At 49.6% G+C, this 60,948-nt stretch overlaps 3 protein-coding genes across 5 annotated transcripts; 1 reads left to right on the top strand and 2 right to left on the bottom strand.

The window, feature by feature from the left end:
* Positions 1-17,595: 17,595 nt before the first annotated feature.
* CIMIP4 (ciliary microtubule inner protein 4) lies at positions 17,596-30,432 on the bottom strand (the record flags this gene model as incomplete). Its single annotated transcript, XM_079714899.1, is given in 5 exon segments — positions 17,596-17,687; positions 17,883-17,993; positions 27,799-27,943; positions 29,805-30,351; positions 30,353-30,432. Coding segments are annotated over 5 exon segments (975 nt in total).
* Positions 30,433-43,442: 13,010 nt separating this feature from the next.
* On the bottom strand, positions 43,443-50,351 carry TST (thiosulfate sulfurtransferase). The gene is made up of 2 exons (XM_079714126.1): positions 49,742-50,351; positions 43,443-43,912 (listed from the first exon to the last, which is right to left on the bottom strand). The coding sequence occupies exons 1-2, from the start codon at positions 50,334-50,336 to the stop codon at positions 43,614-43,616; spliced, it is 894 nt and encodes a 297-aa protein (XP_079570252.1). The 5' UTR covers positions 50,337-50,351; the 3' UTR covers positions 43,443-43,613.
* Positions 50,352-50,681: 330 nt separating this feature from the next.
* MPST (mercaptopyruvate sulfurtransferase) lies at positions 50,682-58,676 on the top strand. Of its 3 annotated transcripts, none has more exons than XM_079714127.1 (3): positions 50,682-50,718; positions 55,206-55,827; positions 58,089-58,676. In XM_079714127.1, exons 2-3 carry the CDS (start codon positions 55,233-55,235, stop codon positions 58,385-58,387), a joined length of 894 nt encoding a protein of 297 aa, XP_079570253.1. In that variant the 5' UTR covers positions 50,682-50,718; positions 55,206-55,232; the 3' UTR covers positions 58,388-58,676. The 3 variants fall into 3 exon arrangements, with proteins under 3 accessions (XP_079570253.1, XP_079570255.1, XP_079570254.1); XM_079714129.1 differs by lacking the exon at positions 50,682-50,718 and adding an exon at positions 51,291-51,384; XM_079714128.1 differs by lacking the exon at positions 50,682-50,718 and adding an exon at positions 51,381-51,480.
* The last annotated feature ends 2,272 nt before the right edge of the window (positions 58,677-60,948 follow it).

Genomic DNA, 60,948 nt, shown 5'->3' on the forward strand with positions numbered 1-60,948 from the left:
CAGGCTCCCTGACTTCAGACTCTACTACAAAGCTACAGTAATCAAGACAGTATGGTACTGGCACAAAAACAGAAAGATAGATCAATGGAACAGGATAGAAAGCCCAGAGATAAACCCACGGACATATGGTCATCTTATCTTTGATAAAGGAGGCAGGAATGTACAGTGGAGAAAGGACAGTCTCTTCAATAAGTGGTGCTGGGAAAACTGGACAGGGACATGTAAAAGTATGAGATTAGATCACTCCCTAACACCATACACAAAAATAAGCTCAAAATGGATTAAAGACCTAAATGTAAGGCGAGACACTATCAAACTCTTAGAGGAAAACATAGGTAGAACACTCTATGACATAAATCACAGCAAGATCCTTTTTGACCCACCTCCTAGAGAAATGGAAATAAAGACAAAAATAAACACATGGGACCTAATGAAACTTAAAAGCTTTTGCACAGCAAAGGAAACCATAAACAAGACCAAAAGACAACCCTCAGAATGGGAGAAAATATTTGCAAATGAAGCAACTGACAAAGGATTAATCTCCAAAGTTTATAAGCAGCTCAGGCAGCTCAATAACAAAAAAACAAACAACCCAATCCAAAAATGGGCAGAAGACCTAAATAGACATTTCTCCACAGAAGATATACAGACTGCCAACAAACACATGAAAGGATGCTCAACATCTTTACTCATTAGAGAAATGCATATCAAAACTACAATGAGATATCATCTCACACCAGTCAGAATGGCCATCATCAAAAAATCTAGAAACAATAAATGCTAGAGAGGGTGTGGAAAAAAGGGAACACTCTTGCACTGCTGGTGGGAATGTGAATTGGTACAGCCACTATGGAGAACGGTATGGAGGTTCCTTAAAAAACTACAAATAGAACTACCATATGACCCAGCAATCCCACTACTGGGCATATACCCTGAGAAAACCATAATTCAAAAAGACATGTACCAAAATGTTTATAGCAGCCCTATTTACAATAGCCCGGAGATGGAAACAACCTAAGTGTCCATCATCGGATGAATGGGTAAAGAAGATGTGGCACATATATACAATGGAATATTACTCAGCCATAAAAATAAATGAAATTGAGCTATTTGTAATGAGGTTGATGGACCTAGAGTCTGTCATACAGAGTGAAGTAAGTCAGAAAGAGAAAGACAAATACTGTATGCTGACACATATATATGGAATTTAAGGGAAAAAAATGTCATGAAGAACATAGGGGTAAGACAGGAATAAAGACACAGACCTACTAGAGAATGGACTTGAGGATATGGGGAGGGGGAAGGGTAAGCTGTGACAAAGTGAAAGAGCGGCATGGACATATATACACTACCAAACGTAAGGTAGATAGCTAGTGGGAAGCAGCCGCATAGCACAGGGAGATCAGCTCGGTGCTCTGTGACCGCTCTGTGGGATAGGGAGGGTGGGAGGGAGATGCAAAAGGGAGGGGATATGGGAACATATGTATATGTATAACTGATTAAATTTGTTATAAGGCAAAAAAAAAGTGTAATTAAAAAAAAGATTAAAAAAAAAGAAATGAAGGATCATCTGGCTTTTGCAGGAGGAAATGCTCCCAGATTTTTTTGGAAGGGGGAGGGGAAGAGAGGCAGGATCTCAGAAGGGAGAAGAATGCAGCCTCCAGAGTCAGACCTGGGCTTGAACCCCTGATCTCCTTCTTTCCATTGTGTAACTGGGGCCTCCCTTTACAGACATAGAAACTGGGCATTAGCAAAGCCATTCACTGGGAAATCCGGAGATTTCAAACTGGGTCTACCTGGCACACCTGCTGCCCTTAACCAGGGGCTGTGTCCCTCACAGTTAAAAGGTCAGAGCAAGGAACACTCTGCAATACTGAAGTGCTAGGCAATATGTACATGCACAACTGAATCACTTTGCTGCACACCTAAAACGAACACAACATTGTAAACCAACTCTACTCCAATGAAATTAAAATATTTTTTTAAAAGTGCTCGGCAAGTACAAGAGATTGCTTTTCTTTGGGGTCATCAAAGTACAGCAGGGACAAAAATTATTATTATTATTACTATTTAATTTTTAATTAATTAATTTAATAATTTATTATTATTAGAAGAAGAAGAAAAAAAGAAGATCCTATTTAGCTACATTGTTATTTTTTATCCCTGTTTTGCTTCAAAGGCCTCAAGAAGAAGGAACTCCTTCCTCCTACCCCTCACTCCTTCCCACACTGGCCCTGGCCCCTCCGTTCCCCATCTCCATCCTACGAAAATCCATGACATCTTGACTTAGGGCATGCTCTAGAAGGCCAAGCACTATGGTGCCCCATCCCTAAGTTGTCTGGTCTCCTCCACCAGGAAGCCTTCTCTGGTTATCAGATTGTAAGCCCAGTGGGGGCAGGGATACTGCCTGAGCACTTCAATGCTCTCCTGGCCTATGTAGGTGCTCAGTGAAGGAGCAAATTAATGAATGAATCCCTTCTACTCCCTCTGATTTGCACTTCCATCTTCTTTTTATGGTCTGCTCACTCCAACCTCCCACCTTAAACCTCACCTCCATGGTACACTTACACTCACCTCTCCTGGCTTCCTCACTTATCTGACCTGTGATGCTCTCTCCCCAGTATTGTCTGGAGCAAGGATTGTTAAATTTTGGCCCGAGGGACAAATCTGGCCCACGGCTTGTTGGAAGCTGAAAATGGATTTTTACATTTTTTTTTTTAAGTTTTTTTTTTTTTTTAAATCGGCCCAGTTCTAGGAACTGGACGAGGGGGTAAAGCTCCCTAGTGTGGTGATTCAAATCACATCTCTGTCCATTAAGAGTGTTTTCACTTGTACAGATTAAAACTTCCATAGGCTGCCCCACTACATCAGTCCTAAGTACCCCGTGACCAATTAACTTCTGCTAAAGCCCTCTCAGGTCATACTATCCTTTGACTCTTTCAGCTTTGCTTCCCATGATGCCAAGCACACCCACCTTTCAAATGCCTCCTCTTAGGCTCCACTACACCTGGATCCTATCAAGCCCCACTGAATTCAGGGAATCCATTGCAAAGATGGCATCTCCCACCATTGTCCCTGGTCTGCAAAGAAAAACCACTGCAGAGCCTTTTAAGAAGGCTTGTGTTCCTCTCGCCACTGAAACAGGGATTATCACACTCCCAAAGGTCTCTAGGAACATGTGGTTTGTTTGATAGAAAGTGAAGCAAAGAGACTAAAGAGAAGAAGGTGTTATGGTGATGCTAACAGTCCCTCAGTCAAGCATCTGGTTTCTCCTATCCTCCAACAGTAAATTACACCTTCCCTTAGTGTCGCTACAGAGGTGGCAGGGAGTGGGGAGATCACACCTGAAAGATCCAGCTAGTTTGATCAGTTGCCAAGTGCTTGCACATCACGAATTATGTCCTGCTATGAACTTGTCCTAACAACGAAGCATTCTGAGCAGACGCTCTACATGCTCATTGGATATTTTTGTCTCGTGCAGCTGAACATCTGCACTGCGGTGCAGCTCTGTGTCCCCGGATGACTGATGTGAATGAGGCTTCCCCATCCTCAATAGGCTTTGCCACATCTTACCACCCCAAAGTATTTTTCCCCAGCTTTATTGAAGTATGATTGACAAATAAACATTGTACATATTTAGGTGGTACAGTGTGCTTTTCTCATACAACATGATGATTTAATATACATATACATTGTGAAATGATCACCACAGTCAAGTGAATTAATCCATCCATCAGCTCACATGGTAACCATTTTCTGAGATCTACTCTCTTAGCAAGTTTCAAGCATACAATAAAGTATTAGTCACTACAGTCACCATGCTGTACATTACACCTCAGAACCTATTCATCTTAAAACTGAAAATTTGTACCCTTTGACCAGCCTCTCCCCGTTTCCCCCACCCCCAGTTCCTGGCAACCACTACTCTACTCTTCATTTCTATGAGTCCTACTTTTTAGGTCCCACATATAAGTGAGATCATACATTATTTGTCTTTCTGTGTCTGGTTTATTTCACTTAGCATAACATCCTCCAGATTCATCCATGTTGCCACAAATAGCAGGATTTCTTTCTTTTTATAGCTGAATAATATTTCACTATGTATATATACTACATTTTCTTTATCCATTAATCCACTGATGGATGCTTGGGTTGTTTCCATATCTTTGCTATTGTGAATAATGCTACAATGAACGTGGAAGGGCAATTATCTCTTCAAAATACTGATTTCGTTTCCTTTGGATATATACCCAGAAGTGGGCTTGCTAGATCATATGGTACCTCTACTTTTTTTTTTTTTTTTTTTTTTTTGCGGTACGTGGGCCTCTCACTGTTGTGGCCTCTCCCGTTGCGGAACACAGGCTCCGGACGTGCAGGCTCAGCAGCCATGGCTCACGGGCCCAGCCGCTCCACGGCATGTGGGATCTTCCCGGACCAGGGCACGAGCCCGTGTCCCCTGCATCGGCAGGCAGACTCTCAACCACTGCGCCACCAGGGAAGCCTGGTACCTCTACTTTTAATATGAGGAACCTCCATACTATTTTCCACAGTGGCTGCAGCAATTTACACCCTCACCAACAGTGCACAAGGGGTTCCTTTAGCCCATACCCTCATTAACCCTTGTTAGCTCTTGTCCTTTTGAGAAAAGTTATCCTGACAGGTGTGAAGTAATATCTCACTGTGGTTTTGATTTGCATTTCTCTGATGATTAGTGATGTTGAGCACTTGTTAGCCATTTGTATATCTTCTTTGGAAAAATGTCTGTTCAGTTCCTTTGTCCACTTTTTAATCAGGCTATTTGTTTTTTTGCTGTTGAGTTGTAAGATTTCCTTATATATTTCAGATACTAACCCCTCATCAGATATATGGTTTGCAAATATTTTCTCCGATTTGTAGGTGGCCTTTTCACACCTAACTTATGCAAAAACCAGACTTAGGAATATTAGATTCTGAATGTTTAAAAGCTGAGGCAGATCTATCTGTACATGATGACTTGAAAACAGGACGAAGTCATATTAAGTGAAAAAGTAAGTTGGAGAATATGTGTAGAATATGAGTGTATTTGGGGTGTGTGTGGAATAAAACACTTGTATGTGTGTTTACATGTATACAGAAGAAATTGTGTTTAAGTAGAGAAAAATGTCTGGCAGAGTATGTCATTGGGGGAGGGGAGATACTGTCACTTTCTTTTACAGACTTAAAAAAAAATGCCAAGGACTTCCCTGGCGGTCCAGTGTTTAAGACTCCGTGCTTCCATTGCAGGGGGCACAGGTTCCATCCCTGGTCGGGGAAGTAAGATCTCGCATGCCTCGCAGCGCAGCCAAAAAAAAAAAAAAGTATCAAGTTATGGATGCTTTTTACTTTCTTTTGCGTGTGATTTTCTATAATAAAATGTGTTGAATTTGTAATCAGAAAATTTTAAGAAACAAAAAAGAAAAATATTAAAGGTGAATGGGAGGGCTTCCCTGGTGGTGCAGTGGTTAAGAATCTGTCTGCCAATGCATGAGACACGGGTTCGAGCCCTGGTCCAGGAAGATCCCACATGCCGCGGAGCAACTAAGCCCGTGCACCACAACTACTGAAGCCCACGCGCCTAGAGCTCATGTTCCGCACCAAGAGAAGCCACTGCAATGAAAAGCCCGCGCACCCAATGAAGAGTAGCCCCCGCTCGAGGCAACTAAAGAAAGCCCGTGTGCAGCAACGAAGACCCAACGTAACCTAAATAAATTAATTAATTAAAAAATATATCTTTATTTTAAAAAAAAGTAAACAGGAAAAAATGAATTGGATGAAAATATAGGCACAGAAGAATGGAATGGATAAACCCTTGGAAGATCTGTTGCTTTGGGAAATCTCCAAACTTTCTGGAATAGGGTAGATGCCTGGTGGCTCTCAGGTCACCCACGTCCTCCTCCTGCCCCGCCCTTCTTCCTTCCCGGCCTGAGCTGAGGCTTGGCTCGGCTTAGTGCTGCCACCTGGAGGTCAGCGTCAGACATAACTTCAACCGCTATCTGTAGGGGCAGCCCCTCCAGCGGGCAGTTTACAGTTTTCATTCTAAGTCCTTAGGTTTCAGAGCTGAAGATGGAGTTTTGTGGGAACTTCCAGTGTGAAGAGAAGACGGGAGGAAAGAGCAAAGCAGAATGAGATAGAGAACACCTGTGTGTGTGCATGTGTTCAAACATTATTAAGCATTTCAAAAGCACGACAGGAGATCATTAAACCGAGTGTGGGGTCCCTGTGAGCGTGATGCCCTGTGCGACTGCATGAAGCCACCCCTGCTTGCACACTTGAGTCTGGATGTGTGTTTGCGATGCTTTTCTATGCCTCGCATATGTGTATGTGTGTACAAATACGTGTATTTGTGTGTAAGCATCATGGCCATGTTCAGCCATCTGTGAATACACATTTGCTCCGGTGAGTGTGTATGTCCATGACGGTGTATTTGTGTGTGTTTGTGTGTGAGGGAGAGCAGGTTTCTGTATTCCAGGACACGAGAGCCTCAGGTCTCTGGCTCGGGCTGCTGGGGAAAGGTAAATGGGTTAGTTGGCTTCCTGGGTACCACACACAACAGGGGCAGCCGGGCTGCCGCTCAAAACTGCAGAACTCTTAGCGCATAAAGACAGACCTACTAGAGAATGGACTTGAGGACATGGGGAGGGGGAAGGGTAAGGTGGGACAAACTGAGAGAGTGGCATGGACATATATACACTACCAAACGTAAAATAGATAGCTAATGGGAAGCAGCCGCATAGCACAGGGAGATCAGCTTGGTGCTTTGTGACCACCTAGAGGGGTGGGATAGGGAGGGTGGGAGGGAGGGAGACGCAAGAGGGAAGAGATATGGGAATATATGTATATGTGTAACTGACTCACTTTGTTATAAAGCAGAAACTAACACACCATTGTAAAGCAATTATACTCCAATAAAGATGTAAAAAAAAAAAAAGACTCATGCAAACACCTGCACTAAGAGAGCTGACCAAACTCTACCATGGCTTCTGGCACAGTAAGGCTGTGCCCCTAGGATGACCCCAGGCCTCCCATTGAAAGGCCTGCCTGAGAAAGTTCCCGCTGCCCAGAGAATGTACTGTCCTTTGCAGCCAACACCCAACCGTAGGTCCCTGTCCTCTGTTTCTTAGTGAGGTTGCCGGAAAGCTCACCATGACAAATCCCTCCTCTGTCCCTTTGAGATGTCTCTTTCTCCTACAACCCAGGAGCATCTTCCTCAAGGACCGGAATGAAAACCATCAGCTCGGTGCTTTGTGACCGCCTGGAGGGGTGGGATGGGGAGGGTGGGAGGGAGGGAGATGCATGAGGGAAGGGATGTGGGAACAGATGTATATGTATGACTGATTCACTTTGTTATAAAGCAGAAACTAATAAAAAAAAAAAACAAAAAAAAACCCATCCCTTTGAAAAGCAATCACCAGGGAGGCCAGTCCTGTCTCCCAGTATCTGTGGGAGGACAGAATCTCAGCCTGTACGACTGTCCACCTCCAGACACCCCCGTCTCATCGCATTTACCTGACCCAAACCTTTGCAACTTTTCACTTGAGTTCCATTTTCCCCCTCCACACCCCTTCATTCTTCCTTAAAACGCCCAGTTCCCTCTGCAGAAATCAGAAGGGACTCAGCTCTTTCCCTACTGTCAGTAGTCACTGCGTAAAATCTGTTCTCACCCCTTTAACTAATGTCAGGCTCTGTTTATCTTTGACACCCCCCTCCCCTGCAACAGCTGTCCTAGGAGGTTTGTTCTCTGACTTTTCTGTTACAGATGAGGACCCCGGGGCTCAGAGCAGCCTTAAGTAACCTGCCCAGGGGCTCACACCTGTGTGGCGGCTGAGCTGGGCATCCCGAGGAAGAATCCTGAGACCCAAGTCCCAGCTCTGCCCGCCAACATGAGCTGAGTTAGCAAAGGTAAGGAAGGTCACTGAGAGGTCATCGCTTCACTTGATTTTGTGTGCATCAGTATCCCCATCTGTTAATTAAGAGGGTCCAAGTGTTACCTAAAGTCCCTCCAGCCTTTGCCCTCATGCTCCTTTTTAGGGATGGAGCACATGGTCTGATGACCTCAGGCCACAGTCCAAGATGCCCTGCCTGCCTGGTAGCCTGTATACATAACCCAGGTTAATTTTCTTTGTGGATGTCATCTGGCTCTCATTCAGATCAAATACTTTATAGCTCTCCTCCTCCTTCACCCAGCTTTAAAAGATCACTGGCATTACATTATCAGGAAGAATTTAAGGACTAGCAGCAAACACAGACATCTCTGTGTGAACTTCCTCCTCTGGACTCTGATACAAACATTCTAGAAGCCTCACTCCTGTCCTCACTAATTCCTGAGAAAACCACCGTTTACATTTCCTCAGAGCAATGTAACCTGTGGTTAAGGGTGAGGACTTCAGAGTTGGACCCTTGGAATTCAAATCCCAGCTCCATCACTTACCAGCTGTGTGACCTTGGACAAGTCACTGGACCTCTCTGGGCCTCCATTTCCAGATCTGTAAAATGGGGACAATAAGGAACCTACTTGGTAGGGGTGTTGTGACCGACTTGATGCACGTAAAGCTCTCAGTGCTATTTTCTAAATGGGGTCTACCTGGGTTTCTAGTCCCTTAAGTTTGAGGACATACAGTCTCTCCACAGTGACTCACCTTTTCTGTGGTAGACTTTTCCAAGGAGGTTGAGGAGTGGGGTGTTACCCTGGGCAAAGGGGTAAAAAGACAGAACTGAAAGGAAAGCAAAAACCTAGGGAATATCTCTTAGGGGTCATGGGTTTAGATCTGTGAATGAAAAATGTTGCCTGCCATATCAGTAAACAAAGGGTGTTGCAGCCATCAAGCCACTACAGCTCCTCCACCCATGATGAGCCCTGAGGGGACTGAGGATGGGAAAGAACAGGATACTGACCCTAGATATCAGAGGTGCAGATCAAAGGAATGATTTCAGTGAGCCCAGACTCTTGCATCTTCTCATACATAGAAAAGTGTTAAATTCCTTAACTTGAGATGTCTGGTTTTCTTTCATTAATGCTAATCTTTCGATGTTCCGACTACCTGGTCTTTGTTGCAAAAACCTCTATGTATTCTGGCTCCTCTTTTACCTCCGGGGAGAAGCTCCTCAGAGCGATCTGAGACTCTGTCCCCCCCGGGCTTGAAGTCCTCAGAAAGTCTACCAAATAAAACACAACTCTCAACTTCTAGGTTGTGCTTTTTTTTTTCCCAGTCAACAGGTCAATGGAAGGAAGAACCTTCTAATCACAGGGCTTGAGGGCTTAGAGACAGCTAAGGGGAAGGGCTGTGGAGACCAGTTGGGGAACAAATAAGCAGCTGTGGAAGTCTTCACTTCTGACCTCCAAAAGATCTCACAGATTTCCTTCCCTCAGATCTGGAATGATCTACCCCACCGAGTCTCTACCAGGACCCTGGCCGGCTCCGTCAATATTCACCCTAAGTCTCCTGGGGCTGGGGCAAGGCTTCATGGCTCTTAATGCTCACCCTGGAGGCCTTGGGCTGTAGCCCTAGCACCCTGCTGCACCATCTCCTGACCCTCTCACTCTGTTCTGTGTTGGTCTCAGCCAATCAGTAACCAGTGCTGTGGTTGGACCCACCATTGTGGTTCTTATTATGTGATTCTTATTATGATTGTAAAATGCCCCTCAGCAATAACCATCAGGGGATGTTGAAGAAATAAAGATTTACTACTTACAAGACCAGAAAATTACACAGTACACTGGGGCCATACAGTGAAGTCCTGGGGAGGAAGAGAGAGAGAAAACAGGAGGGCCTGGGGTCCTGTTTTTATTGGGGTCGAAAGTGGGGGCCTAAGGTTCGAGGACTCACTCTTTATTGGTGAATTTAAAATGTAAGAGGGGAAATTTTTTTTTAATTTTTTGGCCACGCGGCATGTGGGATCTTAGTTCCCTGACCAGGGATCGAACCCATGCCCCCTGCATTAGATGTGCGGAGACTCAGGCTTCCCTGGTGGCACAGTGGTTGAGAGTGCACCTGCCGATGCAGGGGACACGGGTTCGTGCCCCGGTCCAGCAAGATCCCACATGCCGCGGAGTGGCTGGGCTCGTGAGCCATGGCCGCTGATCCTGCGTGTCCAGAGCCTGTGCTCCGTGATGAGAGAGGCCACAACAGTGAGAGGCCCGTGTACCGCAAAAAAAAAAAAAAAGAAGAAGAAGTGCAGAGACCCAACCACTGTATTGCCAGGGAAGTCCCCAAGAGGGGAAATTTAAAGCATGGGAACAAGTGACCCAAATGGTCAGTGATTGAAATCAATCAAGATCTCTAAAACCAGGAGCCTCAGTGAGGGAGGTGACCTAGCTCTTTATTTAGTTGCATGGCTGGCAATGTGTTTATTTGTTATCATCTTTGAAGCTGATGCCTCTTCAATCAAAGCTTAAATCAAGCCCTTGCATTACAAAGAATAAAAAACAACCTTCAGGGCTTACCCTCTACACTCCCTAGCATTCCACTCACCTACGCTCTCGTTATTATCACCCCCACCCTGGGAGCCCTCTGAGAACAAGGACTACTCATCCTGGTCTCCACCCATGGTGACAAACACCAGCACATACTAGGTGCTCAGTAAATACAAGCCCACTGGAGAGATTAGAAATAGGAGAGACACAGGCCTGCCTCCTGGGAGAGACACAGGCCTGCCTCCTGGCCACTGCCTGGATCACGTCACCCTCTAGCTTGTAAACCAGGGAAGCCAGAGGTACAGGACTGGGAGCAGGAGGCTGGGCTAGCCTTCACTCAGCCTGATTCACATGGGGCCACCATCCAACTCACCACCTTTCCTGAGGACAGGCTCACACGCCTTCTCTTACTACTTACCTGCTCCCTAGGTGGAATGTCTGCAGGCTTGGTCAGAGGGAGGGGGCCAGGCCCTTAGGCTTTGATAATGAGCATCTTGGTTGACACATCAGTCCATCCACCACCCCCCAAAAAACAAGGCTTCCCTCCCCCAGATGATTCCCCAGGTTTCTGAATGTGCAATTTTAACAAAATCATTTTTATTGTCACAGCTCTTGGTGGCTTGTTTTGTCTGTACCAGCATAGTGGGGGACAGTGAATACTAGGCAATAATTTGGGGTGACACAATGAATCTTAGTATATTCCAGGTCCTAAGAAGTCTTGTACCAAAGAAAACTGTTCAGTGTTATTTAAATCACCATCTTCCATTTGAAAATGGAACAATTTTTTACATCATACCCATTAACATGTCCCAGTGTTTCTTGAAACATAGTTGGGAAACCTAGGCCTGAAAGAAAAGAATAAGCACTTATTACATGCCTGGAAGAGGGCTACACACTGTGCCTTGTCCTGGATGTGCATTTTCTCAGGCAAACCTGAGACTGATATTATTACCCCTGCTGAAAATGAGAATGAGGCTCTGACAAGCGAGTTGGTCTTCTCAGGGACTCGAGTCCAGGTAGAGAGTAACTTAGGGCTGCAGAGTCTCTAGTTGCCTCTTGGAGTTCCTCTGGACTTGCTGCAGCTCCTGCTAGCTCCCATTTACCACAGAGACCATGATTCCTGGAGGGAGAAGGGGGAAAGTCTCTGCCAGCCACACTGGACCATCACTGACAGATTGGATTTGCAAAGTTGACCACGTGGACTGTTCACTTCCAAATTAAACATAAATTCACTCAATTGGGCTTTAGTTTCCCCATCTGTAAAATGGAGATATGAGTGGGGAGCAGGAAAGGCATGGTTAGAAAGATGTAACTAAATGGTCTCTGGGTCCCCTCCTTAGCATGTACGTCCTGGATCTCTAAGGCCTAACTACTTTGCCTGCAATTTAGAGACACTGCCACCAGGGGGCAAGCTGGACCAGGATAACTGCCAGGTAAAGCAGGTCACCTGAGAACAATAGAATTTGCTTTCTTTTCTTATTTTATTTTATTTTTTTTGGCTGCATTGGGTCTTTGTTGAGCACAGACTTTTCTCTAGTTGTGGTGAGCGGGGGCTGCTCTTTGTTGTGGTGCATGGGCTTCTCATTATGGTGGCTTGTTGTGGAGCACAGGCTCTAGGCACGCAGGCTTAAGTAGTTGCAGTGTGTAGGCCCTGGAGCATGAGGGCTGCGGTAATTGCGCTGTGTGGGCTCAATAGTTGCAGCACACAGGACCTAGAGCATGTGAGCTTCAGTAGTTGCAGTATGTGAGCTCAATAGTTGCGGCGCACAGGCTCTAAGGCATGCAGGCTTCAGTAGTTGTGGTGCGTGGGCTCAGTAGTTGTGGCTCATGGGCTCTAGAGCGCAGGATCAGTAGTTGTGGTGCACAGATTTTGTTGCTCCACAGCATGTGGGATCTTCCCAGACCAGGGCTTGAACCCGTGTCCCCTGCATTGGCAGGCAAATTCTTAACCACTGTACCACCAGGGAAGTTTCAGATCCGTCTTCACATTTTCTATGATATCCAAGTACCACCTGAGGGAGGAACCTATAAAAGCAACTTCCGGGACTTCCTTAGTGGTGCCATGATTAAGAATCTGCCTGCCAATGCAGGCGGACACAGGTTTGAGCCCTGGTCCGGGAAGATCCCACATGCCTCAAAGCAACTAAGCCCATGTGCCACAACTACTAAGCTCACATGCCACAACTACTGAAGCCCACGTATCTAGAGCCCGTGCTCCGCAACAAGAGGCCACCACAATGAGAAACCCGCGCACTGCAACGAAGAGTAACCCCCACTCACGGCAACTAGAGAAAGCCCGTGCACAGCAACGAAAACCCAACGCAGCAAAAATAAAAAGAGAAAGAAAAGAAAATATGAAGACAGATCTGAATCACTATGAGTAAATGAGGCTCTGCGTGAACTGAAGGATGAATAACTTTTCCACTATATGTGTTAATGCTACTTAAAACCTGGTCCCTGTACCTCCTTGAAACTTAAGAATCACCATGAATTCTACCATCCAGTGACCTCAGGAACACAAAGAACAAGAAATGCTGCTGGAAACAGCACCAGTGAAATAAAGGTCTTATTTAAGTTTTAAAATCTGTGCACGTTTTATTTATTTTGCCAAGATTACAGCTTCTCTCTCTCCAAAATATTCAATGTTTAATTAAAAATGGCTTCTCTTAATGTCCAGAGGGAAAATCTTTAACTGAGGCAGTCATAAATCATACCACATTTGTTCATTTTGTCCAAATTGAAATTGTTCGTTTAACTTAAAATCAGCTCCCCTGCATTCTGTTACTCGGTCGCTCTTTCTAGCATCTGAGTTCTCTTGGAGGGCATTTTGCCAGCTCTCTCGTGCAGTTATGGGAAGCAAAGCTGTGTCTGAAAAGGGCTAAACTAAATATAATGTGAAGTTGAATTTCTGCAGTGTCCTTCCAACCCACCTTCCATACTCTGATGAGCGATGGAGAGGTTGGGTGTATGCTTTTTGAAGGTCACCTAAATGGCATGTTTCATACCATAGGGCTCATTCTGCAGACTGTCATTTCCACCCACTGTGATATATTGGGAGATCCTTCCATGATGGTGTATGTAGATGTGGTTCGGCCCTTTCCACTCATAAATTACCCCCCCGTCCATCCTTCTCCTAACAGATGTGTGCTTTGTGTTGCTGTTGCAAAGAACTCTGCAATGACTATCTTTGCGTGCGGTTCCTAGTGTGCATGTTTCAGAGTTTTTCTAGGCTACGCAGCAGTGGAAATGCTAGCCTGTAAAATTTAATTTCAGCGTTGCTAAATTCTTCCTTGCTGTTCTGTACTCCATGATTCATGGAGTGTATGAGAGTTCTCATTTCTCTCCTCACCTACACTTGCATTTTAATGTTTGTCAACCCGATGAATTTATTGTTTTAATTTGCATAATGATCGTTCTGATTATTGGGGATATTGAGCATCTTTTCAACTCGGCTGCATGGTTTCTTCTGTCATTATTAACTCTTTGTGTCCCATTCAGTTCTCAGTTCCTGGAGGGAGGGCTGGGTCTCACATCCAAAACAGAGCCCCATCCAGGTATAATTTCTCTTTCTGTGAACCGTTCCCACCTGACCTCCGTGCCCCACCTTGGAGCCCTACCCTCCAAGCTTAACAAGCCTCTTGCAGCTCTGCCATGCTGGGTTTGTGCTCACACTGTACCTTCTGTCTGGAATGCTGTACCTCTTCCAGGCCACCTGAACGTACCTACTCATGTTCCAAGATTCATCTCCAGAGCTTCCTCCTCTATGAGGTCTTCTATGACTCCCAGCCCTCCCTCCCAGCTCAGGATCACCTCTGTGCTTCCACTGGCCCCGTACGAACTTCTCACTGCATGTGTAAAACTTCTGAGCATCTAATGACTCATCTGTCTCCCCCCTAGACTCTGGACTCCTTGAGGACAGGTGCCATGTCTTAACCGTCTCTGAACTCCTGGTTCATTGGTCAGGGATGGATAGAGGGTAGATGCACAGTACATGTTTGACGGATGGGTGGATGAGCCTTGAGGTCAGCTCCTTCCACATCAATTCTCTGCAGACTGTGAAGTCCTTGAGGACAAGGACTGTATTGAATTCATACCACTGTCCCCCACGGTGGTTAATTGGACCGAGTGTTTGTGGCACTCAGGACCTATTGTTGACATGACACTATGATTTCCTGGTAGATCAGAAAATGACTTTGGTCAGAAATTCCTGGACTTTCCATCCCAGCTTCCTGTTGGTACAACCCAGGGCAATTTCCTTGGTCTCTCCAAGCCCCAGTTTCCTCATCTTCATGAAGAGGATGATAATAGCTTTGAGGACCGGCATAAGGATGAAATGAGGCTGTGCATGTAAAGCGTTTGGCACATAATCATAGGCATCTGGCATATTATAATTTCTACATCAGAAAAGGGTGGGGTCTGCTTTAGCGACAATTCTCTAGATGGCTCATTTTTTTTCAGCTGCCACATACGATGAGTAAATAATAGCTACTCAATAAAGATGGGACTTCCCTGATGGCACAGTGTATAAGACTCCACGCTCCCAATGCAGGGAACCCAGGTTTGATCCCTGGTCAGGGAACTAGATCCCACATGCATGCTGCAGTTAAGAGTTTGCATATCACAACTAGGGAGCCCATGTGCCACAACTAAGGAGCCTGCCTGTCGCAACTAAAACCCAATGCAACCAAATAAATAAATAAATATTTTAAAATAAATAAATAAATAAAGATGAAGTCTGTTTTTTTTAAATTAATTTATTTATTATTTATTTTTGGTTGTGTTGGGTCTTAGTTTCTGTGCGAGGGCTTTCTCTAATTGTGGCAAGCGGGGGCCACTCTTCATCGCGGTGTGCGGGCCTCTCACTATTGTGGCCTCTCTTGTTGTGGAGCACAGCCTCCAGACACGCAGGCTCAGTAGTTGTGGCTCACAGGCCTAGTTGCTCCGCGGCATGTGGGATCTTCCCAGACCAGGGCTCGAATCCGTGTCCCCTGCATTAGCAGGCAGATTCTCAACCACTGCACCACCAGGGAAGCCCTAAGTCTGGTTTTTCTAGCACAAGAACAGTGTCTTGCAGAAATCAGGTACTCAATATTAAGAAGTGGAGCTGAGGGACTGCCCTGGTGGCACAGTGATTAGGAATCCACCTGCCAACGCAGGGGACACAGGTTCAATCCCTGATCCAGGAAGATCTCACATGCCACGGAACAACTAAGCCCGTGTGCCACAACTACTGAGCCTGCGCTCTAGAGCTTGCGAGCCACAGCTACTGAGCCCATGTGCCACAACTATGGAAGCCCATGCGCCTAGAGCCCGTGCTCCACAACAAGAGAAGCCACCGCAATGAGAAGCCCACGCACCGCAGCAAAGAGTAGCTCCCCCGCTAGCAGCAACTAGAGAAAGCCCGCGCACAGCTACAAAAGCCCAACGCAGCCAAAAATAAATAAATATAAATAAAAAATTTTAAAAAAGAAGTGGAGCGGAACTCAATGTTTTACACAGTTAGGTACTCAATAAATATTAAATCAAGCCAAGTTCATCTCCCTGTACTGCATCCTGTTCCAATCCTACCTTAAAGAAGTCATTCCCTTTTGTGGGAGGAGGGGCAGTCCTCCTTTTTTCTGGCAGAGATGTGCTTTTGATTTTTCCAGAGAGTGATGGTCACTGCGGTAGACTGTTAGTGTGGTGAGTCTCCAATGAGCCACACCTGCTGATAAGAATACTCTGTGCAGCCACCTCCCACCATGAGCCTGGTTTGACCATATGTCTCTTTGACCACAGGGAACTTAACAAGCCAGTGTTAAGACATGATAAAGTCTTACACTTTGAGTCTTGTCTCCTTGAGAAGCTCCTTCTTAGAAGGCAGTCAGCATGCCAGGAAGAAGTCCAAGCTAGCCACAGAGGAGAGGCGAGACCCGACGAAGAGAAAGTGATGTCCAACCAGCCCCAAGCTGAGGCACCAGGCATGTGAGAGAAGCAGCCATCTTCACAGCAGTTGCCACGTGGAGCAGAAATGAGCCATACCCACTGAGCCCTGCTCAAACTGCACAATCATAAGTAGGTAAATGATTATGGTCATTTTAAGCTACTAGGTTTTCGGTTGGTTTGGAACACAGCAAATGGTAAATAACCCACAAGCAGAGCATGTTCTGAGAGTGCAAGTCAGTGATCTGGGGGTGGAGTGTGCTGTGGCTTAGAGCCCCACCAGGTAATAAGCTTCAGGATCAGATGGTAGGCATGACTGTCTAACCTGGAACCCCTTCTCTGGGAGATTCTTCCTTGGGGCCCCAATTCCCAGGTCCCTCCCCTGTTGTTACCAAGGGCCCTTATCAGTTCAAGGTAAGTTTGTCTTAAACAGTAGGAAGATGCCCAGGTGCACATTATAAGAAGTCCAGAGTGGGGGGTGGTGGGTGCTTCTGGCCAGGAGGGTGGAGCAGTTCAGTGAGGTCATGGGGGACCCAGACTGTGCTGCAGTGTCTGCAGTTTCTCCAGCCACAGGGTGTCTGCCAGGAGCAGTCTGCACTGCATGGTCCTTCACTCACTACAACAGCAGCAGGGAAGGCTCCCAAGCTTTCCCAGTAGAGAAAAGAGTTTCCCAGAATGCTTCATACGCGCACACCTTTCCTTGCATCTTACTGGTCCAAGCTGCGTCATATGTCCCTTTCTGAACCAATCACTTTGTGTGTAGGGGGAAGGGTTAGAATTCCCTGAGTCCAATCAAAACTAATCCTGGATTGGAGGGGGCGTGGCTAGTTCTTCTGAAGTCCATTGAGTCTTGGGGAAGGAATGGATGTCTGGAAATAATTGGGGTTCTGCTAGGGAGGTCATGCAGGGTTAAGATCCAGCAGTGGATATAGGAGCCCTCCACACAGGGCAAAGCACCCTGGGCTTGAGCAAAGTTCTACTCAGCTCTCACATCCTTTCCTGGAATTATGGGGGAAAGGTGTGTGTGTGTGTGTGTGTGTGTGTGTTTGTGTCCTCAGGAGGAAAGGTTGGGGGGTAGTTTGGGTCCTTAGAGCGTCTATTCTTTCTCAGTAGGTCTCTCCAGTACTGCACATTGCCCCCTCCCCCAACCTGAAGAGTGGCGCCAAGCAACGGCAAAGGTTCAGATGTGTGCCTCTCTTTATTAGCACTTTCTCTGAGTGGAGGGCACCTCTTCTGGGTAGTATCTAGAACTTCAAGTTCTTGCTTTTGCTCTTTTCTTTCTCATCCAGTGCTTTCTGCAAGTTCATGTTCACCGCATTTTTCTGGTGCCACCGTCCTGCAGAGAGCAGGGAAGGAACGAGCACAAATCACCTAGAGGACCTCTGGAGTGTCCAGGCCCCAGTGGTAACCCATATGTCTTCTGGACCCACCCCAGAGTTCTAACTGCTGCTGTGGTTTCTCTCTGGACCTTGGGGCCAACACACCCTGCCCAGGGAGTGCCCACTTCCCATGGCCCCAGCTCCCCACCTACCCAGATCATCCGTCTTCCTGCCATGCCAGTGCTCTAAGTCCCTCACCGATTTCTCAATCACTTCAGGGGTGTAGGAGGCCTTCATGAGGCTCTTCATCTCCTGTGGGGCCCCTGTGGAACCCCATGAAGAAATACCCAGAAGCCCCAAGTCAACAGAGTTCAGGTACTCCAGGGCTCATATGTCAGTTTCCCCTATGGATGGTGGATTGTGGAAGGGCGGGGTGTGGGGAGAGTTAGGCAGAGGGAGGCTGGCCTAGGCTCAAATACCAGCTCCATCATTTATGAACAGTGTGGCCTCAGACAAGATGTTAACGTCTCAGAGCTTTGGTCTCTTAATCTATTCAAAGGAATAAAATGTTCACCCAAGATTGGGAAGAATACATTCATTGGAGCAGCTGGCATGTGGCAATTGATACCTGTAGTTTCAGAAAATGTTTATGTCTGTGTGTAAAGTTAAAAAACACACACACAAGAAAATAAGTTACCATGATCAAAAGTCAGAAAAATCATCAAACAGAGGACCAAATTCCAAAAGATAACAAGGATTTGAATGATCCATTACAGAATATAAAATAAGTATCATTTAATGTGTGAAGTTGTGAAAAAGAGAATAAAAGTATAAGCAAAGAATAAGAAACTAACACAACATTGTAAAGCAACTATACTCCAATTAAAAAAAAATTAACACAACATTGTAAAGCAACTATACTCCAATAAAAATTAATTTTAAATAAATAAGTGTATGAGAAAAGAATAAGAAACTACCCAGAAATAACAGACAGATTAGTAAAAGCAGCAAATGGAATTTCAGAAATTAAACATAATAGTTGAAAGGTAATGGATGGTAAGAGGCCTGGGATTTGCTTCAAAATAAACTGGGGTGGGGCTTCCCTGGTGGTGCAGTGGTTAAGAATCCGCCTGCCAATGCAGGAGACATGGGTTTGAGCCCTGGTCCGGGAAGATCCCACATGCTGCGGAGCAACTAAGCCCATGTGCCACAACTACTGAGCTCACGTGCCACAACTACTGAAGCCCGCGTGCCTAGAGCCCGTGCTCCACAATGAGAGAAGCCACCTCAATGAGAAGCCTGTGCACTGTAACCAAGAGTAGCCCCCACTCACCGCAACTAGAGAAAGCCCGCACACAGCAAAGAAGACCCAACGCAGACAAAAATAAATAAATAAAATAAATTAAAAATAAATAAATAAAATTTAAAAATACATAAATAAACTGGGGTGGGAATGAATGGGTGGGTAGGTGGGAAAAAAGATGAAACAAGATTAGTCATGTATTGATAATTGTTGAAGCTGTATGATAAGTGCACCATGTATTTATTAAACTATTCTCTCTAAGTTTGAAAATTGACATCATAATGTTTAAAAGCAAATTCAATGAACAGGTAAAAGAGCTGATTATATACAGCTGAGAAAAAATGGTAAACTGGTAGATATATCTAAAGAAATTAACTAGAATGCAGCACAGAGTGGGGAAATAATGATGTGGAAAATATGAAAAAGCTGTTAAATGAAGATTAAATGAGAAGGCCTAACATATGTCTAATTGTAGTTCTGAAGGAGAGAGTGGAGAAAATGGGGAGGGGCAATATTTGGAAAGCTAGTGGCTGGAATTTTTCCAGAATTGATGAAATATATGAATCCTTAGATTCAAGAATAACAATTCCCCAGTGAGTGTAAGTGAAAATAATTCTTTACCTAGGTACAACCAAGTAAAATTTAGAACACCAGAGACAAAGAAATCTTAGAAGTAGCCCTAGAGAAAAGACAGATTAGTTACAAAGGATAACAATGAGTTTGATTAACCATCAAAGCCAGAAGGAAATTAATTAACATCATCAAAGTGCTTACAAAAAGAAATCAACAATCTAGAACTGTTTACAATAACTGTCTTCCAAGAATAGGATGAAATAAAACTTTTCTGAGCTTAAAATTTACCAACAACAGAATCTCACCCCAAATATCTTCTAAGCAACATACTTCAGAAAGAAAAAAATAATCCCAGAAGGAAAATCTGAGATAAAAGAAGGAATAGTAGGCAAAGAAAGTGGAAACCTTGAATAAATCTAAATACACATCAATTATGATAACAGTACCAATGTTGAATATATGGGCAAAATAATGACTGTGATAGATAAGAATGTTTGAAAATTTTACATATGCTAAGCACAGTTTTCATTCAAAACTTTACAGAACTTACTCACTGAATCAACCCTAAGAAGATGGGGGTGATTATTACCCCCATCTTGCTGTTGAAGTCACTGAAGCACAGAAAGGCTAAATCACTTGTCTAAAGTGACACAGCTGGTAAGTGAAAGATGGAGGACTCAAACCAGGACCTGTGGCTCCAGAATCCACAGTTTAAACTACTTTGCTTATGTATAGTAAAAAAAAAAAAAAAAAAAAAACCTGTAAAATAATAACATGTTAGCTGATATGGGGGTGGAGAGAATAAATGTGAAGCTGTCTAACATCCTTATATTGTTCAGAAAAGCTGAAATACCTTGATTAACTTTAGAATTTGCTAACTATGCATGTAAAAATGTCAAAGATAGGGAATTTCCTGGCAGTCCAGCGGTTAGGACTCCACGCTTCCATGGTCGGGGAACTAAGATCCTGCAAGCCACACGGCATGGCCAAAAAAAAAAAGTCAAAGATAACCACTGAGACAATAGGAAAAGTAAGGACAAAAATTGGATTGGGGAAAAAGGGAAGCTCACTCAAATCCAAAACAAGGGAAGGAGAAAGAAAGCAGCATAGAAAAATTAGGACAAATGGAAGATACAAAATAAGATCATAAAAATAAATCTGAATATATCAGTAACTAAAATAAATATAAATGGAGTAGGCCAACTGATTAAAAAACAGATGCTCAGGCTACAGAAAATATTTTCCAGATATATATTATTTAAAGCATATTTAAAGCAAAAGGACACAAAGAGGATAAACATGGAAATACAGAAAAAGATTAATACCACAAAAATACAAATCAAAGCAATCTGGTCATACTATACTAATATTGGACAAAATAGACTGTAAAGCAAAAGCACTATAAGAAATAAAAACAACTCCAGTTCATTCAGGTGATATAATAATTCTAAACTAGCTGCACTGGAATAATCTTAAAATAGGTAAAGCAAAATTGACAAGGAAATTGACAAGTCTGCTATCATAGGGAAAGACTTAAAGGTACATCTTTTAGTAATTAATAGATCAAGCAAAGAATATTAACAAGGAATTAAAAGATTTGTATAGAAATAATTAGCAAGCCTGCTCTATTGGACAAATACAGAATCCTGAACTCAAGAGATAATTTTCAAATGCATATTGATTTTCTATCTATAAAAACTGACCATCTGCTGGGTTATAAAGCTCCACAATTTCAAAGGACTGAAATCATTACAGGTCATGTTCTCTAACGATGATGCTATCAAGAAAGAAATCCCCTTTTTTTAAAGCAATTTTTATGGTGTTTCATGTTTATGGCTTTAATTGCTTACATAACAGAATGTTAAGTTAAAAACTTGGACTGAAGCCCTAATGATGGTAGAGATCAGATATTAAAGTGAGCTGTGAATCAGACTCCTTCAGTGGGGTCACTTGGGGAGCTTGATACATAGCTCGAGAGTTTGGGGGACACCAAGGCTTGGAACAAGAGGCATTGGCCTGAGAGAGCAGGACAGAGAGAGCAACAGGGCCAGGCATACTTCCTCAACTGCAAGGATGTACAACTGTTTCCGTGGACCAGCTGTGGGCTACTGGAGAGAAGAACAGCCTGGAGGCATTTTCTTTTCTTTTCTTCTGGTGTTTTTTTTTTTTTTTTTTTTTTTTGGCTGTGGTGGGTCTTTGTTGCTGCACGTGGGCTTTCTCTAGTTGCAGCGAGCGGGGGCTACTCTTCATTGCAGTGCGCTGGCTTCTCATTGCGGTGGCTTTTCTTGTTGCGGAGCACGGGCTCTAGGCGCGCGGGCTTCAGTAGCTGTGGCACGCGGGCTCAGTAGTTGTGGTTCAGGGGTTTGTAGAGCGCAGGCTCAGTAGTTGTGGTGCGCAGGCTTAGTTGCTCCGTGACATGTGGGATCTTCCCAGACCAGGGCTCAAATCCGTGCCCCTGCCTTGGCAGCTGGATTCTTAACCACTGCGCCACCAGGGAAGACCTGGAGCCATTTTCAATCCTACCCCTGATCTGATCCTCCTCAGTGGTCTCCCTGCTTCTACTCCTGCCCCACTGGTAGTTCTGTCCTGTCTCAACACAACAGCCAGATGGATCATTGGAAACATAAGTCACTCCTCAGTACAAAAATCCTACAGTGGTTCCCAATAAAAAGGCCAGGAAGAGCCTACATCCTCAGCATGGTACTTGTGCCTGACTACTCTTCCCCAGCAAGCCACAGGCTGAGCCCCCATCCTTCTGGTCTGTTCTCAAAGGTCACCTGCCCAGAGAGGTCTGATACTATAAAGAAAAGCAAAGGGATCATTAACAAGAGTCAAACAAAAGTCTGGTGACACAGCTGGGAGAAATACAGGAAAGGCTTCCGAGGTCCCTGTAACACCCTCTGCTGACCTGGGAGGTGGCACATGGCTATTTATTATTATTCTTTATACTGCACACATAGGTTTTATACACTCTTCTCCATGGCAGTTTTCACAATTAAAAAAGATAATGCATCTACACTGGTTTAAATGCAGGAACACAAGTTTGGTTTAATATTTAAAAATCAGTTTCTATAACTGATTACCACATCAACAGATCAAAGGAAAAATCATATGATCATCTAAATAACAGCTATATGAATAGTTAATACAACTCAACACTCATTCATGATTTTTTTAAAACTAAAATGGTAACTAGGAATAAAGGGAACCCTCAATCTGATAAATGGTGTCTTCAAATTCTTTTTAAAATAGTAATTTATTGGTAAAATGTTAGAATCAAGAAGGAGAGGAGGACTTCCCCGGTGGTCCAGTGGTTAAGACTCTGTGATTCCAATGCAGTGGGCCCAGGTTTGACCTCTGGTTGGGGAACTAAGATCCTGCATGCTGCATGGCTTGGACAAAAAAAAAAAAAGTATTCTATCGTACTTCCCTGGTGGTCCAGTGTTTAAGACTCTTAGTTCTAAGACTCTTAGTGTGGAACTAAGATGCCGCATGCAAAAAAAAAAGAAAAAAAATAATGGAGAGGAGGATGCCTGCTTCCCCTGCTTATTTGCACCATTGTCCTGGACAAGCCAACCAGAACAGATGGTATAAAGTTGGGGAAGGGCTTCCCTGGTGGCGCAGTGGTTAAGAATCTGCCTGCCAATGCAGGGGACATGGGTTCGGATCCCTGGTCCGGGAAGATCCCACATGCCGCGGAGTAACTAAGCCCGTGCACCACAACTACTGAGCTGGCGCTCTAGAGCCCGCGAGCCACAACTACTGAAGCCCACCCACCTAGAGCCCATGCTCTGCAACAAGAGAAGCCACCGCAATGAGAAGCCCGCACACTGCAACGAAGAGTAGCCTCTGCTCTCCGCAACTAGAGAAAGCCTGTGCTCAGCAACAAAGACCCAACACCCAAAACAAAGACCCCAAAATAAATAAATTTATTTAAAAAAATGCCTCCTGGTAATAATGTGAACTCTGGCCCCAGACTGCCAGAGTTCAAATCCCAATCCCAACTCTGACTATTCCTAGCTGTGTGCCCTTAAGCAAGTTATTTAACCTTTCCATGCCTCATTTTTTCTTTCTTTAAAAAAAAAGGCGGGGGGGGGTGGGAGTTATAGCACTATAGCATTCACTGTACAAGATTCTTGTGAGAATTAAAATGTACATGAAGTACTTAGAGCAGGGCTTGGTGAATGTTACATGCGATGCATAAATGTAGCCATTATTATTATTTAAAAATAGTTCCAAAGAATCTACAAACAAATTATTGGAATTAATAGGTGAGCTGAGTCAGGCTTCTGGATATAAGATTAAAGAACAAAAATTAAAATTGCCTCCACGTATACAAGCAGCAAAGTTAGAAAATGTGATTTTTAAAAAGTTACTAGGGGGAAGGGTAAGCTGTGACAAAGTGAGAGAGTGGCATGGACATATATACACTGCCAAACGTAAAATAGATAGCTAGTGGGAAGCAGCCGCATAGCACAGGGAGATCAGCTCGGTGCTTTGTGACCACCTAGAGGGGTGGGATAGGGAGGGTGGGGGGGAGACACAAGAGGGAAGAGATATGGGAACATGTGTATATGCATAACTGATTCACTTTGTTATAAAGCAGAAACTAACACACCATTGTAAAGCAATTATACTCCAATAAAGATGTAAAAAAAAAAAAAGAAACTAACACACCATTGTAAAGCAATTATACTCCAATAAAGATGTTAAAAAAAAGATACTATTTGCAATAAGCAACAAAAAAAATAGATAAATAAGAGATTCTTCAAAACAAGTCTAACAAAAAGCTGCGTAATCTTTAAGAAAAATATTACAAAATGTTATTGATGGATATTGAAGGAAGATTTAAATTAATGCAGTTGTAGACCATACTCATGGATTGGAAAATTCATTATCATAAAGCTGACAACTGCCCCTAAACTGAGCTGCAGGTTCAATGTTCTTTCAATCAAAATACCAACAGGGTTTTTCATGGAAATTGACAAGCTGAATCTAGAATTTATATGGAAGAGCAAAGAACCTAGAATAGCTAAGACCTTAGCTGCTCCTGCTGCTGGTGATGGAGTGGTGGGAGTGGGGACAGCCCAACCAGATATCAGACTTCTTATAATACCTTGATAATTAAAAGTGTAATATTAAACCAGTGGGCAGAATAGAGAGCCTGGAAACTGATCCGTACACACAGGGAAACTTGGTGGATACCAGCGGTACCACTGCAGGTCACTGATTGGGGGGAAGATGAGATTATTCAATAGAAGGTACTGAGACAATTGCTAATCCACGTAAAGGAGGAATTAACAATGAATCTCTGCTTCACACTGAAAAGAGAAATCAACTCCAGATGGATTAAAGACTTAAATGTGAAAAGCAAAACTAAATATTTTAGAAGACTATGTAAAAGATTATCTTTATGACTCAGCATGGCATAGGATTTCTTCAACCCACTCCTCCTGGAACCTTCTCTATCTCAGTAAATAACAATTCCATCCTTTCAGTTGTTCAGGTCAAAAACCTTGACATCTGGGCTTCCCTGGTGGCGCAGTGGTTAAGAATCCGCCCACCAATGCAGGGGACACGGGTTCGAGCCCTGGTCTGGGAAGATCCCACATGCCGCGGAGCAACTAAGCCTGTGTACCAAAACTATTGAGCCTGCGCTCTAGAGCCCACGAGCCACAACTACTGAGCCCGCGTGTGGCAGCTACTGAAGCCCGTGCGCCTAGAGCCCATGCTCCACAACGAGAAGCCCATGCACCGCAACGAAGAGTAGCCCCCGCTCGCCGCAACTAGAGAAAGCCTGTGCACAGCAACGAAGACCCAACGTAGCCAAAAAAATAAATAAATAAATTTATGAAAAACAAAAGAAAAACCTTGACATCAACCTTAATTCCTCTCTCACACACTCCAAATCCATTGATTAGCACATTCTGTTTGCTCTGCCTTACACACATAGCCAGGCTCCTCCTGCATCAGGTCACCTTCGCCATTATCTCCCTGTACTGCCATACTGCATAATAGTATCCACTAGAGTCGTGGCAATGCACCAGTCCTGCTCTCGAGACCAAGCCTCCATCATTAACCCCACCTGGATTTTTGCAGTCACTTCCTCACTGGTTTCCCTGTTTCTGCCCAGCTCCCTTACTTTTCTTCTCAGCATAGCAACAGTAGTGATCCTTTAACCTAAGTCAAACAATGCCCTTCTCTGCTTAAGACCTTCCCGTGGCCTTCCCCACCTAGCCCGTTTCCTCTCTGATTTCCTCTCCCTTGTCTAGCCACTCCTGTACCTCCCCAACCTGGAGCAGCAAATGCCAAGATCAACCTGGGCGGATGGAAACGGAGGGGGACACGTGGGTGAGTCACACTGACAGCTGGGTGCAGAAAGCAATGCCCTAATTTGTAGCACTTGCCAATTTGTGGAGTGTCAATGCAGTTGACCCTTGAACAACATGGGTTTGAACTGCTCGGGTCCACCTATGTGTGTATTTTTTTTCAATAAATATAGTACCTGTATTTTCCTTTTACAGATCTTTAAAAATTAACTAGGCCTGGGGAAAGTCTGTATTTGGTAGGAAGTCACAATACATGGGATCAAAAGAACTAGGGTTTGAGTCCTGATTCTATCCAAACTATCTCAGCTTCCTGGCCTTGGGTGAGTCATTTATCAGTTCTTTTGTTTTTCCGTCAGAGATAGCAGTACTTGGATTTTTGACTGTGGGGCGGCGTAGGTGGGGATAGTTGGTACCCCTGACTGCCCCGTTGTTCAAAGGTCAATTGCACGACCATGGCCAATTTTAAGATTGCTCAGAAGCAATCTTAGAAGCTGGAGCAAGCTGGTTTGCCAACAGTTCAGTAAAATTTAACAATCGACTCTTAGAAGCTGGAGCAAGCCAGTTTGCCCTGGTTCCAAGGGTTTGCCCCCGTGACACACTTGTGTTTCTCAGGCTGGGTGAGGAGCACACAGATGCTTTTTATATCATTCTTCTAAATGTCTGTAAACATCACCATATAAAGGCCTACGTAAGAACTACTGAGTGATCACTGTTAAAGACAAGTGGAAGGCCGATTCCTGAGGCCCAGAACAGGACAATCGGAGCTGTATTCTCTCTCCTCTCCCCAAGCACCACCCCTTCCTCAAGCTCAAAGAAAAACCCAGAAAGGCTTCCAGTGGCTGTCTGGTTCCTCGGGTGATGGGGATCTGAGCCAGGTAGGAGGTTTACCGGGCCCTGGGGACACTGGAGAAGGCATGGAGTAAGGATGGAGGAAAGAAGGGAGCCAGAAAGACTTGACCTTTTGCAATGAGGTCAAACTAGAACGTGGGGCCGGAGAGAAGCCACCACTTGCTGACCGAGGACCGGCATCTGAGCTATCGGTTAAATGCTTGGGAACGGGGTCCTAGCTCGGGAGGTGACCCAGTGCCGGGAAAAGACTCTGGGACTTTGGAGGCAGAAGAAAAACCTAGATTTGAGTTTCACATCCACCTCCTACTACTCTGGGCAAATTGTTTCCCACCTGCCTGTGCTATGGAGCTAGGAGCACTCCCCTGACAAACAGGACTGAGGGGGACCCAGAGGACACATGGCAGATGTCTGGGCCTCTGACCCACACTTTGGCCCAGAGGTGCCACCAGTGGGATCCGAGAAAGAAAAGTGCTGGCCTGTAAGCTACTAATCACTCACTGTGGGAATTCCTTGGCGATCCAGTGGAATTCCATTGCAGGGGGCACAGGTTTGATCCCAAGCCTCAAGGCACAGCCAAAAAATAAAAAAAGAGGACTCACTAGGGGCTGCAGGCCAAGCTCCTCCATAGAATCCTACCATGTTATTAGCCCCATTGTACCAGGAAGATTGGCTGAGGCTGAGGTTAAGGATCCTGCCCGAGGCCACACCCTTCGGCTGAGCTGACCTTTGAACACAGGAAGCCTGATACTGTCACTGTAACCAAAGGTGGCCAGACCAGGGGTGCCCCGGCCACCTCTTGGCAGATCAAGACACCAGAGGTACAGGGAGAGTAAGGGCTGACTGCCAACTGGGAGGGACCATCTGTACAGTGAGGACAGACTGGCCAGGGGACTGGACATTCCCAGCACTCGGCACAGAGCCTGGCACAGAGGAGACCCTTGATGGCTGTGAAATGAGTGTCCCTGGAGATGTATCCTGGGGTCTTAGATTCCTCTGGGGGTCCAAGCCCTTCCTTGTCCAGTGCCTTGGGGACTACGGGTGTTCACAGCCCCCACCCTTGCCCTTCAGCCTGACCTTGAAACAAGTTTGACCGCATGTTGTAGCCCAGATCACAGTAGTCTGAAAAGACGGAGGTGATTTCAGCGGAACTCTGGATCCTGCTGGGCCGTGAGCTTGCCCTTTTCTGGCCCTCCAAGGCTTCACCAATGGCCCTTCCAGCCTGAGTAGGTAGGGAGGGAGGGAGGAGAGACAAGGGGTAGAGAAGCAGAGTCAAGTCCCGTATCTCCCCTCTAACTTCTCCTGCCTCTGACCCAGTCTCCACCACCCTCACCCCACCCTTAGCCTGCAGCCTTCAACCAACTCCCAGGCCTGGGAGCTGGCATAGCTGAAGTCCCTCCACCCTCCCACACCACCCCACCTCCCACATGGGCCTCGGGCGTCAAGGATGAGAATGATCATGAAAGCTTCTCCCTACATTGGGTACGTACTGTAGAACATCACCAGGGGACATCTTTATAAGATGATATTATTCCTACATTTTATAAATAAGGAAACTGTGCCTCAGGGCAGGGACTTGCCCATCACACAGCTGGTGAACAAAGCCCTGGCTTGCCTACTACAATGGAAGCATCACACAAGTCAACTCTAGGTGGCTCCTTATGTTTCACCAGGGGCAGCTCCTTCCTTGAACCAATGGGGAAACTGAGGCCCAGAGTGGTTGAGCTCAGGTGTAAGAGCCATTAAACCTGGGTTTGGGTCCCAACTCTGCTATATACCAGCTGCTGATTTGGGCAAGTCTTTGCTCCCCTCTGGGCCTCAGTTCCCCTACTCATAAAATGAGGGTGGAGGCAGAACTGGGTGGCCTTTGGAGTAGCTTCCAGTTCTGATATTTGCTGGCCCGATGACACTTGTGATTTGGGTCACAGCTGGACTAAAAAAAAACAAAAACAAAAAAACCCCAGATCTCTTGATTTAAGCCCAGGACCACGATGGCCAAAGAGAGAAATGGCACCTTCCCAAAGCCAGGAGGGGCAGTGAGAGATAGTGACCATACAGCCAACCTCAAGTTGGGACAAGATCCTCCAAGTGGGGCAGGGAATTTAGGATTGTGACCTCCTAGACTAGCAGGTTGCAGGGGGTGGGGGGATAGCCCCACCTTAAGATGACAAAATGGAAAGGGGCCCCGCCCATAACCTTTGTGACCCTGGCTCTCCTGCTTGCTCAGTGTGACCCTGGGCAGATCATATCACCTCTCTGAGCCTCAGATTTACCATCTGTTAAAAAGGAAACAATGACTCCTGCCTGGCCTGCTGCTCAATGTAGTCACCATAAGGGTTGAGATGGTGGCTTTGAAAATACGATGCAAAATGCCAGAGCAGGTGACCATTTGACCAGAAATGGCAGATAAGTTTCATCTCAACTTTCAATGGATCAGCACTGAGTTCCTAGAATGATGCACCAAGTAGGAAAAAGTGCCAGAATCGATTAGTGATGTCTGCCATGAATGCGGGTTAGGAGAGTTATGGAATGCATGCTGTGTATTTGCCAGCCTGATCTAGTCTAACTGCCTCACTTTACAGATGTAGAGACTAGAGCTCAGAGAGGGGAAGTAACTTATCCAAAGTCTTTCAGTATTCTGGGGCAGAGCCAGGATTCAAACCCAAGTCTTCTGATTCCCAATCAATCCTGTCCCCTTTAGGAGACTTGAGTTAAAAGCATCTAATTCAAACACAAGACTTCTAACTGCAAAGTCATCATGGGCCAAGGCTCCAGAATCTGCTAGCCAGTTTGGATCCTGTTTAAGTTTGGTTAATTTACTTAAGCCTGCTAAGCCTTGGGCTTCTAATCCGTAAAATGAGGATAATTATAGTACCTCCCTCACTGGGAAGATTGAACGGTTAGATGTGAAGACTAAACAGTGCACAGGATATGGCACAGAGCAAGTGCTCAGTAAACACTACTTTCTGATGATATTATTACAGGGATTCTGTACACAAGAGCAGCTTCCTTAGGGGTCCTCACGGTCAGTCTCCACGCATGACCCTCCTGCCGCCCTTAGCCTCCTGTGCCCATTCTGACACCTGCTCTTCGGAGACCAGCTGGTCCACTACGTTGCTCCCAAACTTGTGATGAATGTTGCTGGGAATACTGCTGCTACTCTGGCCCTGTGCCCCCAAGTTGGGGTCTTCCTCCAGCCCCTGGCACGGCTGAGCCCCCTCTAGGAAGGAGGCCCTCCTCTCGCTCGAGGAGGGTCTGTCGCTCTCCTTCTTCAGGGACCCCGGCTGTGAGTCCCTTTGAGGAGAGTCCCGGCTGACAGCCTTCAGGGGTGGAGGCCGGATCTCCTCCAGGGAGGCCTGCCCGTGGGAGCTGCCTCGGGGGCTGTCTCCTCGGTACATGGATGGCTGTGGGGAGACTGGGAGCTGGTACTTGAACTTGGAGGTATCCAGTGGGCTACGGGCAGTTCTCCAGGGGTCTGTGTCCTGCTGGCCTTCCTTGCTGTTGTTCAGATGGGCCCTGGTCAAAGTGGTCGTACCTAAAAAAGGAAGAGAGAGGGAAGGAAGGAGAGGAGACAGACAAATGTAGAGAGTGGAGGGCAGGAAGGAAGACGGTGATGGGGGTGGGGAGGGGGAACATACAGACACGGAGCCGCAGAGATCCAGAGCAGGAAGAAAGACAGGGACGGAAAGAAGTCACGGGAGCCAGAAGCATGGGTGAGAAATCAGGGGAGAGACCAAGGGAGAGGGTAGTTCAGCCTGCCAAGCCTCCCACTGGACAGGGCAGCCCTCATTGTTTCTGACAATAGGGACTGCAGCCCAAGCCTGACCAGCCTTGAGGCTAGCTGTGTGACCTTCAGCAAGGGCTGTGACCTCTCTGTGCTTTAGTGAACCTGGCTCCATTTAGGTAGTTCCCTTCCCCACCTTGAACCCCCCAAGCAATCCAGTCAGGAAAACCAGCAGCTGTGGAAGCTGGCAGAGGGCATCCCTCAGCTTGGCCAAGTCACACGGCTGGAAAAGTACTAGAGTTGGATTGAGCCAGGCTTTGCTCCCCATTTAGAGCTGCTCCCCAGCCCCACTTCCCTCCTCTCTTCTCCAGCTAATGGAGCAGCGTCATCCCAGCTGCTTCTGGGCTCTCCCACCTCAACCGCTCCCCTCCCCTCCCCCCACCCCACTCCTGCCCTGACTCCCAGTTCCAGGGATCTCCTGTTCCCAGCTTACAGGTCTCCTCCTCATTCTCTTCCCCCATCCCTGGCTCCAGCCAAACAGGCCGTCACTTCTTCCCCACCATACCCTGCGATGTCCAACCTCCCAGCGTCTGCTCAGGCTAGTTCGCTGCCCGGAAGGCCAGCCCCTCTTTTTCCCTAAGTCAAAATCCTACTGCTTGGGCTTCCCTGGTGGCGCAGTGGTTGAGAGTCCGCCTGCCGATGCAGGGGACACGGGTTCGTGCCCCGGTCCAGGAAGATCCCACGTGCCGCGCAGTGGCTGGGCCTGTGAGCCATGGCTGCTGAGCCTGTGCGTCCGGAGCCTGTGCTCCGCAACGGAAGAGGCCACAACAGTGAGAGGCCCGCGTACCACAAAAAAAAAAAAAAAAAAAAAAATCCTACTGCTTCCTTCCAATGCAGCCCCACCAGGAAGTCCTCCCTGACACCCACCCCAAGCTGCCAGGGCCATCGCCTCCTCTCAGCTCCACAACTCTGTCCCCAGCACGCTCCACAGGTCTCTCTGGATTTTCCCCTTCTCCATTCTTGTGAGCTACAAACCCTGTCATTTCTCTCCTCCATGCGGGAGGGGAGTCATTGAGGCAGGTCCACAGGTGAGTCAGTCCTGGGCCTCCCTCAGCACCCCCAGAGCCCTGTGTACCAGAGATGTAGGTGACACCCAACAGTGAGCGAGTGAATGAATGGATGGCTGCAGGGGTGTCAGACCCAGGGTCACCCTGCACCCCATCAGTTCTAAAATGTCCTTCCTTCTCATGTTAGCATCACTGACATCAGGCTGTGTCTGACAGTCAATGGGCCCTGGTCTAACCAGCGATGATTTCTTTCTTAGTGACAGGTAAGTAACAGTGCATCTTACAACCCACTGGATGGAGACTTAAAATACACATTTTGAATAATGTTTTACACGTTATAATACCCAAGTAATATGTAAACTCTTTCTTACTGGGCAAAATATAGAAAATGAGTCAGTCCCCACCCTCTCCCCACTTCCAGCTATCCCCACAATCCTCAGTCCCAGGTTATAGCTGTAAGCTTGTTTGATGAGCTTCCCTCCAAAACGTTCTAGATGGGTCCTAGCGCTTTTGAAAGATGCCTAGTTTGGCTTCACTTTGGTTTATAAATGCGATCAGATTCCATGTACTGCTTTGTAACTTGCTGTTTAAAAATTTAACACTGTGCCTTGGGGATCTATTCTTGGCCACAAACACAGACCTAACTTTCCTTTCAAACCGTGCAGGCTTTAGCGGCTGCCCTGCCGGTGGATGTTCAGATGTTTCCAGGTTTCTTTTTCAGAGAAAGCTGCTGGAAATGGCAGGTTTTGCCGGCCACAGAGGTTTTTATTTCAACCCCCCCTTGGCCACCCCTTCCCCAGGACAGTAGAGACAGAGAAAGCTGAGGTCCAGGCCTGCCCGCTTCCTCCTCGCCTTCTCCTCCCCACCATCCTCACCCCACGGAGCTGAAGTCAGAGTATCCTGTTCTTGCCCTTTCGTCATCTACACAAAAGAGGAAAAACCTGTTCCCCAGAGACCAGACTGCCTACCCTCCCTCCCGTCCTGTGTTCTGCCCCAATAAGCAGATAGCCAAGCAAAGGGGCGCTTCTGGGGACAAGTAAGGCTTCCAGGATGGGGACAGTGACCCTTCTCAAAAGAATGGAGGCACAGAGCATTAAGAGAACTCAGCACCAGCCTGATCAACCATGGCCCCTCCCTGTACTCGTGGGGAGACTGAAGCCCAGCGCAAGGCCGGGCTCCTGAGCCCATAGGTCTCAGGGCTCAGGACTCCAGCATCTATGCTCCCATTTCTCCCAGGCTGTGCTCCTGCCCACCTCTAAACACAGTGTATGTAAATTGTCTGCTCACTCTCCATCTGCCCTTTGGGCTTAGGAGCTCTGTAATGGCCAGGACTGTGTCTCGTGTCCCCTGGCTCAGAGAGCCAATACGTTCACCAATTCAGCCATCAGGCGAGCACCTACTGTGTGTCAGTGCTGTGCTAGGCACTGGGGCCCCAACAGTGAGCTAAGTGGGTCAACCCCCGTCCTCTTGGGCTTAAATATTTGTTGAATGAATGAATGAATGTCTGTAGCTGGCATTCTAAGAATCTCAGTGCATGGGGCTTCCCTGGTGGCGCAGTGGTTGGGAGTCCGCCTGCCGATGCAGGGGACGCGGGTTCGTGCCCAGGTCCGGGAGGATCCCACGTGCCACGGAGCGGCTGGGCCCGTGGGCCATGGCCGCTGGGCCTGCGTGTCCGGAGCCTGTGCTCTGCAACGGGAGGGGCCACAGCCCGCGTACCGCAAAAAAAAAAAAAAAAAAAGAATCTCAGTGCAATTCCACGCTTCCTCCACTCCCTTCCCCTGTACAATGGGCAGAGTTCATCCTAGTTTACTTGCTGTTGTGAGGATCAAGCTATCAATCATCAGAGTTTTCCAAGCTGGGACATTTACCAGAATCCCCTGCAGGCACTCATTAGAAATACAGATTCCTGGGCCCCTCCTAGAGCTGCTGCATCAGAACCTTCTTGGAAGAGGCTGGGATCTGAGTGTTTAACTAGGCCTCCAGGTCATTAGGGTCTTTGGAAAGAGCTTCCAACAGGAGCCCTGCCCCAGTGTCCCTGGATGCACCTCTCTCCACATCCCACCCGCCAGCCCCAGCCGCCAGCCCCTCACCCCTCACCCGTGGGGACCTTTCTCAGAGCTGACCTGACCCAGTCATTCCTACATGGAAACCCTTCCCCTCGTCCTCAGGGCAGAGGCCCTGCCCTTGGGATCGGTCCCAGGACCCCAGCCCAGCCTCCTTGCCCACCTCCCTTCTCCAGCCTTCAAGCCATATTGAATTTCATGCAGCTTCACCAAAGCACCAGCCCACTCTCACTTCCAGACCTTTGCCCGCACTATTCCCCAGGCCTGGGACACGCGTTTCTCCCTTGCTTGGGCCACACCACTCCCTGTGTTTGGCTCACTCAGGACCTACATGGACCTTCCACTCACAGAGAGCAGGCCCCTGCTGTGTTCTCCCACATCCTGCCTTTCTGGTGCACAAAGGGTTTCTGCTTTGCCCCTGAGCCTTGAGAGTGAAGCCGAGCAGGACCCTGTAGGGCCCTCCTGGGCACAGAAGCCTTTCCGGGTTCCCCATTTCTTATTTGCAAGTTAAAGGCTTCAGCCTCCTCAGACCTTCCCTGAGTTCCTAAGGGCAGATTCAAACGCTGCTACTCAGGGAGAGGAAGGAATGCGGAAACAAAGGAGGAACAATCAAGAAACAATAGTGCAGGGAATTCCCTGGTGGTCCAGGGGTTAGGACTCTGCACCCTTGCACGGGTTCAATCCCTGGTCCGGGAAATAAGATCCCACAAGCCACGTGGTGGGGCCAAAACAAAAGAAAAGAGCAATAGTGCAGTGATTAAAGCAGGGTCCTGGTTCCTCCTCAAGGAATATACATAACAATATCTTCCAGTTCTTCTTCAGGAACTAAGGTGCCCACGCAGGTGGAGGATGGTAACTTCAGGCCAAGCACAAGACTCCTGGAGCACCGCCCTGCTACCTCACCACCAACCAATCAGAAGGAAGCCACACACCCTGCAGCCCTCACCCTAAATTTTGCCTATAAAAACTTCTCCCTGAAAATCATCAATGAATTTGGGGGTTTTGAACATGAGCCACCCATTCTCCTTGCTTGGCCCTGCAATAAGACTTTCTCTGCTCCAAACTCCGATATTTCGGTTTGTTTGGCCTCACTGTGCCTCGGGCACATGAACTTGTGTTCGGTTACAAGAGGGGACACTGCAGTGGGGTCATAATCCCCAGGCCTGGCAGATGGGAGAGGCTCAGCAATACTCCATGCCCTCCCTTTTCCTTCTGTCTTCAAACAGAAGCCCTGAGGAAGTTAGGGCCACATAGTGGGGTCTGGAGGCCAAAGCAAGACTGAGGGAGAGGTGGAGGGGGCTAGTCTCTGCTGCCCCCACGGGGTCCCTCCAGAAGTCCTGCATGTGCATTCAGCATGTCCCTGGTCACCCATCCTACCTGCTCAGTCGTCCAGCTGCATCGGCTCTTGCTCTGGGACAGGTAATTCCAAGCTTAGTTCTGCAGACAAAGAAATACACACGGTCATCTCAAATGACAGAGAGGGCTGAACAGGACGGCCTGTGACCGTCGGCCCAGCCCCTGACCAGAGTTCCCTCCGTGCTGCTTCCATTGCTCTCAGGCACCCAGGAGCCCCCGCCCCATCCACCCACCACTCCTGGAAATGGGCCTGCTTCCTGGACCCTTGCAGGCTGTGCTGTCTGTGGAAAGCCCTGGTCACCCCCATCACCTGTGCCTCAAAGTCCCTTCTCAAACAGACTGGGGGCCTGAGACTGCTCTTCTTCCTTTGCAATCTTTTTTTTCTATAATATTTTCTTCCCCATCTGTACCACCCAACACTCCCCTAGGAGCCCCCAGCAGACCCCTTGCTGGGAGGGGCATTGCCCCAAGCCCCCCATCCTGGTGACTGTTTGCCTATCTGCAAATAGGATTTTGCCCATTCTTTTACGAGCTGGTCATTCAAGGAAAGGAACCAGCTTGGCCAATGTGGAGGAGAGCCAAGAGCAGGAATGGACTCTGGGATGATCTCAGCCTTTCCTCCAAAGAACAGGCCTTTGGGTCAAATTAGAGTGTCAGCTCTGGCATCTTCAAAAGCCTCTGCAGCTTTCAAGTTTGGATTCCTTTATCCTAGGTGATCTTTTTCTTATTCATATTCTCTTATTTTATTGCATGTGTTTTTTTAAAGGCTTCTGTGAATTTTGTAATTCAACTAGGATAAAACAACTTATTGTATAATTGGATAAGGAAAGCATAGAAGCAGCAAGTCAGAACTGGAAGGGATCTTTGAGATTAGCTAATCCAGTCCCTTCGTTTTATTTATTTATTTATTTATTTATATAAATTTATTTATCTATTTTATTTTTGGCTGCGTTGGGTCTTTGTTGCTGCGCAAGGGTTTTCTCTAGTTGCAGCAAGCAGGGGCTACTCTTCGTTGCAGTGCATGGGTTTCTCATTGCAGTGGCTTCTCTTGTTGCAGAGCAAGGTCTCCAGGCACACGGGCTTCAGTAGTTGTGGTGCGGGGTCTCAGTAGTTGTGGTGCACAGGCTTAGTTGCTCCACAGCATGTGGGATCTTCCTGGACCAGGGCTTGAACCCATGTCCCCTGCATTGGCAGGCGGATTCTTAACCACTGTGCCACCAGGGAAGCCCCAGCCCCTTCATTTTACAGGTAAAGAAACTGAGGTCCCAGGAAGAAGGAGTGACTTGTCTGAAGCCACCCAGCAAGTTGGTCTTCTGGTAAACTCAGAGCAGGTTAAGAATCAGATGAACTTTGAAAAATCACCAGGCAAAACACCCTATTAATTCTGACTTGTTTGGTCATTGTGCAGCTTCTGATATGACTTTTCATATCCTTATCCTCCTGGTATTCATACACTATGTTCCCCGCCTAACACTTGAGTGTGGACTGGACCGAATGACTTGCTTCTGATCAAAAGAATATGACAAAAGTGAGAGGATGTCACATCCAGGATTAGGTTAGTGACTTCTGTCTTGTTCACACTCTTCCTCTGGCTCTCCTTGCCTTGATCGCTCTGATGGAAGCAGTACCATGTTTTGAGCTGCCCTACAAAGAGACTCATGTGGAAAGAACTGAGGGTGGCCTTTGGCCAAAGCTAGTAAGGAACAGAGACCCTTATTTCAATAGTCCTCAAAGAACTGAATGAGGGACTTCCCTGGTAGCACAGTGGTTAAGAATCTGCCTGCCAATGCAGGGGACACAGATTCGAGCCCTGGTCCGGGAAGATCCCACATCCCGTGGAGCAGCTAAGCCTGTGCGCCACAGTGCCTGAGCCTGCACTCTACAGCCCGCGAGCCACAAGTACTGAAGCCCACGCACCTAGAGCCCATACTCCGCAACAAGAGAAGCCACCGCAATGAGAAGCCCGCACACTGAAACAGAGTAACCCCTGCTCGCTGCAACTAGAGAAAGCCTGCACACAGCAACGAAGATCCAATGCAGCCAATAAATAAATAAATAAATATTAAAAATAAAAAAAAGAACTGAATGAATCCTACCACCTGAATGGTTCCTCCCCCAGTTGAACCTTGATATGAGAATACAGCCCACCTGACACATTAATTGTAGCCTATGGTAGACCCTGAGCCAGAGGACCTAGTCAAGCCACACCCAGGATCCTGATCCATAGAAACTGTGAGATAATAAATTTGTATTTTTTTTAAGCATTTAAGCCACTATTTTAAGCCACTAAGCTTTGTGGTGATTTTTTAAATGCAGCAATAGATAATATGTATTTTGGTGCCAAGAGTGGGATGCTGCTGTAACAAACAACTAAAAATGTGGGAGTGGCTTTGGAACCAAGCAGTCAGTGGAGCCTGGAAGGATTTTGAGCAACATGATAGAAAAAGCCTAAATTGCCTTAAACAGACTATTAGTAGAAGTCTGGTCTTAGAGGATGCTGCCAGTGAAGGCACAAAAGGAAGTGAGGAAGATGTTCTTAGATCCTGGAGGAGGACTGGTCCCTGTTATGTAGTGGTAGAAACATAGTGTCCCTGTCATCAGCAGTTATGTGGAAAGCAGAATAAGTGACTAATGAACTGGGTGATCCAGTGAAGATTTCCAAGCAAAGTATTGAAGGTGCCTCCTGGTTTCTTCTTGATGCTTGTAGTGAAATGTGAGAAGAGAGAGAGAAATTTGAAGGAAGGACTGTTAAATAAAAATGAGGCAGGACTTAGTCTTTTTGGAAATTCTCATCCTCTCCAGATGTCAAAAGATGCTAAAATTAAGAAATAGCTTCAGAGGACTGTTGGTAAAATGTAGCCAAGGCTGTGACTGTTTGTTATATCCTTAGAAAGATGAAAGATCAGAGTATTAATCAGCCCCACAAAAGGCCCTTTAAAGAGATAAGGACACGCCTCACAAATCCTCTTAATGGAACAATAGGGTCTCTCAGAAGTTTAAGGATGCTATCCGTCAACAGAAGCCCCAGTGGAAAAGAATGTGACTTTTGTCTAATGGAGAGAATCCCTATAAGTTTCACAGCTTTTGAGAAAAGTATATTGGTGAAAATACTGCCAGCATGGAGTGAAAGCGACGGAGAGAGTACAAAAGGAAAAGAGATCAGTGAACTCCCAAATTCTACTGGCAGAAAACAGTCTGAGAAAACTACTCAGCTGCAAACATGTGCTCCCTTAAAAAAAAAAAGAAAGAAAGAAAGAAAAAAAAGATATCGTATCAAGTAAAAGCAAGAGTCCATACATATGGCAGAGCAGAGAGCCATGGACAATTATCTCCAAACCTTGAAACCAAATCAAGGAAAGTCCAACATTTGCCTGACTGGATTTCAGAATTGCTATGAACCAGTGAATACTTCATGTCTGACTTTTCCTCATTTTTGAACAGGAATATCTATAGCTCTTATCCTATATCTGCCACACCATTGTACGTTGGGTGTGTTCAGGCAGATAGCTTAGTTTCACAGATCTACTGATAGAGAAGAGTGACATGCAAGGAGCCTCATCCACACCTGGACCTGATTTATAGGGCCAGATTCTAAAATTGAAGCTGATGCTGTAATCGGATGAGACTTTTGGAGCTCTTGGGAGGGGATGAATGTATTTTGCATGTGGAAGGGATATTTATCATCGGAGGCTAGAGGGTGGACTGAGGTGGGCAGTAACATGGCTCCCACTGACCCTTATTCCTCAATATTTACATACTTGTGTAATTCCATCACTTTGAGTATGGGCTGAACCTACTGACTTGCTTCTAACCGTAGAATATGGTGAAAATGATGGGATGCCACGTCCAAGATGAGGTTATAAGATTGTGACTTCTGTCTTGTTCACACTCTCTCTGGCTCTTCTCGGCTCTTCTTGCACTGATGGAAGCAGTTTCTTTGTTGTGAGCTGCCTTCTGGAGAGGCCCACATGGCAAGGAACTGAGGGCCTCTTGCCACCAACTCAAGAGGAACTGAGGCCCTCAGTTCAACAATCTGAGGAATTAATCCTGGCCATGGAAAGGGCCCTTCTCTAGTTGAGCTTTGAGATGAGACCGAAGCTCTGGCCAATATTTTGATCACAGGCTGTGAGAGACCCTGAGACAGATGGCCCATTGAAACTAGATCTGTATTCCTGACTCACAGAAACTATGAGGTAATGAATGTTTTCTTAAGTCACTAAGTTTGGGGTGATTTGTTATAAAGCAGGAGATGACAAATACAGCTCATGTATTAAGTATTCTCACATCTAGTAGATAGATTAGTCTCTCTACACAAGGACCCAGTGAGGTGTTTGGAGAAAGTATTAACTCACCCTCTTTCACAGTTGGAGAAAATGAGGCTCAGAAAAGAAATAGGACCTCACCCAGGTGGTGCTGAAACCAAGCCCCACTTCTATCTCCTTCAAATTCTCTTTCTGCTCCTGTCCCCATTCCCCATCTCCAGCCACCCACCTGATGTGTCCACAGGAGCTGCCCATCTGCCCCAATAGCACCCTCAGTCCAGAGTGGCCTGGACTGGCTTAAACAGAAGTGTAGACTCACTGTCCATTTCTGACCTGGAGAGAAAATCCCAAGAGACATCGGGCAAGGAGGGAGGGAAAGTAGATCCTATTACGGTCTGAACATTCCACTCACAAGCAACTCTGAATAGAGAGAAGGAAGATGAAGCCCCATGTCCTGGCAGACCCCTGGCCCACCTCAAGGTCCCTGCCTCACCTCTCCACTCTCTCTCATAATATCAGAAAACCGTGATCCACCCTGGTGTGTGCTGAAGCCCAGGAGTGCAGATCTGTGCAGCACAACTGCTGCTGGAGACCAGTGGGTGGTTGCTGGGGGGCAGCCCCCCACGTCCATTGGAGTTGTCATGGCAATCACTGTACACAGGGCTCTGTTACCTCAGTGGAATGATAGGCCCACCCTGGGGAACAGAGGCCAGGGAGAGCCAGTACTAAGAGGGCAGCAGGTGCCTTCAGGTGTTGTTTACTCTCTCATCCACTAAAAATCTCCCCTGAGTATTCACCACAGGCCAGGTTCCGTGCCAGGCAGAGAGGGCTCAGATGCCATCAAGTGTGAAGGATGTTCTTGGGATTACAAAGCATTGAGTAGAGGGAGTGATTAGTCATTTCTGTGAAATGCCCAGCACATTGCCTGGCACGGAGTGAGGTGTCACCTGTAATTCTAAGCCAACCCCATAAGTGATTCATCAGCAAGTCCTGCAAAATACACCAGACTCAGACCCCTTTAGCCACCTCCACATCCCCCCTGGCCCCTGGTAGAAGCCAGCACCACCCCTTGCCTGGGTTAACAGATTTGCCTCCTCCCTGGTCTCCTTCTTTTGCTCTTGTACCCTGCATTGATTATCTACTTCTCCATAACAGCATTACCACAGGCTCAGCAGCCTAACATAATTTATCACAGTTTCTGTGAGTCTGGGCATGGCTTAACTGGATTCTCTGCTTTGGAGCCTCAGAAGGCTGCAGTCAAGGTGTTGGCTGGGGCTGTGCTCTCCTCTGAGGCTCGACTGGGGAAGGGTCTGCTTCCAAGACCATGAGGCTGTTGGCAGGACACAGTTACTCATGGTTTGTTGGACTGAGGGCCTCAGCCAGAGGCCATCCTCGGTTCCTTGTTATGTGGGCCTCCAACACGTCACTCACTTCATCCAAGCCAGCAAAGGAAAATGCCCAGCACAAGATGGGTATTATAATCTCATGTACTGTAATCACAGAAGTGTCAACTATTATAGACTAAATGTTTGTGTCCCCCCTAAATTCATATGTTGCAGCCCTAACTCCCAATGTGATGGTATTTGGAGGTAGGGTCTTTGGGAAGTAATTAGGTTTGGATGAGGTCATGAGGGGTCCCCACGATAGAATTGCTGTCCTTAGAAGAAGAGAAAGAGGGACCAGAGCACTGCTCTCCCCCTCTTCCCCTCTCTCTCTCCAACATGTGAGGACACAATCAATGAGAAGCCAGGAAGAGAGTTCTCACCAGGAACCAAATCCACTGGCACCTTGATTTTGGACTTCTAGCCTCCAGAACCGTGAGAAATAAACCTCTGTTGTTTAAGCCAGACAGTCCTATTATAGCAGCTCAAGATAAGACAGCATCCCACACCATTGCTATATTTTGTCGGTTAAAAGCAAGTTGCAGTTTCCACCCACACTCAAGGGAGGGGATTGCACAGGGGGTGGACATCAGGAGGCAGAGATTATGGGGACAACCCTAGAGTCTATCCACCAAGTCTCTTTCCCACCTCAGCAGCCAAGTGATCTTTTTAGAACTTATTTGGATCATGTCACCCCTCTCATCAAAACCTTCCAGTAGCTTCCCATCTCAACCAGAGTAAAACCTGTAGTCCTTCTGTTGATTTGCAAGGCCCTACCATAGATGTCCACCCCCTTCTCTGACCTCATCTCCTCCCCCTTTCCTGATCACTCCCTTGGCCCCAGCCATGCTGGTCTCCTCTGTTTCTTGAACACACCAAGCCCAGTCCTGCCTCAGGGTCTTTGCACTGGCCATTCCCTTTGCTTCAACTTTCTTTCCCTAGATATCTATGTGACTTACTTTTCTAACCTCCTTTGGGACTCTGCTCACCTTCCCAGACCACCCTTTAAAAACAAAAAAATCGTAACCCACCCCACACTTCCCATTCCCCTTATTACTCTTTTTTCCCACAGCACTTGTGTCACCATCTTATACCATATATATATACATTTGTTCTTTCCCCCAGGTAGGATGTGAAGCACACACGAGGAGGGAGACTGTGTTCACTGCCATGTCACCAGCACCTGGACCAGTGCCCACCTCACAGTAGGTGCTCAGTAAACATGTTGATGGAATGAGCCCTGGGACTGGAGAAGGAGGAGAGGGAGGAGGGAGAGTCTTCATCCCCTGAGATTGGCTCTTTGGCCCCTAAAGGCTCCAATAAGGGACCTAAAGCTGGTAGGAGAAGGATGGCATGGAAGCAAGAGGGGTCCAGACTGCCCTGGCCCTCTTCCACTGCAGACCCCATGGGCCCTCAGCCCCCTGCCACTAACCCAACACCCTCAGCAGTAACAGAGCACCCGATTGCCCCAATGCTGGGTTAGGGGCTGGGGTCCATCGCTGACAACCTTGGTCCCTGGCCCTACTCTTGTCCAAACTGAACCCAGGAAGACTGGACAGCTGGGATCAGAGAATACCCATGAGGTGGGGCCTGGAATCATCTTGAAGCCCCAAAGGAGGGTTTAGACAGCCTGTTTCCAGGAAACTCCAAATCCAGTCACATAGGTCCCAGTCTACCAAGTTACTTTCTTCTCCTGTAGCTTCCTGATTCCCACTGCCAGAGCTCAAAGACCTTCTCCCAGGGGCTGAAGCTGCTTCTCCAGCCCCTCCCCCCATCGCTCCCCAAAGGGTCTTATCCTGATCCAGGAAGGGCACCCAAGGTGGAGACCACCTTCCTTTGGCCTACTTCTTCTTTTTTTTTGTTTAATTGGCATACAGTTGATTTACAATGTTGTGTCTTTTTCTTAAATGGAATTTTCATTTTATTTTGGGGTATAGTTGATTTACAAGGTGTTAGTTTCAGGTGTACAGCAAAGTGGTTCAGTTATACATATACATATATCCATTCTTTTTCAGATCCTTTTCCCATATAGGTTATTACAGAATGTTGAGTAGAGTTCCCTGCGCTACACAGTAGGTCCTTGTTGATTATCTATTTTATACATAGTAGTGTGTATATGTTAATCTCAAACTCCTAAATTATCCCCCCGCCACCTTCCCCCTTTGGTAACCATAAATTTGCTTTCGAAGACTGTGAGTCTGTTTCTGTTTTGTAAATAAGTTCATTTGTATCGTATTTTAGATTCCATATATAAGTGATATATGATATTTGTCTTCGTCTGACTTACTTCACTTACTATGATGAACTCCAGGTCATCCATGTTGCTGCAAATGGCATTATTTCATGCTTTTTTATGGCTGAGTAATATTCCATTGTATATATGTACCACAACTTCTTTATCCATTCTTCCATTGATGGACATTTAGGCTGCTTCTGTGTCTTGGCTATTGTAAATAGTGCTGCAGTGAACACTGAGTTGACCTGCTTCTGAGCATCACCTCTTCTGAAAGGCCCCAGGGCCTGTGGGACACCTCTTTGAACACTCATTTCAGGTGAAGACCAGCTGTCTCCCCTCCCACCCCCTCCTCCCAGAGGGCTGGATCCACAGCAGGAAGGGTTGGCGCACCGGCTAACCTAGGTTTCACTCTCTGTCTGGCTTCCTGGTACCCCTTCCAGGAAAGGTCCCAGCGTGCTCCATCTGACAGGCGGCAAGAGGCGGCTTCCTTTGCCAAAACTAAGTAATAAAGCAGTGTCCCCAGCGTGTGGGTGGGTGTGGAGGTTCCCTTCCTCGGTGGATTCTAAGGAATCTGAAGGAGAAGGAAACATGGGGTAAGGATGGAACCAAGGGAGAAACGGGCTCACACAGCTACTCGGAAAAGGCCAGTTTTATTCCAGTGTTGTTGGGAAAAGGAGCGCTCTACACATTAACTCTAAAAACTTGTTCATCTCCTTAGCCAATGAGGCATGGACCAGCTGCGGGCCACTCTGGGGTCACTCCACTGGCAGGAGTTGTGGGCGAGGGTAGGAGAGGCCACTGCTCACGCCTTCCCGCCCTTCCCCTGGGACACCCGGGTCTCCGGGGGGGCCCGGTGGAACCACTCGAACCAGGAGCCGTCATAGATGGCCACATCGGGCTTGCCGCAGAGGTAGGCGGCCAGGGCGATGTGGCAGGCAGTGACACCCTTTCGGCACGTGGCGATGATGGGCTTTGCGAGGTCCACCTTCTTGGCCTCGAACATGGCACGGAGCTCCTCCGGGCTCTTCTCGAAGCCATCCTCCATCAGGAAGTCCATGAAGGGCATGTTGACTGAGCCTTGGATGTGGCCCGAGTCCAGTCCTGGGCAGGGGTAGAGGACCAAGGGAAGGACAGGGTTAGGAGCGACACAGTGAGTGGGGGTAAGTGGGGCCTGGAGGTCACAATCAACCGTGGCTATAAGGAGAGGGAGCTTTGCAAATAAAAATAACATCTTTGCCCTTCTCAGAGCTCAATTTATTCCAGCCCTACCTACATCCAGTGCTCATGACACCACCCCCCCACGCCAAAATCTGCCTTGAAGCAGGAATGTCCTACCTGCTTGAGAGGACAGGGAGGAGTCTTGGCTCTACCATCTACTAACCTTTACCTTGGGCAAATTGCTTCACTTCTCTGAACCTCAGTTTTCTCATCTGTAAAATGGGCTCAGTGGTACGTACCTATCTCATAGGGTTGTGGAGAACAGCAAATGGGACGATGACTGCAAATGCTATGGGCTATTGCTGAGAACACGGTGGTGAAGGGGAGACACAGCCCAGGCTCTCGGGGAGGTTACAGTCTAGCAAGGAAGATAGAGGTTAAACACATAACCACATAATTCACTAAATATAATGTCACTCCATTTTACAGATGAGTACACTGAGGCTTGGCAAAGTGAAAAGGCTAGCCTGAGGCCACACAGAGAGGTAAAGGCAGACCCAGGATTACACCGAGTCCCGTGGTTTTCCTGTCAAGCACACAGTGTGGAAAGAGCCTGTGACTTGGTTTTAGACGGAAGTTCAAAACCCAGCTCTGCCACTTACTGGCAAGGTGACCTCAAGCAAGTCACATAGCCTCTCTGAGCCTCAGTGTCCCCGTGGGTAAAGTAGGAATGAATGTTTGCGTGTGTAAGGGCTGTTGTATAGGGTAAAGCACCGACTTACTACAGCTGGCCAAGCCACCCTCAGATGCTCCTGCTTCTCTACCATTTCCCCACCTACAATGGGGGACAGGTGAGAATGGGGGCGGTGTGGTCCCTTCAGGACCTTCCTAGCAGCCCTGAGAGGCTTTGACGGAAGCAGAATGGGGGCTAGGCTAGCTCCAGGGTCCATTCCAGAACCTCCTCTGCACCCAGTAAGGCCCCCTGCCAAATCTGGCTTCAGAATAGCCAGCATGTGGGGCAAATGGGGCTGGGCTATGGCCAGAGCTGGTGCCACGTGCCAAGGCCTAGGTGCCACGTGCCAAGGTGCCTTGTCCTCAAGTGCCCTACACCCTGGCAGACTGGGCACTGGGAGTGGGACCCGAGGAAGGTCGGGGTGTCTCTTTGGGCTCCCCTTCCTCCAAAATTCCCCACTTAACCCAGACTGTGGGGCAGGGCAGGACCAGACTGGGCAGCAGTGGGAGGGAAAGGACCTGACCGGGGGTAATCAGGGCACCAGCGTGCAGCCAGGCATGCCCTGCACGTCTGAGCCTCAGTTCCCCACCTTTGAAATGGGGAGATAACTCCACCTTCCTCACAGGCTTGTTGGGAAGTCAACCTCTGCAGATAAAAACCCCTAATGACCGTGGGCACCCAGGAGGTGAGCAATCATGCCAGCAAAGTCCCATTCTCCTCACCCCGAGGCCAAAGAGGATTCAAAATTTGCTGGCACGAATCAAGAGCTCCTTTGATTGACTAGATGTCCTGCCTTATAAAATTTTTTTTAAAAGGATTTCCCTTTTTTTTTTTTTTTAACTTTTCCCTTTTTTTGCCTGCGTTGGGTCTTCGTTGCTGCACGCGGGCTTTCTCTAGTTGCGGCAAGTGGGGCTACTCTTCGTTGCGGTGCGTGGGCTTCTCATTGCAGTGGCTTCCCTTTGTTGCGGAGTATGGGCTCTAGGCCTGCGGGCTTCAGCAGTTGTGGCACGCAGGCTCAGTAATTGTGGCTCGCGAGCTCTAGAGCACAGGCTCAGTAGTTGTGGCACACAGGCTTAGTTGCTCCACAGCATGTGGGATCTTCCTGGACCAGGGCTCAAACCCATGTCCCCTGAATTGGCAGGCAGATTCTTAACCACTGCGCCACCAGGGAAGTCCCCTGACTTATAAAATTATAGTGATTTCTTCCTGTTGTGATTTCACTTTTTGCCTGGAATCTTTGATCTAAGATCAGATGTGTACTGACCCTACCGATGAAGGGCAACTGGTCTGTTGGCTTCAAAGGTGTTCTCTTCCAAGAAATCCAACTTTAAAATATTTCAAGGAGTTCCCTGGTGGCCTAGTGATTAGGATTCCATGCTTTCACTGCTGGGGCCCAGGTCAGTCCTTGGTCGGGGAACTGAAATCCCGCCAAAAATAAAAAAAGTTTCAGTACCCAGGCCGTGGGCTGGATTTAAGTGCATTGAAGAGCACAAGTGTTTGTTGCGTCCTGAACGCTGTTTTGTTTCTTTCCACCCATCCCTGATGAAACAGCTTTATTATTTTCTTCTAATTAATAAAAGGCACCTCTCTGAGTAAAGAAGTTGGGGGCAGGGCGTTCTGCCGACTCCAGCCCCCACACTGGGCCAGCATCGGGAGGTGGGAGCCTTCCCTTTCTGCCTGGGAAGGCTCAGGGCCTGTCTGAGGAATTTAAATGAGCAGGAACTGGCCGCCTTCATGGGGGGAGGGCTGAGATGAACTTGGCCAGAGAACCTCGGAGAACAGGCAACAGCCAACGAGGGGAAAGGTGGTTGGCTCCCAGGGGCAAGGGATCCTGCTGCTGCTCCAAGTCCAGCTTCAGCTGCAGGCTTGTGGCTCTCTCTGGCCCCAGCAGGCGTGCCACCAAGCTCAAAACCTCTGGCACCAGACAATGGGCTATCTCAAGAACTTTATCTTCCTCAATCCTCACAGAGCTGGGGAGAGAGATGAGCCTCCTGGCACGAATGGGGGGTCCAGGCCCAGAGAGGTGAGGTAACTTGCCCCATGACACACAGCACAGGTGTGATGTGCAGTCAGGTGTGCCCAACCCCAAAGCCTATGTACTTTGACTACCCTGAGCCTTCCTGGAAAGAGTGGTTGAAGCAGGGGAATGGCTGAGATGACCTCTCCTGATGCCTGCTCAGAGGTCTGGGACTTGACTTGATGTTCCAGCTTTGGCCAAGCAGATGCTAGTCGAGTTGGTGAGTTAGCGTCCCTCAGGTCACTGATAGGTATGGGTTCTCAAGGCCAGGAAAACCTGTGTAGCTCTTTCTTGCTTTCGTCCTAAAGACACTAAGGAACCCAGTGCAGGCAGCCACAGTGGGCAGCCCCCAACCCTGGCGGCTGGGAGGCTGCTCAGCACTCCCCCTGACCCCCACCCCAGTCCCCAGCCCTGGAAGGAGACACAGGCAGGAGCCATACAACCCCATGATGCAATATGAAGCAACACCTCAAAGCTATGACCTTTCCCCGACCCCCCACAAGCCCATCCCCCTGTTTGCTTACAAAGCAGTGGCCTTGGGAAATAACACCACTTTGATCCTGCGACTGGGGTCAAGTCTTGGCCTCTGTGTCTGGATAGAGAAGTTTCTGCTCCCTTTCCCCACCTGCAAAGTGGGACCACTTTGAACCCCCGCCTGCCTCTCCTGTCGGGCTGCTGTAGGTACCCGGGAGAGAATGTATATAAAGTGTCCTGCAAATAATAGTACGCATTAGGGGGTCAATATCCTCCCTCTTCACCCTCATGGACCCCCCACATGGGGTGGGCGGTGGGGAGGAAAAGAGAATAAGGTTTATAAAGACACTGAGCTGGCTCAACTCCCACCTCTGTTCTCTCCCTTTCCCCAAGGCTCCTACAAGGTAAGTGGTGTTCCTTTCATTAGGAGGAGGGTTCAGAGGTGAAGGGAACTGCCCGAGGCCACACCAGGATGTAAGTAAACTCGTGTCTGTCTGACTCTCACCTTTTGTCCCTTACAAACAGGACTGAAGGCACTGGGGGCACAAAACTGAGGCCAGAGGGGAAGTTACTAGCCTGAAAGGGGCAGGAAGTGGCTGTCGGCTTTCTAAGGCCCTGTTTCCAGCTCCTCTTGGGGGTCTTTCCTTCCAGGGACACCCATCTGGACAGTTGAGCCCACGGGGTGTCTCTGTGATCCCACCACAAGCGGGGGGCTGTGAACTCAGCAGAGCCTCACGTGCCCTAATATTCCCCAAATGTCTTGTCCGGGAGGCTTTCCAGGCGGCCCGGCCTTTGCACAGTTCCTCACCCTTCTCAAAAGACCTTTCCAGCCACTGCTGCATTTAATAAATACACAGCCAGGTGGGTAGGCCTGGCATTACTCTTTTCATTTTATAAGGGAACCCAAAGAGGCCAAGCAATTAACTGATTGAGGTCCCAGCACAAAGGAGGGGCAGGGCTTAAACTGGGGTCCATGCTCCCTGGTCTCCAGATGGGAACTGGAAGAGGGGGGAAGCGGGCCACGGAGAGGGGGAGGGACTTTAGAATTCGGGGCTTCCAGGAGGTCTTACCTGCAGCCGCAGGCTTTTCCCCTCTCTGAGCCTCAGTTTCCTCACCTCTAAAATGGGAGTAAGGAGATGGGATCTGGCATCTCTAAACTCTCCCTTTACTTATTCTGTCTGCTTCAGAGCAAGCTGGGGAGCAGCTAGAGAAACAATTCCACCTCTCCTCCCTCCAGCGGCAGCTTAAGTCCCAAGGAGAGAAGGTGCCTTGAACCAAGGCCAGGAGGAGGCTGCAGGAGCTCCGTGCCAGGAGTCTCTGGAAGGTGCTAAACAAACTTGAATCTTCAACTCCAGAACTTCAGAGAGCAAGCTGGGCAGGAAGAACACGGGGCTCGGAGAAAGCCACGATGGGGAGGGCAGAGCCCTGCGCTTTCCACTAACTACCCAAGTGGCCTTGACCTACTCCTTCGTCTGTGCACCACAGCCTCTCTTCTGACTGATGAGGTGACCTTTCAGGCCCTCCAGCTCTAAGAGTGTTGGAAGCAGCTTTCACAGCGCTCTCTCCTCAGAGGCACAGAAAGGAAGGGATTTTTCAACAAGTTAGTCCAAACGTTGCACAGCAGTTGGATTCCACAGAGGCGCCCTGACTGAGGACAGAGCCGCGGCCCCCTCCAGCCATCCTGTGGGCTCAACCAGCCTGGGCCCCGAGAGGCCCTGAGAGCAGTGAGGTCCTGGCCACCAGAGGTGTCCAGGCAGGGGCTGGAGGGCGCCCAGAAGGGGTGATGGCGAGGCCTCTGTGGTCCTCTCTGTTAGGAGTTTCTAGCTAGAACGCAGCATTTCCTCTCCTGAGACTCCCCCCACCTCCAGCAGTGTAGAACCCTCCCCGCCGACACACACCCTTTGTCCAAACGAGAGAACTCATGAGCCATCTCCCTAAAGATGCCTAGCGGAGGGGCTCCCTGCTGGCCCTCGGAGGTGGGGAGTGGGCAGAATGCTGGTGCATCCCGGTTTAGAGCAGTGGTTTGAAACTAGGCAGCACTGGGTTCAAATCCTAACTCTGCCACTTAACTGAGCAAGTAACTTAAGGAAGGTCAGGGGGTCAGGGAGAGCTGGAGGGAGGGATGGGGTGCTGGGGAGGAGCACTGTTCATGTCTCTAAGAATTTCTGAAGAACTAGAGAGGTCCTGAGGAAGCTTCTATTCAGCGACGCATGTGTGGCTCACGGACACTTTGGGGCATGTGGTGGAGCTAGCGCCTGGGCATGGACGTGGGTGGATATGTCATCAGTCACCTCTGCTGATGCCACTCCACACAGATGCTAGGTCGCGCCTTAGCATGTGGCTATGGGAACACATGTGTACGTCCTCATGCATCAGAGCTTGAAAAGCCTTTAGGTTGGGCTCTACCCTTTCATTTTACAGATGGAAAGACTGAGGCCCGCATGGGGGTACTGAGGGCAAAACCTGGAGAGGGTCTCAGACATCCTACTCCCCATCTCTCCATTGGGCATTGCTTCCCAGGGACCATCCCCACCACGGGGACACCTACCTACTGCATCTGGCTCCGGCTGTGTGCCCAGGTACCGCCCTTGGGCCCGTGAATCCACCAGCTGGAACCTCTTTGATTCGAGGTTCTCCAGCACCTGCTCGTAGGTCTTGAGCAGGGAGCGGTCCAGTGTGGCTTTGAAGACAGCTGGCTCTGGGCGTGAGGGCTCAGATGTCACCGGGTGGCCCTCCTTCAGCCAGTTCCGGAAGCCACCATTGAGCACGGATACGGTGCGGTGGCCAAACACACGGAACATCCACCAGACCCGCGGCGCATAGAAGCTGCCCAAGTTGTCGCCATCGTACACCACCACATGAGTGTCGTTGCTGATGCCCAGGCTGCCCACGTAGTCGGCGAAGCCCGCCTTGCTGGGCAGCATCATCTCGTAGGGCGACGCTCTGTCCCGGCACTCCTCTATGTCAAAGAAGGAGGCGCCGGGCACATGGCGCTCCAGGTATTCCTTGCGGGCCTCGCGGGTGCCCGGCGAGTACCAGGAGGCATCCAGCACTCGAAGGCCAGGGCCCAGCTTGCCAGCCCGGACGGACTCGGCCAGCCACTTGGTGGAGACCAGCGCCCGGTACAGCACCTGCTGAACCATGGTTTCAGCTCTCCGTATCACCTGGCGCGGGTGGGAACCAGGAAAGAGACTGGCATGAGGACTGTGGGTGCAGTGGGGTGGGGCCTGGGAGGAGGAGCTTTTTGCCCACTGCACTCCCCCACGGGTGTCGTGTTTACAGCAATCAGGCAGTGGGGTTAGGTTTGCAGATTTCCCTAAGGAAAGCCTGCTTCCGCCGCTCCCTGCGCCCCCCTCCCGCGCAGAAGGGGGTGGGGCAAGCGGGCTCCAGATGGAGGAGCTGGCGGGCAGGGAGTCTGGCCCCAGGAGCTACAATACTCGCCCTCAGGATCCTGCCAGAAAGTGAGGCGAAAAGATGTCCAAGATGGGGGAAGAAGGCATCTTGGGCTTAGAGCCCCCTTTCCTGGTAGGGTAGGGGAGTGGGCGCATGGGGAAGGGTTCGCACACGTCCTCGCCCCCGCCTCTCGTCTAGCAAACCTTCCTGCGGCCTCTCAGCAACCTGGGCTCGCCCGCCTCCTGAATGCCTGAGTCCGGCCCGGTCCAGTGCCCTCTGCCCTAGTTGGGTCCAGGGTTCCCGGGGCACCCCGCCCCGCTCTCGCCACCGGGACCCTCCCCTGGGTGGCAGGTGGTCCGGTCGGCAGCCCAATCCCGAGCGGCCCGGGCGCCTGCGTCCGCCCCACGCCGCCGCACTCACTCGCCCTCGCCGCCGCCCCGGCGCTCGCCCCTGCCGGCTGGAGAAGTTGGCAGGTTCAAACCCTGAGCCCGCAACTCCCCGGCCGGCCCACACCATCGCGCCGCCGCCCGGGGGTGGACCGCACGCCGCCCGCCCTGCCCCGCGCCCCCGACGCCGCGCCGCGCCCGCCCCCGGCCACCCCCCGGGCTCGTGGCGTCTCTCGGACCCCCGAGGATGCGCCGGGGGCGCCGGGCGGCGCGGGGGCGGCGCGGAGCGGGGCTGGGCGGCGCGGGCACCCCCCCCCCGCAAGGCCTGGCCAGTGGAAGGCGCCGGCAGCTGAGGTCCCGAGCGGCCTCGGGGTGGGCTGTGCCGGAGTCTCCTCCCTTTGGCCTGCCGCAGGTTGGTGGCGGGAGCGGGGGACAGCTGAGAGCGCGGGGAGGGGGCGCTCTGCGCGGGGCCATGGCCGAACCCGGAAGCCGGGAGCCCGAGACTGGGGTAACTGCTGCGGCGCTGCGCTTGCCTTTCTTTAGGGGGAGGTCGATCGTCGGGGTGCGCGGCGCCGGGCTCCCCCGCGGGGCCTGAGCGGAGCAGGGGGCCGCAGTCTCGGAGGGAAGGCACACCCCTGGCTTCACCCTAAGGATGGCTGTCCACGGCAGCTGAGGGCGGCCCGCAGGGTAGGGTCGGGGTGAGTGACAGGGGGAGGGGGACCTGGGGGGGGCGGGATCACCTGGTGCCCGCGGAGAGGGTAGGAGGGAGGAGGACTAATAAAGCCTGACGGAGAAGCCAGGGAGGCCAGCTGACCCAGAGGCTCCAGGAGGACAAACTGGCAAAGAACTTGCTAGAGTGAAATGGAACTAACATTTGTCCAGGCCTGCTTGGCGAGGCACTTTACTGGGTACTCCCACGGGTGTCACTTACTTCCCACAACAACCCTGCGGAGTAGGCCAGAAACTTTAAAGACCGGAGAGAGAGGCCCAGCGAGTTGCCTAGCGGCCTGCGGTGGCAGTGAGGCCAGGCTGTTTGTTAAGCCCGATGGGAAACCCACCTGGCAGGGGCTGCTTTTGTTTACCTTGCTCATCCCTGAAGCCACATACTTTTAAAAAACTGCCTTTGTCCTTAATTTAACCTATTTCATTGTAAATGTATATAATTTAATTTTTAACGGTGGCTGTGTTTAACAACCAGTTGGCCTAATTCCTGAAAATCTAACAACTGGTTCTTGCGAGCTGGCTGGGACACCACGGCCCCTTCTCAGCTTTTACATATGCTGTTATACGTGCCTGGAATGCTCTTCTCATCCCCCTTTAAAAAATTGTTTTTATTCTGAAACAATTATATTCTCACCGAAAGTTGCAAAAATTCATACTTTGATAAGCATTTACCCAGGGAATCCTCTGAGGTTTGTGCTTTGCAGTCAAGGGAGAGAGGGTACCAGGAAGGACAAGACTGGGGAAGGCCTTGCAGAATGCCCAGTCTGACTGGAGCCCTCTTATTCCAGGGCCCACCCCAGATGGCAGCCTGGGACTCACCCTTCCCCTAGCACAGTTGTGTACACTCTGGAGACGGGCCTGGGGCTGTCCTGCTTGTCTTGGGGTCCTCGACTCCCAGAGCAGGGCCTGGGGACCTGGTCCACACCCTGCAATGACACACACAGCCTGCTCTTCCGGAACCTCCTCTACCTCCCACGGTCCCTTCTGAGAACTGCCAATCCAGCACAGGGGGCTGTGTGTGTGTGTGTGTGTGTGTGTGTGTGTGTGTGTGTGTGTGCGTGTGTGTGTGTGGCAGGATGACCTCAGACCTCTGAAGTCCCACTCAATCCTGAAATTCTAAGATTCTAGACTTGCTGCTGACGGTTCAAAGGCCACCTATGAAGTAAATTTGAAGAAATAATGGGATTTTTTTTTTTTTTTTTGCGGAACGCGGGCCTCTCACTCTTGTGGCCTCTCCCATTGCGGAGCACAGGCTCCGGACGCGCAGGCTCAGCGGCCATGGCTCACGGGCCTAGCCACTCCGCAGCATGTGGGATCCTCCCGGACCGGGGCACGAACCCGTGTCCCCTGCATTGGCAGGCGGACTCTCAACCACTGCGCCACCAGGGAAGCCCGAAGCTGTTTTTAATGATGATTAAAACCAGCCATATGCAGGGCATTATGGTGGCGCCTCAACGTTCATTATTTAACCTTCACTGTAAGAGGTGAAGGTTGGAAGCTCCACCATAAGAAATGGAAATGGTGCAAGGACCCTCACATGCCCGCTTTCATACTCCTAGTTAAGCAGGGGAGTGGATTTGCACTGATTTGGAGGGGCTCTGGCTCCAAAATCAGGGTTCTTTCCACTCTAAATGGATCCTTGGGGAAAACACCAAGGAGCCTCAAGAATGGGGAGGGGGCAGGGGCCGCTGTGGTTCACAATGGGGTCTTCAAGTAGGGGCCCGCTGTATCCCCCCAAATTATCTAGCTGCGGCGGAATCCACAGGCACTGCACTGGGATCGCCCCTTAGCCAAAGCCTCTTTGGCAGCCTCACCCTGAAGGTCAAACTGTGTTTTCCAGTTTGAGCGCATCAAATCAGTTTGGACTTCCCCTCCTCCCACCTTCCCCCGCCTTTCCACCCCAGGCTGAGCTAGCAGGCCCCCCCACCCCCCCTCCCTCCGTGCTCCCACTGAATTCCAGAAATTCTGCAATTATGTTGTCTCTCGAGCAGGCCTGTGGCTGCCTTAACTCCCAGGGCCGGACAAAGTCAAGAGTTTCTTAGCGTCCAGCATAGGGCCTGGCCACGTGGAAAACATGGTTCCTAAAAGCCAGGCTGCAGCGAGACTGCAGGAGGGCGCTGGGCACCAGGTAATCCACCGTGGACTCCTTAGGCCCTGGTCGTCATTGACCCGGGGCTGGGGAAGAAGTCTAGCCTGAGAAGTTGCAACCTGGCTGCAAATCCTGAGGCTGCCCCTGACCAGCTCTGTGACCGAGGGCAAGGCATTCATATCTCTAGCCACCAGTGGTCTTATTCAGAAACAGGCAACCCCACATAGTCACTACTGAAGGCTGTGGCCCTCATTAGTATATGGCCCGCAAGGGCACTCCACAACACGCTCCGTTCCCTACCCACCCCCTTCCCCTTGGCGCCAGGGCTGCCTGGTATGAATGCAAGGTTGTGCCCTGCACGGGGTGGGGGGAGCTGACCTGCAGCTCACACTCCACTCACCCAGCCCCATGCCCTGGTGAGGCTCTGCCTCTGCCTGGCTGAAGTGGCACCTTTCTCTACCCTGCCCAAAGGCACCTAATGGACAGGGTGGATGGTGGGGGTGGGGGGTGGTGCTTGCCTAGGCGCTCTGCACGTTTGGAGCATCTTTGGAGCATCTCTGCCCTGGAAGGCCGTGAGTTGACTTGTCATGGTGCGCTGGTGAACTGCTGTACTCTGAGCTACTGGCCCGCAAGGGAAAGGAGGTGGGGAGGGAGTGAGGCCCTAAGTCACTATTTCCAGAAAGGAAACTCCAGGGGCAAAATCTGACCTTGCTGGACTGCCTAGTTTGAGGCCTGGCACCACCACTACTTCTTAGCTATTGACCTTGGTCAAGTTAGTGCACTTCTGTGAACTTCAGTGTCGCCTCTGTGAAACAGTGAGGAGAAAAGCAACCTTCTTGAGGCTACTCATGCAGCAAATAATTGAGAGCCTACCCTGTGTCCTGCAGTGGTGTAAGGTGTGAGAATTAAAGGGCACATGGGAGGACTCAGTAAATTCCAACTGCTATTCCTTTGAGGCTGCTTATATAAATGATTGATGAATGAGTGAATTCCACCAGGGACCTTGGTTGATTGCAAGCAAAGCTGAGCTACATCTTAGGGAGGGACTTTGTCCCTACTTGCCTTAAAGTACCAGCAGGGCCTTCCCCTGCTTGGGCCCTCTCCCTATCCACCCCGCAGCAAGCACCAGTAAGGGCCCCCGCCTGGCCCCCTCCAAGGGGTCACGGTCATTCGGTCACTGCTCTGTGTATATATATATCCAAGGCTTGGCAGGAAAACAGAGGGGAGGTCCCGGTGACCCACGTCTGCTTCTGGGTTCACCACCGCTGGTTTTCCACGTTCCCTGGACTCTGACCTCCCTGGGCTCCACCGCCCCTTCCGGCCCTGGCCCCAGCCCCGCCCCAGTCCCAGTGGCACAGGCGTTTCCCACCCCTGGCCAGCCTCTTCCTCGATTCCCTTCTGACATCCTCCTTGTCGCCCAGGCCTGCAGCCCCAGTGTCGCCGCCGCCATGGCCTCGCAGCAGCTCTTCCGCGCACTCGTGTCGGCGCAGTGGGTGGCCGAAGCGCTCCGGGCCCCGCGGGCCGGGCAGCCCCTGCAGCTGCTCGACGCCTCCTGGTACCTGCCCAAGCTGGGCCGCGATGCGCACCGCGAGTTCGAGGAGCGCCACATCCCGGGCTCCGCCTTCTTTGACATCGACCAGTGCAGCGACCGCACGTCGCCCTACGACCACATGCTGCCCAGGGCTGCGCAGTTCGCTGAGTACGCAGGCCGCCTGGGCGTGAGCGCCTCTACCCACGTCGTGGTCTACGACGCCAGCGATCAGGGCCTCTATGCGGCGCCCCGCGTCTGGTGGATGTTCCGCGCCTTCGGCCACCGCACCGTGTCGCTTCTCGACGGCGGCCTCCGCAACTGGTTGCGCCAGGGCCTCCCGCTGAGTGCGGGCAAGAGCCGTCCGGAGCCCAAAGAGTTCCACGCGGTGCTGGACCCCGGCTACGTCAAGACATATGAGGACATCAAGGAGAACCTCGAATCCCGGCGCTTCCAGGTGGTGGATGCCCGCGCCGCTGGCCGCTTCCGGGGCACCGAGCCCGAGCCCCGAGAAGGTAACCCCGATGTGCGAGGGGCCCGGGAGGTCCCTGGGGTGCGGGGTCAGGCGCACCCTGAGCACTGCCCTCGCCTTGCCCTTGCCTTTAAAGGCCACCGCGTGGGGTGGGGGCCGAGAATTGGTTTCTAGTCGCCTCACTGGCGTTATTCTAAAGTAGGGGCAATAATACCTGTCCCACCTCCACCCCAAACTAGTTGGGAACCCAGGGGGCCCAGTATAAGTGTGAGAACCCAAACAGCCCCACCCCAGTACTATGGATGTAGGGGTCACTGCCAAATAGGAGGGGTGGGCAGGCCCAGTTGGGGAAGAGCCCCAAAGAGAGGGGGCTTGATCAGGTCTAGGACCATCTCTGAGGAGGATGAAGCCGGGGAAGAGGAGTCTGGGGTGGAGAGTGAAAGGCCCTCAGAGGGACCAAAGTCTTGCAGAGGGCAGGATAGAGGGGCGCTAAGTAGAGAGAGAGGTAGCTGCCCCAGGTTGCCGCGGAAACTGAATAGAGTGTGGCTGTCCACCTGGGTTGGGGCAGGGCCTTCTGCCCATGGGCTGGGTTCCCCAGGCAAGGAGCAGAGGTGGGGAGAGGTCCCCACAACACAGGTGGGTCAGTGGCCACTTTGGTGTGAGCTTTTTACTGATGGGTACCACAAGATGGGTACTGTTATCATACCGAAGGGGAAATGGAACCTTAGAATGGCTACCTTGCCCGAGATCTCACGAAGCAGCCAGGCATTGAACTCCAGTACCTCTAACTGCAGTGAACAGCCAGTAATCCCCCAGCCATTTGTCTCGTGTCTGCTTCGAGGAGGGTGCAAGGATCTTGCCATTTCCTCTGGGAAGCTCTCCCTGAAGGGCAACCCCCATTCCCCCGCATCAGGGTTGGATGGAGCTTCTGTTTTGTTTCTAGAGTAGCTTGGGTTCACCCTGTCCTAGCACCGTTTGGGGTGACCTGAGGGCAAGGATCATGCACGCTCCCAGCGCATCCTGAAGACTAACCCAGTAGCTGGACGGAGTCCATACCCCAGAGAGGTCTGGTGAATTCACAAGGCCCCTGCTACACGGAACCCTGCAGAGCTGTTGACATAAGGTCAAACTGCAGGAAGCTGCTGATGGCCAACCATTTTTTATTTTTTAACATCTTTATTGGAGTATAATTGCTTTACAATGATGTGTTAGTTTCTGCTTTATAACAAAGTGAATCAGCTATACATATACATATATCCCCATATCTCTTCCCCCGTGCATCTCCCTCCCTCCCACCCTCCCTATCCCACCCCTCTAGGTGGTCACAAAGCACCGAGCTGATCTCCCTGTGCTATGCTAGCCAACAATTTTTGAACCTACATCGGTGGCAGTTTAAGATGGTTCAGCCTAATAGGGATGCCGCCTTGAACCTGTGGGGCACTTCAGCTCAGCCCCCTGGGTGGGGGTGGGGCTGGGGGGGCGTGGAGCAACATAGGACAGCGAGCCAGAGCCAGACCTGGCTTCAGAGCCCTGCCCCAGGTTGCACCGGCTGTGTGACATCTGGCAGGTCACTTGATCTCTGAACTGCAGCTTCTGCACGTCAAAGTCAGGGCGGAACACAGAGCTTAAAGGATGCGGTGAGGGTCAAATGAGAGCAAGTGTGTAAAGCACTTAGCCCTGTGTTTGCACACACAGGATGCACTCAAGAAACGGGAAGTGATAAAATTAACATGTGCTTCCCTCGCTGTGGCTCTTTACAGGGGTGCTTAATGCTTACCTCAAGCGTGCTTGCTCATTCGTAAAATGGGAGGTAACAGTAAACACCCAGCAGGCCTGTTGTCAAGGTGGCTGAGCTGATTTGTGTACAGGCTCCATCAAAATCAGTGGAGAATATCACCGTCCCCATCGTCCCCACTCCACAGCCTCAGACCTGGCCAAGTGCGCCTCTAATTTGCCACATCGGTCCGGCAGGGAGCGGAAGCGTGCCTTGCTTGGTGGGGTTCGAGGTATGGGGACAGCCCTCCTCTGGCAGTAGCCACCCTGGGTTCAGAGCTGAGGCCTGGGTTCACATTCCAGGCAGCAGTTTGCTAGATGCGTGACTTTGGACAGTTGCGAACTTCAGCATCTCTACCTGTAGAACAGGGATTCCTGTAAACAGTGCCCGGGTTTCCTGGCTGTGAGGACTGCGTGAGACGATGCATATAGGGGGTTTAGCACCGGGGCTGCATGGAAGCCTCTCGGTACTGCAGGGGCCATTCTTACCGCCCTTGTATTTGTTCCCTGCATCTTGCTGTCCCGCTGCAGGCATCGAACCCGGCCACATCCCTGGTACTATCAACATCCCCTTCACGGAATTCATGACCAAGGAGGGCTTGGAGAAGAGCCCCGAGGAGATCCGCCTCCTCTTCCAGGACAAGAAGGTGGACCTGTCCCAGCCCCTGGTGGCCACGTGCGGCTCCGGCGTCACAGCCTGTCATGTGGCACTGGGGGCCTACCTCTGTGGCAAGCCCGACGTGCCCCTCTATGACGGCTCCTGGGTGGAGTGGTACATGCGCGCCCAGCCCGAGGATGTCATCTCCGAGGGCCGGGGGAAGACCCACTGAGGCTTGGCAGGACACAGGAAGCTCGGGTGACACCCAGCCACCAGCAGTGCCCAGCCTGGTGGTTCTGACTCTGCTTTGACCAGTATAGGGTTTCTTCCTCCAACCCAGGTGGCGCATAGGGTGACATCCCAGAGGCCAGCAATTCTGCTGCCTCGCGGGCTCTCAGTGGAGGCAGCAGAGAAGGTGGTGGTGGGAACAGGGGGAGGGGAGCTGCCCACGTGGTGCTGAGCTGGAGCCCCACCTCCCCTCTCTTGAGGAAATAAAACAGTCAAGTGCTAAATCCTTCTAACTGAGGCTGCCTCAGCTTTCCTCGGCTCTTTGGCCAGTGGTTCCAACATGCCCAGCGAGGGAGCTTTGTGGAGCCGGAGGGTCTTGAGGACGCTGTCCCTGCCTTCTGAGCGGTGCTGGGGCCCCAGAGCCCTTCCAGTCCTGTGACTGAATGTCTCCCAGCGAACTGTCTTCTACTTCTACTTCTATGACTGGGCTCTCCCTTCTGGCTTCTGGGCTATTTAAAGTGCATCTGCTGTGCTCTGTCTGGAATCACACCCAAACACCCCCTGCAGGTAAGCCGTACATCTCATTTCAAGACAGAGATGGTTCCAGAACTTAATGGGAAGCTATCCCACGCTGTGGAGTACTGTGTCAGCCCAGCCAGGATGTTCTGGAGAAGGGCAGAATTTAGCCAAATCGGAGGAGAATCTAGCTCTTGACTCTGAGAGTCACACTTGGAGGCTAAGTTCTGGGAGCTCCCCGGGGTCGGGCAGTCTGGGGGTTTGATCCTTTATGCTCAAGGGGAACCCTTCCCCCAAGGCTTCCCCAGTAGGGGCTCTGTTCTCCTCCCTCTGCGTTTGTCTTTGTGTAGAGGTAGACATGGGTGTCTGAGAAGGCCCCAGGCTCCCCCTGTCAGAACCTGGGTTCTGGGTTACCCCTCCCCATCTTCCAGCTCCCGGGGCACCTCTTGGTAGCAAAGGGCCAGGTGTCAGCCAGTACTGGGGGGAACCCTAGAAGGAAAAAAAACCAGAGGGGGAAGTGACTTACCCAAGGTCACGTGATGGGTTCACAACAGAGCTGGAACCAGACCCCGATTTCTCAGAATTTACTCTTTCTCACCTACAGTCCCCAACACATTTCCTCTGAGGCTGAGTTGTGTCTCCAAAGACCACAGGATCTGTGGGGGACCAACAGGACAGAATCCTGGTTTTCTGAATAAGAGGTCTAAAGTAGGCCCCACCTCTCTGAGCCTCAGCTTTCTTATCTATAAAATAGGAATAATACGTACTTCAGAAGAAGGGATTTCAGACAAGGACTTGGCCAAGAGCCCCGTGCTGAGTCCCATCTTTCCAGCTCAGGGTTTCTCAACCTCAGGACGACTGACATTTGGACTGGATCATTCTTTGTTGTTGTAGGTACTGTCCTGTGCATTGGAGGATGTTTAGCAGCATTTCTGGCCTCTACCCACTAGATGCCAGCAGCACCAACCAGTTGTGAGAACCAAAAATGTCTCCAGATATGACCAGATATCCCCCGAGAGGCAAAAATCACCCCCCAGTTAAGCACCAATGCTGTAGGAGCAGTGGCCACACTTGACCACAGCAGTCAGGACCAGTGTAGACAGGGATCCCCATGTGGAGGGGACCCCTGTCTGCCCGTCATAAACTCCTTCCCCTGGGGGCTGGATTTAACAGTTTAGAAACTTCCTTCCTTTCGCACTGGTTTCAGACAGACTTCATTTTCTCTGCTGGAAATGTCTCTGCCTCTTCAAGGAGCTTGGTTTGTCAGCAAACACTTGTGAGGCTCTGATCTGGCTTCTGGCTCTGTTGCCCCATGCAAGGCTGCCTGACTTTGGACACATGGCTGAGCCTCTTTGAGCCTCAGTTTCTTCATCTTTAAAATGGGAGTAATCGTACCTTCCTTGAGCAATATGGGGGTTCAGTGAGAGAATCCATAGAAACTGTTTAGCTTGGTGGCAGGCACAGAGTCAATATCAAGTGTTCTTGTTATTTTTTAAAGGGCTTTTACTTATTCAGCATGTTCAGTGCCTCCTGTACCTCCAGCATTGTGGTGGGGGGCGGGCAGAGGGCGGGGCGGGGAACGTGAGTATGAGAATTGTGTCCCTGCCCTGGAAGAGCCTCCCAGCCAGGAAGGAGAAACTGGCCCATGGTATATTTTTAGAGAGAAATAGCGAAATGATCTATTTTACAACAGACTCAGAGATGTTGAGTGAGTTGCCTAAGGGCACACAGCTATTTTGAGAGAGGAGCCTAACTGGAGGTAGAATTCTCAGGGTAGGAGCCTCTCCAGTGGGTTAGGAAAACCTGAGTTGGTTTTCCCAATTTCAGGATCAAAGGGAGAAGGGAGTGGAACTCAGGGTTTGGAAACACACGGCAAGCTTGTGGAAGGTGGCCAAGTGTCTCCCAGGCTCCACAAGGAGACACCTTGAGCTGAGTCATGAGATTTAAGCAAGGAGATTTGGTTAGGCTCCCACCCCCCTCCCCAGACCCACCATCCTTACCCCGCTAGCAAGGAACCCCGGCTGATTTGAGCTGGGGCTTTTTCCTCCT

This window comes from Hyperoodon ampullatus, assembly GCF_949752795.1.
Source record: "Hyperoodon ampullatus genome assembly, chromosome: 11".
In the NCBI taxonomy this organism is placed as follows: Eukaryota; Metazoa; Chordata; class Mammalia; order Artiodactyla; family Ziphiidae; genus Hyperoodon; species Hyperoodon ampullatus.

Excerpts from the sequence above, each read along its gene's own strand:
- MPST (XM_079714128.1), top strand. The coding sequence starts at position 51,445 with ATGGCCGAACCCGGAAGCCGGGAGCCCGAGACTGGG. Across the intron at positions 51,481-55,205 it reads GCCGGGAGCCCGAGACTGGG|GCCTGCAGCCCCAGTGTCGC; the intron begins GTAACTGCTGCG and ends CTTGTCGCCCAG. Across the intron at positions 55,828-58,088 it reads CGAGCCCGAGCCCCGAGAAG|GCATCGAACCCGGCCACATC; the intron begins GTAACCCCGATG and ends GTCCCGCTGCAG.
- TST (XM_079714126.1), bottom strand. The coding sequence starts at position 50,336 with ATGGTTCAGCAGGTGCTGTACCGGGCGCTGGTCTCCACCAAGTGGCTG. Across the intron at positions 43,913-49,741 it reads GCCGGAGCCAGATGCAGTAG|GACTGGACTCGGGCCACATC; the intron begins GTAGGTGTCCCC and ends ACCCCTGCCCAG.